This window comes from Hyalella azteca, unplaced genomic scaffold (genome assembly GCF_000764305.2).
Source record: "Hyalella azteca isolate HAZT.00-mixed unplaced genomic scaffold, Hazt_2.0.2 contig7631, whole genome shotgun sequence".
In the NCBI taxonomy this organism is placed as follows: Eukaryota; Metazoa; Arthropoda; class Malacostraca; order Amphipoda; family Hyalellidae; genus Hyalella; species Hyalella azteca.
In genome coordinates, this window is record NW_025937752.1 from 56,318 (window position 1) to 128,406 (window position 72,089).

General features: G+C 36.2%; 2 protein-coding genes across 2 annotated transcripts; one reads left to right on the plus strand and one right to left on the minus strand.

The window, feature by feature from the left end:
- The first annotated feature begins 13,156 nt into the window (after positions 1-13,156).
- Positions 13,157-45,197, plus strand: LOC108681901 (nuclear receptor subfamily 4 group A member 2). The gene is made up of 5 exons (XM_018170982.2): positions 13,157-13,745; positions 36,624-36,712; positions 40,143-41,971; positions 42,227-42,405; positions 43,644-45,197. Exons 1-5 carry the CDS (start codon positions 13,730-13,732, stop codon positions 43,898-43,900), a joined length of 2,370 nt encoding a protein of 789 aa, XP_018026471.1. The 5' UTR covers positions 13,157-13,729; the 3' UTR covers positions 43,901-45,197.
- Positions 45,198-59,348: 14,151 nt separating this feature from the next.
- Positions 59,349-68,354, minus strand: LOC108681899 (MOB kinase activator-like 1). The gene is given in 5 exon segments (XM_018170981.2): positions 59,349-59,588; positions 62,871-63,037; positions 64,296-64,579; positions 65,853-65,963; positions 68,279-68,354. Coding segments are annotated over 5 exon segments (654 nt in total). The 5' UTR covers positions 68,293-68,354; the 3' UTR covers positions 59,349-59,510.
- Between the last annotated feature and the right edge of the window lie 3,735 nt (positions 68,355-72,089).

Genomic DNA, 72,089 nt, shown 5'->3' on the forward strand with positions numbered 1-72,089 from the left:
TGGCGAAAATATACCTTTACCTGTAAATAATTAGCATGTTGTTGAATTGCCTTCTTACTCCTTGTGGGAACTTGCAATCAGTCCGTCTGTTGTTTTTGTAGATAACACGTAAACATGACGTTCGATCCTCACAGGCAAATGACATTGAAATAACATTAATTACGTTGAAAAAACGTTCAATCTACGACATTTAAACGTCAATTGCGTGGCGGGAAGCGTTGCTTGTTCTCTGCACGCACAAACCTAACCACGACAGCACAAACCTAACCACGACGCATGCCTTGCCCGTCTTAAAGCTGCGGCGTCGGTTGGTGTCAGCTGGATGCAAGCTTGCACCTTCAGTTGCTATCAAATCTCAAGCCACGACGCTTCTTATCGTGCGAAGCTTCGTGAAATTCTTCATTCTGATTCTAAAATTGTTGATACATTTATTTATCTAAAATTATCCATCCCATGGAATTTAAAATAAAACCACCATAGAGCAAGGGAACAAAAATTCACAATATCACTATGCAGGAAAATGTTTTCCTCTATAAAGATAAGGTGAATTTATGTGCCATCATCTTTACTTTGTGAATTCCTTGTAAATTTGTGATCAAATAACAATCAAGTGATCTTACTTCTGCAACTTTACACCTGAAAGTGAAAAAAATCAATAATCACCAGATGAATATTATCCTCCTCTATAATCACCGAATAAGAGAATTAATTTCTCGTATGCTATGTTTATCGTCTGCTGGATTTATCATTTGAAGGGAAATTCAACTCGGTCTGATATTGCCATCATCATTCATGTGAGTATTCATCTCTAGCATCACTGGGTCTACAATTTAAGCGATTCAGGAATACAAAATTATTCATAATTGCGTATGAAAATTTTGTATGGTTGGTTTCGTTTTCATGTGTATTCTTAACTGTAGGTTCATGAATCATTGTATCCGCGTTTATTTAAATGAAAAATCAAGTGAGCTCAAGATATTGATCTACAACCTTTAATCTTCACTGGTACTTTGAATGAAAAACTTCTGTAATGGTTTCAAAGATCTTTTGCGTATAATTCTTCATCGCTCATGGTATGCCTAATGATGGCACTATAATGCTATCCGATTTGAATATATTCGGGCATATAATTTCCTCTTTCTTTAATGAAGAAAGTTTTCAAAGACAAGCAAAATTAATTTTCAAAGATATAATGAGAAGTAATTTTACTCTCAATTACTGTACAGTAATTTTACTGTTAAGTAATGAAATTTTCTGTATCATCAAGGGCTGTATCAGACCCTTAATTTTTCTATATAAGAGCTTCATATAAAGGGGGGAGGTTTTCAAGGGCATCCTTCAAGTGGTAGCACCAAGCGGTCATCTTTAAGAGGTCTGCAGTCAATGGCGTGGTCATGACGTCACTAGTGACGTCACTTCTACGTCATCAAAACGTCAATACTTTGCTGGGGGTCAAGCTTGCATCGATGACGTTGCCTTTCAGGTGCAACAACATTGCTGCTAGCCACACAATTTCACGATTAAAATTATGGAGGAACTTTATAATTGAATAACAATACTCAATAAAAAATTCCGTACTGCAATTTCTCTTTAATACAGAATCCATTCAGTCTAACTCATATAAATGTTGATCGGCAAAATGTCGATAAATTTTAGAAATCTTACATAAATTTTCATGTATACCATACACTAGGTTATATTTTTACATATTCCTTAGCTCATTTTCCGAGATTTTAAAATATTACGAAATAAGAATCTACAGTCACTTCAATCGGACAATACTTGAAAAATGAGATATTGTTACGGCTACATTTTTCGTACGTTAAATGTAGGTATAAAACTAACCATTGATTTCCATACCATATTATTCGTACGAAGTAGGATTTGAGTTACACGTGTCGTATCTACGCGAAACGATTTATTATACATTTCCGTTAGTTGTTATTCGTATGCGATATTATTCGTATCCGTCGCATATGATAAAAATGTTATTCTTTAATTATGTTATGTATGTTGAGCAGCTTCATAAAACAATGTGTGAACATAATAATATCATGTTCGATGCAATAATGTGCACTAGACTCCGCGGATCAATCAAAAAGAGGCGCGCGGAAGGGTTGGCACTCCTGACGCCGTATTGATAGTAAAGCGTGACGTCACTCGTGACGTAACCAGCACCGAGGTCGTGATAACTTGGCGCCTCGTTGCTATTATAGTCAAAACATCTCTACATTTCAGGAGCTGCTTTCTGTTGTTAATGAAGCAAGTGTAGAAGCTTTCATTCCTTGCAATGTTTATATCTACAGTCATTTAACTGGTTATTTATTCATAAATTGAGCAAAAAGCCGCGCAAAAATCAGTTTAATATAGTCAAAACATCTCTCAATTTCAGGAGCTGGTTTCTGTTGTTAATGAAACAAGTCTAGAAGCTTGGATTCCTTGCACTTTTTATATCTATAGTCATTTAACTGGTTATTTATTCATAAATTTAGCAAAAAGCCGCCAACAACCAGTCTATTATAGTCAAAACATCTCTCAATTTCAGGAGCTGGTTTCTGTTGTTAATGAAACAAGTCTAGAAGCTTGAATTCCTTGCAATGTTTATATATATGGTCATTTGACTGGTTATTTATTCATAAATTTAGCGAAAAGCCGCGAAAAAATCGGTCTGTGGTCATATAAAACTGGTTATTTATCCTTCTATTAACCGAAAAACCGAGCATGATTCTCAATTCTCATAGAAAATATCAAAACATATACCACACTACTGGTGATGCGTTAGAAGCGTTAGCAACATTCCACATCACCGCCAACGTATGACCGTGTGATGCGTTAGAAGCGTTAGCAACATTCCACGTCACTTCCAACGTGTGACCGTATGATGCGTTAGAAGCGTTAGCAACACATTCTACAAACAAAAATCTTGATACTGAGCAAGAAACAGATAAGCAATTTTTGCATGAATTTTGATAGTGGAGAATTCAAATAATTTATTTTTTAATTGAGATTCGTTCGACGGCAATTACTTTGTTGTTCGACAATTAGCAATGAAATAAGAGGCACAGTTGATTGTATTCTACTTAGGGGATTTACTATAACTTTCAAGTTATGTTCCTCAGCTATATACATAACCTGAATGGCTTAAATGAGGTTCAATGTTGGTTTGCTTATATCGTATTGCTTTATGAGGCTAACGACTTTTATTTTAGTGTTATCTAGCAGACTATGTTAATAAGGGCTTGACTCTACATGTTTTTAACTTTTATTGAAATTTTTTTCACTCCAAGTTGATTTTCTCTACATATGTACTAATTCTTCCATGGAAATAGAATTTCAAGTCCGTTATATTTTCTTGCTTATATCTAATCACCAACGGTCGCTCGTATATCGCGGGTTTCTAGGTATAATATTCTGAAACGAATATCGCGCTAATTCTTCTATGAATATAAATATTCAAGTCCGCTAATTTCTTGCTCATATTTAATCACCAATAATCGCTTATATATCAGGGGTTTCTAGATATAATATACTGAAACGAATATGGAGCACGAAGCTAGGAGCTTGCGAAGTGTTTTATAACAAGAGAAAGTGACCCAAGGACTTATCCAAGCATGGGCAGTTGAAAAAAAAACTTCGTCATCAAAAAATTGCCCCGCCTCGGCCAGCGCATATCAGGAGAAAGCGCTCTGAGTGATATACGTGTCTAAATGACAGCTAATGCGTGCAGTTTTTTGCGGCCTCTAAATTCCAAGATGAACATTAAAAGAAATGTTTCTACATCTCAAGCTTTTGGGAATTTGAATAATTGAAATAAGTTAATTACCTATATAATTACTGATCAGTTTATTATATAATTAGAGGCTTTATTAATTATGTAATTACTGAGCAAAGATTGATGATATAGTGTGCGTTTGTTGGTAAGATTACATATTTTCATGCCCCCACCAGTCCAAATGAAGATCAATAAGAGAAAGCAATCAGCGAGAATTTCAAGGGCAGTCCACATTTCGAGTAACTGGATCTAACTAAAACCAAAATTTGCTCATGTTGAATTCCGCAGTTATTTTAGTCTTGTTAAAGATCTACATCTAAAAACTTTTTAAAAATATGTTATCTCAATATAAACAAACTATGATCTGAACTGCATGTTATTAACGCGATAAAAGTTGTAATACATTGCTAGCCAATTCGTCGAATGCCTTCAAACCTTAGATATTACCAGGTTCACCTTGCTTGAAGTATTATAAAATACTAAATTACTTGTATTATAGGTATTATACACAATCCTCTGAGATCTCGCGTGTCTCAGGGCAATACCAATTGAGGTAGCGATGCCTGAGATGTGCTGCCTTAACGTTACGGCCAGACTATACTAAGGAATCATATAAGTTTATCTCCGTTATAATGATAGAAGACGTGTAGACCAAGGCTCTGATCAAACTATCAGTTTATCAGACTATCCCAAGTTTATCTCCGTTATAATGATAGAAGACTTGTAGATCAAGGCACTGATTTAAGTTCCAGAGACATGGCAGTGCGGGTTCATAAGATTGCTTTAGTTGAACTTTAATTACAGCCTACAAATTCCGACCAGCCGAGCTCGATGATGTAAAGAGGGATCGTCTTCTCTGTTTTAATCGAGCACGTCATTTTGATGCGCTCAATATTTTTATCTTGGTAGATCTACCACTTGTATGTTTGTTTCTCTTGAGCCCAAGAAATTCGCTTAAATTTTTTTATTGTGTTCAAATTTTTATGAAAATTTTTATTTTAATATGAATAAATTCGATGCAGAAATCATTTTAATACTACCGGTATCTATCACATGCTCACTGTATGGCTATCACAATTTAAATATGTTCGCATATCCAAAATGAATTGAAGCTCTAGGAATCATGTTCAGACTTGCTTCCCAAAATTAGGACCGGCCAAGAGTCCAAAATTACGTTTCAATAATTCCTCTCATTCCAAAACCATATTTTCAGAATTTTGCATCTATTCGCATTTTCTTGTTATATTTGAAGTGCCGCCACGCCGTTGATGGCAGAGATAGAGTGAAAGTTAGCCACTAAACTCGACCTTGTGGCCAGCCTCCGGGGCTGCTTCTTGCCATCACTGTTTTTTTCCTTCGTTTGAGCGCGTTTATATCATCAGTAAACTATTAGGACATCTCTTGCTGCTGCCTCTCGCACTCATCAAACAGATGATGAGGGATCCGCCGCATGCGCCTCTGCATTTACTTCGAGTTTGGCTACGTTAAATATGTGATAATAGCGATGTTTCTTCGCCGGCCGTCCATCGGCCATTAGATAGCACCCTGTTGTTTGTCAATGTGTCTTTTTGTTGGCCTGAAGGGAGGCTTGCCCTCGGACTAAAACAATGGATCGAGTCAAGCTTTAGAAAATTTTCGGTAATCGAAAATTCTTTACTGCTAGGTTCCACCATGATGATTCGCCTGGGGTCGAATAATAGTTTAAAAAACCAATGGCGTTGAATTAAATTGTGAATTTTTTTGGTAAAAATAGTTTATTGCGCGTATTTTATTTGATTAGCTTTGTGTTGTTTTGTACGTTGTACGTTTTGATACAAATTTAGTAAGGAATTCAAATTGTTTGATTCGTCATGCATACGTATTCAAATATTTTATTATCACATAACGTTAGATGTTTATTAGAATCAATAATGTATGTCGATTGTACGGCAACAGGGTCTATTTGGATGCCAGAGCATGAGAGATACCTACAGAATATTTTTCAGCGATTTCCAAATTTTGGTAAATTATTTATTCATTCACGCATTCATTACTTGTACGTAAAAATTTTATGCAAAAAAACACGAACAAAAAATACTAAAGTTATCAATGTATTCATTACCAAAATTGTCACATATTAAATATTGTGCTGTTATATTAGTGAGCTCTGGGACAGGAATATGTTTCTGTGAGATTATAGAAATAACGGAATAAATATAGCATTTGTGTCGAAAACATTCATGGTAATACCGTCCTAATTCAAGTGTTATTATTATTATTATTCACAAATTGATTTCAGGACACTCAAAAATTCACTCATGGCTGCCGCATCGGCACGACTCATAATTGTACGGGGATTTTTATTATGAGTGTGGAAACATTTTTCTATATTTTTGGTCTGCATGTTAATAAGTATACTTAAAGTAGGTACTCCTTAAAATTTCATGCACACCAAGTTCGAAAAAAATTTTGGATGTTAAGAATTAAATGTATATTTTCGCAGAAATTCAATTTAGAAAATGAATGAATTCATAGCTTGAATAAGATGGTCGAGCGAAAATCCGATTTCAAATTTTAATTTAATATTTCATAATTCACTCTTCTATATGTGTTGAAAAAAAAATCATCTATCCGTCATCCGTTTAGCACTTCATCCAACTAATCCGTTTTTTTTCTCAAACTGTTACCAACTTTCCAATTTGTTATTTGGTACTTTTACTGTAAAGAATTTTACGATGGAGATTTTCTATTGAAGTACTTTCTTCAACACTGCGCAGTTCCCGAGATAAGTATGGTAAATCTATATATAACCTAAGCTGTGTAACAGAAAGTATTTTTTTCAATTCGGTAATTAAACACAAGGACGTTTTTAATGAAAGGGATGTTTTGCGTAGTTCAATATAAAACTCTGTTCTGTCGTCCATTAACAATGCTGCGCTCTGTCTGTCATTTTCTGGCTCAACAATGACCTCAGGAATTTCTTTCAGCAAAAAGTCTTGATTGTTGCTTGCATGATCTTGACATCGAAAGTAAATCTTGCGACAGCTTTGATCATTTCGACTCGAGCAGATCTACGTGCTTTCAAACATTTCAATCCAGCAAAAAAAAAAATGCTTTTTGCTAAGACTGCGCTTGGTTGAAAATTAGTGAAAATGGTCATTATTGTCCAGAATAATCAAATTATTCAAAAACGTGATGCACGTCAGTGCAATTAGAAGTTTTGAAAAAACGACAAAAATTTTTTGAGTAACCAACCTGTTGGCTAAGCCAACAATTGTTATTTAATTTCTAGTGATTCGTTTCAGCATCTATCTTAAAAGCACTGCCTCTATATAACGGAACAAATACAGAATACATTCGCGCGTCAGTTTCTTCACCAGGAAGCTTTAATGCTATTGGAGAATGAGACAATTAAACATCATTAAACGTGCAAATATTTAATCTTAAAACAATCCATAATTTCATTGCAGGATAACATTACCTCCCGTTTTATTTACGGACGTCCATACTTCATTCCATTGTTATGCAAGCTCTGTTAAAGAATTCGAGTGCATGCGAATCACGTTCGTAAAATACCGATCATTACAATTTCATGAGCAGACATTCCATCCAACGCTTAAAAGTTGTACTGACTGGAGAATTCTTAAGAATCGAAAAAACATTTCTCAGTTGCCAGTCTACCTGTGTTAAAAATGCCCAGAGCTACGGACAGATTGACTTGCAGTCGAATGTCTTGCTTACATGGATGCGTAAATCGTGACTATGAACAGCGATCGTGTATTGCTCTGACATTAGTGCCTGAAAATGTCTGGCAGACTCCATACGGCAGACGCGACTCACTCATTACATATTTTTGAGTAAATATAATATCGGAAAAGTAATGCAGACAAAAATTACAAAATGATAATTCGTTGATTTACTTCAGCTGTTCATAGTTATGAATGAGAGCTGCATATTTCTCAGTAGAAGTAGCTTGGGGAAAATATTTTCAGTGGTCGATTTACAAGCCATAATCATATGTCAATTAATTTGGTTTTTGGAATCGTTTTAACGTGTTTCCATTTCATACAGTGAGGCATGATTGAAGTAGCTTCAGCGTTTGGAAGTTAGTCCATTGAGAAAATAAGTATCGAATATGATGAGTCATTCCTGCGATTTTGATTGCTCTGTAATAGATCCCTGAAACTCGGCTAATGGCGACGGAATTTTTTAATGGATCTTTGGTATTTTCGCTGCAAGCACAAACGAATATTTTCATTATCTTTATTCTTGTCGTTAAATGTACACAATTAACCCAAAAAACAACCCAAAAAACTTCAACGCCAACACGTCCAGATTCATTTGTATTCTAAATCCTTTCCGAGAAACAGGTTTGCAATTCATTCAATAGCCAGTAAATCCTGTTTTTATACATAGAGAAAGAGAGGAAGAGGAACGCTGCCTTCCGACTGTACGTGGTCTTGGAAAAATTCTTCGTGATTTTTTTCGTGAACATGAGAGTCTTGAACGATCGCTGTCGTGGACTCGAGAGACACGATCCGGGTGTGTTTGCCAGCAGTGACTTCAGTCTTCTTTTCGTAATCCAGGGAATTTTTTCCGCTCTTGATGTTTTTCTGTTTGAATTTGACTCTTTGTTCTTGTATAAGAAAACTCTTCAGTACGACTACCAACTCCTAAATCTTTTTGGTGATGTTTCTTACTTGTGGAGTTTGTTAATTTTAATTCTGTCCTTAGTTGAACTTGAGAAATAAATAGCTCACTTTCCGACAACAAATCAGCGCGTATGAATTTAACTGTGAATAAATTTAATGAATAAGTCTTTTGAATTATGATAACCTGATCGAACTCGGATTATTCCTTGGTTTCCTTTTGGCTATGAAACCTGATTAGACATTTACAGTGTATTGTAGGAGTGACCAGAATTTCCACAAAAAAAATTATCTGTTGAAAAAAACACTAGTCAATGTGAATAGTAGACTGAGGAATATAATAAATTTACTTGGAAAATTCAGGCCGAAAGCTTACCATATTTTAACTTTAAAGCAATTCAGGAATGGAAGTTATGCTCGCTAGAAATGTCTATTTACGGAAGTAAATAGGAATACTACGTAAAACTCATTCACTGTTCTATCCATCTTCTGCCGGGCATTTCGTTCATAAGAAAACCCGTACATCTTTTTATTGAGTATTTATTGCTCATAAAATTTATTGACCACGCCTGCATCCTCCCTAATTGCGCCTGTAACCCATCCTCTGCTCAGGTATTTATAACAAGAAACATATCTCTGCTGCAGATTTTTCAATTGTTAATGGCTAAGCGCAATAATTCTGTGGCAAGGACATCAACATGACATTAAATGGCTTTCCTTGGTACACGAATTGTCCAGGAAGACGGGCTCTATTTTCCCCGACTAAACGACGTGCGTGTAGAGCGTAGCTCTGATCGTGACCTCATCGGCCTTCAGTGTCGCGATCTAAGTTGCCTTCGCCGCTGCTACCGAGCGACTGACTGAGCGCACGCCGACTCACATCAAAATTCGGCTAATATGGAGCAGTTTGATGTAGGTTATCTAGTCGTAAGATTGTGCAATTCAGTCGTTACCGAGCGACTGACTGAGCGCTTGAAGCGCATCAAAATTTAGCTAATGTGGAGCAGTTTAATATAGGTTATCTAGTCGTAAGATTGTGCAATTCAGTCGTTACCGAGCGACTGACTGAGCGCTCGCTGACTCACATCAAAATTTTCTAATATGGAGCAGTTTAATGTAGGTTATCTAGTCGTAAGATTGTGCAATTCAGTCTCGCCAAATGTGGAACACAATATTACGACTGCAAAACTCGCCTAATGTGGAGCAGTTTGATGTAGGTTTTCTAGTCGTAAGATTGAGCGAGTCACTCGCTTTACTGCCTCTCTGAGCTTCAGGGAATGTCAGATCATGACATGTACACAGCCAAAACTGCAATTAAAAAAAATTATTGCATTCCCAATATTTTTTGAGAAAATGTTTTGAAAGAAAATTTATCACTTTGAGTCATTACGTATCGTATTACATCATTACACACTTAGGACATTTGTTTACCTCATTTTTACCGTTAGTTTTTATCAAACCGCTTACGTTGTAGGTTTTTTAGGCATTTATGCTTGCACTTGAAAGCATAAAAGCAAAGCTTTCATTGCTCTTCCTCGAAGCTGCAACTCCAACAAAGACTCGTCTCCTAGTCTGAGCACAAACCGGTTATATTGAGAGTCTATCCTCCTATACAATAAACGACTGCTATAGCTTACTAAGGAAAAAACTTATGTTTTTCACGGTGTCTATAGACTCAATTATAACAAGCATTTTATTATTAAAATTTAATTGAATGAGATATACTACAGATTTAAATATTATTTCGATAATTCTCGCGTTTCTTGTTAGTATTTCACTCATTGCCGATAAACTCTTATTTCTGTGCAAAAAAAAGCACAGAGATTTTTGAACAGAAAAACTTGACATTGACAAGAATAATATCTCACAACTTCGTGTTGTATTTCAGAGTGTTATCAATCATACATAAAATAAACCAAATTCCTTAACTTTAAGCTAGTAATTGATTGATTAATTTCCCCCAATTACAATTAATTACCTACCGTAAAGCAAAATACGCTTATTTCCAGCTACCGCTGCCAGAATTTAGGTCGATTTATTTGACGCTAATTCGCGGTGTCAACAAGAGGCTGCGGCTAAACAGATTGCCCCTGAAACTTGTCTATTGTTCTACGCAGAGATTTAAGGTGTTTGTGTTGCCTGAATCTCATTCACGGAGCCCGCTTGACCATTGTTTTCCAAAGGACTTCCTGAGCATTGGACCCATTGAAATAGACGCCTTCGGTACAGAAATATACGGAAAATGACTGCGCACTATCTCTGAGGAGCGCACGACGCATTTTTGTTGCAATTAAGAATCACGTGCTTTGTTTGGCCAGCCAGCTTCCTGATACGACTCACAAAAACGTTTATTATGGTTTGCCCCTGAAATGAACTGAGTATAGGCGGAACGTAACCTTGCTGAGTCTTGGTCACTGCAGTGTAGTTATTGCATTTAAAACCTGATTTTTGTCCCCTATTTTTCTTTCCTCTCGCCAAAAAGAAGGAAATCTTTTTTACATGCAACTGCTTTAAACTATTAAGGTTTTTTTTTTTTTTGTAGTTGTTGAGAACTCAGAGCAAGCTTTCAGTTAAAGATTAAGCCTCCCATGAGGCAATTTCTATATATAATTGAGTTACTTTGCGCGGTCGAGTAGAGACAATGTCGCTACAATTATTTTATTAAGCATGATGTATGGTCACGAGCTTTTAGTTAGACAATCTGACCTCGGTCAAAAACAGTTGGGATTGTGTTCTTGATACGAGGCTTCCTTACACCCCCAGCACAGCGAACAGCAGGAGATGCACGAACAAGCCGCTGGCTGAACACCCTTCGTGACCGAAGAAAACGTTTTTTACGCCTCCATTTTCCTAGGTGGTCTTGATCTCAAGTGCTTGTCCAATCCATCCAATGGGACTTTGAATTAGAATCACGGGATTGACCCGGTGTATAAATTTTACGCACGGATTTAATTAGATTCGAAAAAAATCGAAGGTTCTTTTTTGAATGATTCACATTATTACGTTGAATTAAAGTCTTCTAAACGCTTGCTTGAAATCATTCATGCAATTGTTCCAGTTAAATACCTAGTAAAAATTATTTAACTAATTTTTAATAATTAACCATTCGTCGCACTATTATTTCATAAATACGCCGGTATGGGTTTCCCAATTCGTGCTGGAATTAGTAATCATGAGTGAATTAAAACTCCATGGTCGATTTTAATTTTATATTCTTTTCGGTCTCAATTGAATAGAAGTCATAGTCCCGTGAGATATTTAAACTATTATTCCAATTATATATTGATCGTTCTGATAGAGCTATTATTGTAATTATCTTGGTCGTTTCGTTTCAAATTGCCTGAGTGAACGATTGTTCGGCATTACGGTTTAAAATATTTATAACTGCGCCTCAACTATGTGTTTTGTTTCAATGACTCCAGAATATCGCTAGCTGGGGAGATTATTCGATGCCATCGGCATCTTGAATCTAGTCTTCTCGATGGTTCATAAGTCCTATTCATAAATAATTATTTTGGGAACATAAAAAAGGTCGATCTAATTTTAAATATTAGTAACATTTTACATTATGTTAATTGGTGGTGGAAGCGACTAGTAAAGATATAGGTACCTATGAGTGGCCAAGCATCCACAACACAGGACGAGCGCCTGTAAATAATTATTTTAAGAATATAAAAAAGGTCGATCTAAGTTTAAATATTGGTAAGATTTTACATTATGTTGTTGGTAGAAGCGACTAATGAAGACATACATGAGTGGCCGAGCATCCACAACACAGAACGGGCGCCTGTAAATAATTATTTTAAGAATATATAAAAGGTCGATCTAAGTTTAAATATTGATTAGATTTACATTTATTTTTTCTTGGTAGAAGCGACTAATATGAAGATATACATGAGTGGCCGAGCATCCACAACACAGGACGAGCGCCTGTCGTGTTCCTATCCTGGAGTGGCGAGCGAGAGTGGCAGCAGCGAGCGCAGGGTGCGACCACTCCCTGGGTTGAGGGCGTCAGGGTCTGGAAGTCTGGATAGAGGAATATAGGATGGGAGAAGGGGGAGCTGGATGGTGCACGTTGAGGGGATCCAGTCGGTGTCATGAGCAATGCAGCCAAAGGCCCCTCCCTAGATTTGTCCCGCCCTTCTGCGCCTTCTCCTCGAGACCCAGCCCCGCCTTTGTCGGAGCTCGAACGATAGCAAAAGTGAACGGGCGGGTGGCTCCGATGTTGCCACTACGACGTGCACACACATGCGGCATTCCGCGTGAAATGATCCGTTAGTTGTGTGATCGCAGGCATAAGGGTAGCACTAGCACCACGCCTACCCTTGCAGCGAGGCTCAGTGCAGCCGAGAAACTTTTTCCAGTTGTTGTCCAACACTCTCGAGTGAACTTGTGTGACCAGCAGTGTCTGTGATAGCTCGCTTAGACCCTTTATGAATTTATAAAATTAATTACGTGAATTTAGGCGTGGCTGAGGTAGAAAAAAAAATATTTTTTTATCAGAACTCTACGTTTTTTTTCTAAGTACACTAAATATTTTGTAGTCTTTGCATTACCGTCATTATTTGATAGTGACCATACGATGTTTTTCAGTCCACTATTATCTAAAAATTTCAGGATTACTGGCTTGTGTTCATAGTGCTGTATAATTCATTTCCCTTTCCAAACCTTTGATCACTTTCCCTTTCTGCGTCTATCATTACTTGTAACAATGTAAATCCTATTTATCACTGTCTGTAATAACTTTTTTGAATATATTTCAGGGAAATCTTTATTCATAGAACTACTCATTGGTTGATCACAAAAAGGAGTATTTCACATTCTGTCTTTTTCTAGCAAAATTTTATCCATCGCTCCAAACATCCGAGTATAACGATTCCAAATTTCACCTCACAATAAAATCTCCCTTTTTAGCCATTAATGATATTCTGAATCGACGCAAAACCAAATCTGGATTGTAGACCGCGGATCTTGCACTTCCCGTTTGGTTGCTACGTGTGATGTCGCAATGTGGAACTTTTTATCAATTTCTTCGACGAAGCGAATTACAAATGAATAATTCAAGGTGAATTCTCAACGAAATGCAATATTCTTGCAAAATTCACGTTTTGAACACAAGGCGCAAAGCAGTTAGACTTTTTGGTCAAGATTACTTGAGTTTTAGTGTCATTTAAGACCCGGAGAAAATCTTTAGTCTTTTGTCATTAGTTTAAATTTCTTTTTTTTTGTGATTGTTTACTCATTTGTTTCTGCTTCTGAAATAATAAAGCGTTTATGAGTGCGATCGAAGACAGTGTTGGACTGAGGTCGCTATTTACTGGAGTTCTTCATGCTTTTTGTGGAAGGTAAGTTCTCAGAATAGCGCTACATAATTAATCATTTAATTAATTAATCATTAGTAACTTAATCATGATTCACGGTACGTATTTTCGTTTGAACGTATTAAGCTCACAAAATACTTGTACTTATAAAGTTTTTTTTAGCGATTTATTTAAAATATCAGGCCTAAATAACGAAACATTCTCAGAAACAAATCTTTCAATGGATATTATGAAGCAGAAATTGATTCTTTGTAAATTATGATGAATCCAATTGGATGAAAAGCTGGGAATTCTGTAAGGCAAAGCTCGATTCCGATTAATCTTAGTGAGTTCAATTCTTAAAATCAGGAACTACGTACACGTTTCGACAACGTCTGGAAAATTACGTCTGGAAAACGTCTGGAAAATTACACGGACCAACAAAAACGTCGAACGTCGATCGTTGAATTCTGCTTAAATTGTATTGATTTAAAAAAAAATCATTGCAAGTATTCACTAGAACTTCTCCACCTCGGCAAACAAGCATTATGCAATTGCCATTATTTTCCTCGATGTTAGACTAGAAATATAATTGGGTTTGCTTTATATGTTGAAGATTATATATCGTTTTATGAACAACATAAAGTTTTACAACGATAGTACGTTCGATTATTAGAACATTAAGTATTCACTCTATAAGTAATTTCGAAATTTCATAATAGCCACCATGTATCGGCACTAATTATGCGCACATGTAAAAGCACCTGTACGATCAATGTCAAATAACTAGAAAGAAGCTATAGGTTACATATTAATCTGACGAATCAATGCGTAACTAACATGAATTTTTGTCAGCATCCTACAGAAATTGTTATCGACTAACGTACAAAGTTAACCGCGCAATTTGCTCTGCATGGGCAAAATAGTGATAGATAACATATAAACGACTTATGACTTTAATTCGAAGTTGTTTCGTTCACGAAAAGTTTTACAGAATAGATTTAATTAATTATTTAGTCTAATTCTGGGGTGAGGATCAGGCAGTGAGTAGTTTATTTCAAATTAATATTGTTCATGTTAAGATGCCTGCATAAATATAGGATATGATACCTCTTATATTTTATATTCTATTTTATTTATTGTCGGAGAACGTGTAGGATTCATCAACAATGTCTGGAGTCCCATGTAAATGAGCGGAGGTAATTGCTCCTAAATATTATATTAGTGACTTGAAGTCATAAATATGAGCAATATATTAAAATTGCTGCCTGCACCAGCTTCTTGGATGTACCCAGTGAAAATTTACAGACGCGGCAGCTTCTGATTTGGATTACCAGAAGCTGGGGCGACTCTAAATTTTGTTAGGGTACTTGCTTGTATTGCTTGCGGCTGTGATTTCATGCCTCAATGAATGCTATTCGATTTCAACAAATTACCCCCGAACATAAATGAACTGCAGTCTAAACGGTAGCTGCATGCTGCTCATAACTCCTCAATAGTCAGCGAAGATAATAGATATTTACATAAATCTTACGCATTCTTTATCGCTAAGCGAATTTATTAATTGTTTTTTTATTTTTTTTTTGTTACTGATGCACGTTATTATGCTGAATATATCAAGTATGCTTGTCTAATAATTTTTCGGGTGAGGGTTTGGCCGTAGCTGAAAAACTCTACGGTTAAAGAGCATATATTTTCAGTTCTGAGATTACAAATTAAAATTTGTTAAGGAAGCTACGTGAAACTGCCCTTCAGAACCCTCGCTCACCACGGTATATATAAGGATAAACAATCATTTCATAACAAGTCTTTTGGTATTAAAGACTAGAGCCAGATGACATTAAGTTAAAAAAATGAATATAGCTGTTAAAATATTATTAGATTTCTTCGGACTCGATTCAATATACTTCATTCGCTAGCAATAGACTCGTCGTCTAGAACTAAACCGGAAATTTATATACAAAAATAAATAATAATCGTGCAAGTAAATAATAATCGTACTATAAAGAGCTATACGCATACCAGCATCATCAACTGCAATGTATTCCATTAGATTAATTTACAACGTGAATGCACAGCAACGTTTATTGGAATGGAACTAAATCCTTTTCACTGGGAAAATATATCTGTTGATTTAGTGTTTTTCCTTCATTAGCAAAGATTAATAGACTCGATAAACATTAATTATGAAGCACAATATGATTGACGGACAGGTTATTTTTGTTGTAGGTACGCAAAGAGAGCTAAACATACAATCCACAAATTTCAATAATAATCTGTGAAGCAATCATGTGTCTATAGTTACTATTTATTTTTTTAAGGAATATAAATCTAGTTTAGCTAAAAAATTCTCATCTCAACCTCCTTTCATTTATTACAATTTTTATATTATGAATGGTGTTATTCAAATTTGATCTCATAAAAGGTGCCTGTTGCAATGAACTCTAAATTTTGTAGGGTGTTCATTCTCATATTCAAATGCAAAGTCCAATACACACATCTACCGGTTAGAACATGAATATATTAAATTAACATGAATTATAAAGAATTGTCTATATATATGCAGTGAAAGTTCTGTTGAACATGTGTGTAATATATCTATAAATTTCATTCTAATAGATGATAGATTTCAAAACAATAAAGCATGAACTGTATTGAAATTTTTAGATACACAATGGGATAAATTTCATCATGTAAAATAGTTTGACATTCTCATTTTGTTCTTCAATGTCATCTGTAGACATAACCTCGGTTTGTAGGCTGAGCTGAAAATTATCACGTATAGTCGTTAGTCATTGTTTTTCCACCTCAAGTTCTCGTCTTGTTATTTCTTAAGGTAATTTCTATATGGATGTGACAGCGTCTTCTCTTTCTATATGGATGTGACAGCGTCTTCTCTTTCTATATGGATGTGACAGCGTTAACAACAACAGTTTTTAATTTTGGCGTTGTGTAACTTCAGAAGAAAATAAAAACTGTCAGTGTAATAATATCCATGATAATAATATCCGTGTAGTGATATTATTATTATTATCAAATAATACCGGTAGCAGTGATAATAATTTCACACTTGCTATACGTACGGCTGCAAGTGTGGAGTTGTGTTAAGAGTATCGTCTATGTCTAAAAAAAATCCGTACCGTATTTACTGGCCGATCTTTCTAAAACTTCACCCTCATGTAAAACACGAAAAAAAGAACTTTTTGTTCTAATGAATTTTAGAGAAAATGAAGGAAAACGTGAAAGGCATAGAAAACGGAAAAAGAGGGACATTTTTCCCATCTCTTCATTCAATTTACGCGCTACAATATCGAGAGACATATTATTCGATTTGAAATGCAAATATTTACCGACTCTATAGGAGCCCTTTTTCAAATTTTTTTTATTAGACTTTTTCTATTCCCCCCCCCCCATCCTAACATTGTTTCATTATATTATTCAAACATTGGATCAGTCGGAGAAAAGAACTTTCAAAGCCACTAGACATTCTCGTTACAAATCGAATGGTGTGTTCATCGATGTTGTAGCATGAAAATTAAAGGAGAAAATACATTTTAAATGAGGCCGTTTAAATTGTTCCTGAAAGCCGAATAAGTGATATGGATTATGAAAAAGAAGTAAAGGCTAAAAAATTTGCTTGAAAATGTATTCTTAGCTTTTCCATCGCCCATTTCTCGGATTGAGGGCCAATCATGCGCTGCATGAATTTTTGTTATCTAGTTTAACGCAAATAATAACCTATAAATGCATTTTTCTTAAAGAAATTTTTGGAAATAAATGGTAAAAATCTTAATTTTCTAAGAATTTTGAAGTACCTCACTCAAAAACTAACGCGTGCACGTCATACAGTTTGCTGCGTTGGACGCGCCTTTTCCGCAGCTACAAAATGAGCTCAAAACCAACTGAATTGATGCGACTTATAATCTTTAAATACCATTTTACTTAAAAATATTTGTAAACAAATGGAAAAAATTTTCATTTATTTAAATTTGAAACTACTTCACTCAAAAACTAATGCACGCATACCGATCATACGATTTGCTGCGTTGGACGCGCCTTTTCCTGATCAGCTACTGTATAAAATGAGCTAAAAACTGAGAAGCCAAATTCCTCGATTTTTAGACCTAGACGACCTCCTTAATGCAGCTCATCTAAAGTACGTATTGATCTCAGTTGTTAAGTTATTAATTGTTAACGGCAGTAGGTGGTTTGACATCTAAGGCTACGAATACACCAGTAAAAAGATCCCATACGACCTCCTCAATGCATCTCATCTAAAGTATTGATCTCAGTTGCGGTTGCAAGTGTTAACGCTGTAGGTGGATTGACATCTAAGGCTACAAATACATCGGTAAAAAGGTCCACATTATATACTAAAATTTTTTGAAGTGTCGGGGTGACAGATATCAGCCTGCAGGGTTGTGGTGTTACAGTCGCAAGTGTAGCAGTGTTTTACAGCCGTCGGTGTAGCAGTGATTACAGTCGCAGGTGTTGCAGTGCTTATATTCACTGGTACAGTATTGTTTTAATAACCGCTAGTGCAGTACTCTTTACTGCTTCTGGTATAGCAGTGTTTTATAGCCGCCAGTGCAGTTGCGTTTACGGATGCAGGTGCAGCAGTGTTTAATCCAGTGCAGTAGTGTTTACGGATGCAGCAGTGTTTAATACGTTGACTACGTATTGGTACATATGCGTACCACGAAATGTATTTTTCCAGAAGATAGTGGTGCATAATTCAGGTTGCCTAAAATCGGCCAAATCCGAGAACAAAAAAGGCCAATAATTCAATGTATACTAGTTTATTTGTAGGTTCCGCTATAAAAATTCCGTTTATTTTCTTTTCGCAGTTTTTAAAATTTAATTAGGAAGTACCCCTATCATAAATCTTAGCCAGCCAACGCAATTGAGAAAAACTAAATCACGGAATTTTTCCGGAAAAAATGACCGTCTGGCAATCCTGCTTAAAAAAAGTACAAAAACTGAAATAATAGTACAAGATGGAGCAATCGTAGTCAACGTGTTAATATCCGCCAGTGCACTAGTGTTTACGGATGCAGGTGCAGCAGTGTTTTATAGCCGCTAGTGCACTAGTGTGTACGGATGCAGGTGGAGTAGTATTTTATATAGCCGCCAGTGCACTAGTGTTTACGGATGCAGGTGCAGATGTAAGACTAGGCGGTCAAGGACTACCTATCAGGAAGTGCGCAGCTGCAATGCAGCGTATGGCTGCACTCCTGCGAATATGATTAGATGCACATTTTTTATTACACTTATTCGATCCTAATTCGCTAATACCCCACTCCTAGAATTTGCATCGCCTCAGTTGTATAACCGTTCCGGCCGCGTTGCCTTACAAAGTTCCAGCTTCGCTACTGTGACAAGATCTAGTCATGATTGTGACAGGATCAAATTCCAGCTTCGCTACTGTGACAGGATCTAGTCATGATTGTGACAGGATACCGTGACAGGGTCAAAGTTCCAGCTTCGCTACTGTGACAGGATCTAGTCATGATTGTGACAGGACACCCTTACAGGATCAAGTTCCAGCTCCGCTACTGTGACAGGATCTAGTCATGATTATGACAGGATACCGTGACAGGATCAAGTTGCAGCTTCGCTACCGTGACAGGATCTAGTCATGATTGGTCGGCCAACACAAAAATTTAAGCGGCGGCTTGTGGGTTCATATCCCAGCGAGCTGTCAATATTGTGGTCGAAATCGCTTCAGTAGCCCTAAGCAGTGTGAATAAGAACTGTGGACGCTTGAAGGAGGCAGTTTAAGGTTTAGAATTCCTGCAGGAGTAAATCTTCAATGACTAATATCGGAGGCAAGGCAGATTTTGTCTAATAAATGGTGGAGTCTAATATATGCTACCACCTCTATTGATATACTGTGTTACTCTAAGTATGTTAGCTCGCTTCCGTAAAATAGTCTCACTTTCGTCGCGCCAACACATCAGTATATTAGGCAAGCGTTCGCTAAATAAAACATTGTTTTACCTTATACATCGATTTCCTATGTTTTATTTTCAAAGGTGGATTAAAAGATTTTTAAATAAATAAACTAAACTAGATAATAATATCAACGGGAATTTTTGCGCCAAAGATTCAATAGACTAAACTGTCATGAACTCTATTAAGATTGATCGAACTCTTCAGCAAGAGTTACCATAGATCCATTGGACAACGTTCTTGAATCATGAATCAGGACACACATCGCAACTTTTCGCGTAGATTTAATTTTGATATAAATTACAGCATTAACATGCTTAATGATCTCTTTCCTTTAATGACTATGTCCGTAGATGCGTCTGGATTTGCACGTTTGTCTGCTCAATCTATTGTTATAAAGATTGTTCTATAGAACAATGTTGCTCGTACCTTTTCATGATGCACAGATCTTCCTTCCCTGCTATATTACGTATGTTTTTAAGGTGTAATTTATAAGTTCGTCAGCATATTAAAGTGTTTTAATTACTAAAAGTTTTAGTAATTAAAACTTTCAGTAATTTCGCTGTGCTTTTAGTTTTAATTAATAAAATTAAGTAAAGGTACAAATGACAGGTACAAAAATCAAGGTGTTGGTAAAATGTTACAGTTTCATCCCGAGAGCATAGTATTAAATACTCTTGCAAATAATTTACATCTTAATTTGTTCATCTTTTTACACTTGAGAAAAACGTTTGCTGTATTCCAGTTCATTGTGAACCTAGCTGATTATAATAAACTACTTTGATAAGTATGTTGATCATTCGTAAATTTATTTTAACAGGCATTTTTTATTATTATTTGCTGGCTCAGAATAGGAAATGCAGTAAATAAAGTATTATTTACCATAAAGTTCTATAACGCAGTTCTATTTATAATAATGAAAGACCCGTCGTAAATTGTTCAATTGTCATTATAATTATTCATAACTCGGATATATCTTTGAGCGTCTAGAAACAGTCAATATGTACGCTATTAAATTCTTCAGCGTCACTCCTGAAATTTGTAAGAAAACATGTTGAACTTTGAACGCTCGTGGTAATTGCATATTGAAATGTACAATTTTGCATTTTGCATAGCAATGAACAAGTGAATCAACCGCATGAAAATATTCTGTTTTGTTCCTTTTTTTTAATATGCATCTAATCAAAGTGAATTTTGGCTGAGAATTTTCCGATATGAATTTTCATGACCACAATTGTCGTTTTTTTGCCGTGTAATCTTGCTTCCCGAGTATGCTTTATTCTGGCTTTGATCTCGTGATTTTGATCTCTTTTTTGTCCCATTTTCTATCAATTTACCGCCATATACTCAGTTTATTATTCATTTTGTCGCTCATGAACCATTTTTTTCGCTCCGAATACTTACCTTGACTCTTCCTCTTTGCCGATCATTTGGTCTGCTATGCAATTTTCATGGCAGATTTTCGCAATTCTCCGATTCTAGACATCGGTACAATATACGAGCGAGACTCCTCAATATTTACTGCTCAAAAAAATCCCTCCAAAAATCCTCTTGTCAGAAGAAGAATGATTGACGACAGCGTCAGACTGTCAGACGTTTTACGGATGGACGGCAAGACTGGCATAAGACTTTCTTTTGTCTGCTGTGGGTTTACGTGTTATTTTGGAGAATATTTACTCAACTTTTTAAGAAATGAAAACTCGGTTTTGTGACCCCGATAATGAGTTTATTTTGAGTATCTAGCATGTTTAAATATATTGCATTTATGCACCGACGAACTCCAGTCTTGTAATATGAGGATAATAAAGTCGGTCTTAAACTTTAATGAATGAGTTTTGAGGAAAATAGATTTCGTCTGTACATATAATAGATGCAAATTGTTGGAAGTTAGGTCACAAATAACTGGAAAAAAATATTTATTCTGCATTATCGCTCATGGTTTACTATCGTGAGACTAGATCGAAATGGAGCTAGGACTAATGATTTGATCTTCTAAAATATTTCAAATATCAAACAATCAAATTTTCCTACCACATTATGAGAATTTATAATCCAAATTTATATTGCTACAATTATACTACAATTTACATTCAAATGTCCTGCAACTTTTTTCTGTACGACAGGGGGTTATTGTAGTTTCAATATGTCGAATGATTCCCAAATGGTTAATTTATTTCTAACAGAAACTCATATAATACTAATGATTCTCAACAGTCATTATGCATTTACCTTTTCGGGATCATTTGTGCTCAGTACATTGGTTGCTTAATAACGTTCCTTTATAGCCATGAAGAAGTAAGGGGTAATATCACTAGACGAGATATAATATTTTGAACGTACTCGTATGAACTGGAAAATTACTCGCCACATTATTCTAAAAAATGTTGTTCTAAATAATAGGTACATTAGTTATACATTGAGAAATCAGGAAGTTGGGATTTGTGAGCGAAAAAATCTTGCAGTTTTTGTACTATACTAAGTAATATCATACATACAACAGAATCGGCGAGAGTTTGTTTTCTTTTAAATTATTGTCTTACGAATTGATTAAATTTTGCTGGTAAGTTGTCATTTTAAATATCTTCATAAGTTTTGTAATTCATGGGCATGAAATTTCATTTTTCCAGCGAGAAACACCGCTCATAGAGATCCCATCCATGCCTTGCTCAAGGCATTTCCGTTTACCGCCACCACCCATATTCAACCATATTTACGGCCTACGGCACCACGAAGCCTTATTCCTGTTTACCGCCACCGTTAATCAACCATATTTACGGCCTACGGCGCCACGAAGCCTTATTCCTGTTTGCAGCCACCATTATTCAACCATATTTACGGCCTACGGCACCGCGAAGCCTTATTCCTGTTTACTGCCACCGTCATTTGGCCATATTTACGGCCACGAAGCCTTATTCCTGTTTACAGCCACCATTATTAGACCATAATTACGGCCAGAGGCGCGACGAAGCCTTATTCCTGTTTATTGCCACAGTTATTCGGCCATATTTACGGCCACGAAGCATTATTCCTGTTTACCGCCACCGTTATTCGGCCATATTTACGGCCAGCGGCGCCACGAAGCCTTATTTACAGCCCTGGACCATTACGCAGACCCTGAAACGAGGTTTCTTTGTGAGACGCCGAACGCATCTCGCTCGGCGATCTCGCATGGCTCGCAGACGACGTCTGTTTTTTTCTGTCTCTTCGCAGTCGCGTGATGCAGCCAAGGCCTGAGGTCCCTTTATTAGTATCAATCTAGTCCGACTTGTCTAATATATATGCAAATGAGTTGGCTCTTTCGCTTCGTAAGATAATGACAAAAATTATCTTGACCTCCTCATCTGTGCTGGCGTCTCGTCACTAAACAGTCGTGGCGGAAAACTTGATATGCACCAGACATATTTATCTCCCTGGAATTAAATTCAAATTTTATTTTGGACCATACTTTATATCTCAGATTCATCCGGAACGTTTTACCAGTACCACTAGGTTTCTGATAAACTCGCATTTTGCATCTGTGGCATCCATTATAATTTAATAATAAGATGAAATAGTCACATGTAGTTTTTATATGAATTTTACTGAAGTCTATTTTGATTTATTCAAATAAATCAAATGGGTGAAAACCAATTATTTTTTTTTACAGAATAACTGTGTACCGTCAGTATCTTGAATTTAGAGCAACATCAAATGTTTGCCGACATAATTAAGATGCCAGTTTTTTTTTAAATTATAAAAATAAAACCTAGTTCTAATCCAATCGTTTCTGTATGAGTGTATATAGCAACTCTAATGAGTGAATGGAGCAACTGAGTCTTGGAAGTTATTGTAGCAGAGAACTTTGTTTGGGAACCGCGTAATTAAATAAACATGATGTTATAGGAGAGGCATTTGGATCACTACGTTGGTAGCGTTACAGTCACCTTAGATGGCTTGGATGTTACAAGCGACTTATTAGTAATTAATGGACATTCATTTTGCGCTCTCCTCCTCGATTTGTATCTCTCACTTGTCATTCAATTCAAAAATTATATCATTTTTCACATTATTCAAATAAAAAAATGTAGATTTTGCGACGTTTGATTGACGTATCCAACTCTAAAGCAGTTGAACTTCTTTTTCATCAATTTAATTGCGAGTAATTATTTTTAACATAAGCAAGTTTGATTTGTGAATGATACCGACCAGAATAATAATAAAGTTATGAGCATGTAAATCAAAGGAAAATACCAAAATTTAACTCTTGAAAATTATAATTGGAGCATACAAATCCAAATGTTTTTAGATATAGGAATCGCAACTCTATTTATGTATTTCTAAGGATTTTACATACAAGTAAAAAAATTTTTATGCCATATCTACCGAGAAACAGGGTAACCAAACCACGTAATTTCTCCCTATAGAAGTGGACAAACCAGTTTCCTGGGCTCGAAGCAACTTTCGGTTTTTCTCGTTTTCAGGACCAGCAATTTCATCGGGATATTCGCTAATTTATGGGATAGACGTTTCCACTTGATATCAACGAATTTCTTGCATCACCCATTGCAGGTTGGCCTGAGGTTACATTAAATGCCACTCAGTATCAACAATTTATTCCATACCTTGGAACATCTTCGAATCCGATGGCGAATTAACGTACGTAGAGGCTAGTTCTTCCCCTTCCCCCTCCCTCCCCCCTCCCCAATCCTTTTCCTGTGAGTCATTCGAGCATTTTTTTCTTGGAGCGTATGCTTAGCATACGCAAAACTGGTTAATACTGGTCCAAGTTCGATAATCAAATAAGTTCGGAATAACCAAAAATCTATTACATGAGCTTCACTATAGGATTTAGCCCTATTTCCCAATTTTTCAAAATCTATATGTTACCAATATGGTTTGCACCTAATTTGAAAATTTTAAGCCATAAACCTTGAAATAGACTCACAAGCATTTTAGCGATGCCAAATTTGAATAATTCCACCAAACTTTTCTTGTTCTTTTAACTCTAAACACCTAAACTATAAATACACTTCGAGAAAAATTCATGTGTATTTTTTTGTGTGTTCAATTTATTGTAGTTATACCTAGCCAATTTGGTGTGCGATGCTGATGCTCATCGAAAGGAGAACATAACCTGAAATACAAAAGCAAATAATGCCCAAAAATATCTATCTTTTTGTGTGAAAATTTTTAGCTCGCCGTTCGCTTTCAAACATTTTTTGATTAATGTGCTATTAAAAAAATTTACTATTCTGCTGCACAAAATTTTTTGGTTAACATGCTTTTAATATCTCATTAATGTATTCAAGAAAATCTTACGTGTTCTATTCGACAAGCAATGCGGTTGTGTGAATCGCAAGCTTGTTTGCTTAGTTTCTTCAACGTTTTGTGGTAATCGACGTCGATAAGAGATTAATAATATAAGAAAGCGGGAAAGTTGAACAAGTATTCTTCATTTTACCTTACTAATTTGCATTCATGCAATAAGTACCATTACTTTCAATCAAACGGTAAATTAGGATTTATATTAAAATGATCGATCAAAACAACATACGTTTAAAACAATTTTTGTATATTAAATGATAACTGAATGATTGAATTGAGCATGAATATTTGTATAGAGAAACCAGATTTCATTGAGATCTCGATATGACGTAGAGGTAGAATTAATACACAGATGAATATTCATATTCAACATAATTTTGAGTGATTCCTTGTAAGTTTCTGCATCGCATTCTACTACTCACAAGGACAAATTTTTTCACATAAGATCGTTGCGTCCAATTTCTATAATTCTGAATAAATAAGAGATGAATAAAGATAAGTTCGAATATACGAGAGCGTGTGTCTCTGAACAATATTCTTCAATGGCCAAAATAGTGCAAATCTTCACAATTTACTGACGACGAACCCCAATCTGCGTACAGTTTGGGCATGTCTGATGCAACATTATTTTGTTCAGTGCTTCTAAGAATACGGAAGGGATTATAACCTACCTTTATCAACATGAGGATGAAAGAAACAAGTGTGCCACTTATGCTTACTTCACAAGATGCCTGTATGGAATTCGAGCTGCTTCCTTGCTTAATAAAATCCCCATCTACTTATTAGCACGGCAATAAAATGTCCATAAACTGACCCTTGTCAGTCGTAGGGTTCGAATCGAGTTGTACGAGTTCTACTGCGCAAATTATTAAACATTTATAGACTTCGTTTTCCTCAAGTTTATCCCCACAAAATTTGTAAAGTTCCTTACACGTATATAAGAGTAGATTACAACACCGTTACCCATTAGGTATTTTTATTACGTATCTGATCTATAATTTTCAGTGCATGTTGAGAACGGGTGTCGCTGGAGATTTACGCAAACGCTCATTTTTCAACCATAACTAAATTATTTTGAAAGAAGATGCTTGATATTTTGAGAAAAACGATAGTAAAATTTCATTTCTCATATGACCCTAAATGCGGATTCAACTGATATCTCGAAGAAATGAATTTAATCGTTTGCTCTGTTTCAATACGCAAATGGATTTTTTGAAACCCCATTTCCAAATTATCAATTAAATTATAAAACTTTCAAATTGATTACATAAATTAATGTTTGCGAGACTCAAAAACCACACTCAATTAAGCGAAATAATTGGTAGCTTCTTTACATGGATGCTGTAGTTTTTTAATTATGTTCCATGGGGCAGTTTTATGCACGCGCCCAGCTATTAATTGTTTACACCCACTTGAATATTCTGCTCTTTACACGTATGTGCACAAATTACTTCACCAACCGTTTGGTTAAATTAGGTTTTAAATGCTCTGCCCTTCGTTGATCGCGCATTACGTTCCATTAAAGCCATCTTCCTGGCTCCTAATTATCAGTTGATTAATAATTAAGATGTCAATATAGGTACTGCTATAATGCGAACCAATGTTGTTTGTGTAAGTTTCTTAGATGAATTACGGTTGATAAATAAAAATCAATATATGCTCCCCTTCTGTTTTGAAACTTTCTAGTAGCCGAATACAGTAAACCACGAAGCTAGTTATAAGTCTTGAATCGTAAGCCATATTTCTGCACTCTGCTCAGATCTATATTTCTATTGATAGTCATAGTTATTTTGTCTATATTTGGGGTAAATATACCTACTCCTTGTTTTTGTCGAGACATAAAAATGTGATGTTGGCGAGAATTTCGTGCGGATGGCTTTCATCATAGTGTGAATTATCTTGCCTCAGATCACTGAATTCACTCGAAAAAAACTATGTTCAGCCATAATTTCCAATATCATAGCCTGGATGGAAACTTGAATTGGATTAAATAGACATTATCTACAATTATTGCTAAAAATTTAACTAAATATCGCATCCATTCTTTGTAAAATTGGTTTCGCGAAAGATTCATCTGTAGAAATTGTCGAAACATGCAATGATTTATCAACTATGACATTAAATTTTCTCTAAGTCAGTGTGTGAGAAAAACTCAGAACTCAAAAAAACTATTATTTAGAACTCAGAACAGAACAACACTTGAAACTTAAAAGATATACTTGTTCATTTGTCTTCATACATGTTTCTTGTTCATTACAAGAAAACTAAAAAAATTTTCTCTGTGGACAATAATTGATCTTTTATTGTCGATGAAGATTTATCTCTCACAACAGTCCAAGGTTTCTCTGTGGACATAAAAACAGCCATGCTTTACATGGACTTCATGAACTAGCATTCGTCACCAACGAAGGTGTCGGCATAGAGCACTCGACCGCATCAAGACGACTTCTATCTTATTCAACGTATGGAACTCAACGATGCGAAATTCGAGCAACTCATGAATATATTTAAATCAAGATAAATAGAATTGACACCCACGTATATTTTAATTGGGGCCCATTTTCCTTGTGCTCGATGTCGATTTTGTGTATGTGTTTAAGCTTGACTTTCGAATATTAGTTTAGTCTCACAATTTTTATAATGAGAGCAGACTGACTCCTAGGAGAAAAATTATTATTTCAAGTCTCGTAATTCTTTGATATTAATAGGAATCGTTGCCTATTCTGTAATTTAAGATCAATAAAATTTCAGCTCAATCCGATGATTAGAAGCCTTTTGAAATTTAGTTTATTATCATTAAATACTCTAAAATAAATAAATACGGTACTCTAAATTTAAGTATCATTAGATGTGGTACCTTAGGTGTTGTATGCTGTACGCTACGTGTTTATTCATAAACCTTGAGAAATAATTTCTTGTTGCAAATGGAAACTTGGACGATATTTTCACTGTTCATATTGTGCCTATAGGCTTACATTATTGTTGCATTTATATTAAAGGAGTTTTCTCTTGATCCCTTCACTCGTCTGTCTAAAGCTTGAGATTAAATAACGCATTTTGTGAATTAGAAATAACTCTGTCCTTACAACAATCTTGGATTGCTCTAAAGAGCTTACAATACTTGACGAATATTTGAATATGTTGCGAGTTTAGATTCATCAATTAAAATTTTTATTTTAGATTCGGATATTCAGCTGTGACCTTGTATATATAGCCTTATTAAACTGAACTTATATAGCCATCAGACGACATAATTTTTACATTCATGGACCTGCTAACTTGATGCCAGCCTAACGCGGTGACAGGTTTCATCCGACGTACTTTTTCTCGCAAGTTTTTATGCAACATAAGCTGCTCAAGTCTAAGCCTGGATTTATTTGCATTTTTACTGTTGCTCCTGATTATGAAAAAAATTTTGCAGCATATTTTTTCCATGTTTGTGACCTCTCTATGTCAACCCTATCGTTCATTCTATATTATGCTAATTCACTAAAATTATTTATATTAAAAATAAAATATTTTCATTAGACTCGAGGTTTCCTGATATTTAAAATTCCTATCAATTTATTCACTTAATTGCGCATTTCGAACAAATTAACCAAATTAACGCAAATGAATCCACTTTTAACGCATCGTCTATAATATTGCATTCGCCAAATGCGGAAAAATGCGCAATTTAACAGTCAAATTAATCAGTGAAGCTCCTTATGTATACAGCGCTACTGCACTGCCGTTCAGAAATTTTAATTATGTGTTCTTATTATACAGACATGTCTGCTTTGGGATATTTTTGTACCTTGCTGCCAAATGTTGTGTCCATTATGCCGACTGTACTTTTATTTTGATTATAACTATTCTCATGCGGATAATGTGAAAATATTATTAAAACTAACTGTCATATTAAATAATTAGTATTTGTCCGATTCCTTGACGGCTGAATCTAGTAAATGTTAGATGTAGACAACTATCTAGTGATGCTGATATTGCAACAGACGTAGCTATTTATCCTGGTTAAGCAAATAAGTATAAGGCAGGATGAAATTTGTTTTCGGTGTTCTTTCAGAAGCGATCTGTACAATTTTGTGTTTTTTCCTCAATTCTCCTAGGCAACGGAGAGATTCCTCATATTTTTATTTTTAAAATGTACCAAATGCATTCATTAATCTTCGTAACTCTGGATTAACGATTGCACGGGCGTAAGAGATAGAATGATAATCCAGTTAACGACTGACTATTGCGTCGTTAGGTTCTGACTAACTTCAATTAACTATTGACGTATTGATATGTTTGAAGCATATGTTTGGATATGTTTGAAGTTTAATCAAATATATGTTTTTAATTAAAATTTATTCAGCAAGTCCAACAATATTCAAGTTCTTATATATTATATTGCGTGTCACTGTTATAATTGAGTAGGCTTCTTTTAAGAAACTGATAATTGTATGTTTATTAAAGATTCACCGTACATGCACACTCCACATGTTGCAGAAACATAATTTTTCAATCAAATATAATCTTTAACATTCTAACTAATTCATGATGGCAACGATAAGGCTCCAACCAGCTTGAAGAAAGATTACAATTCAAGCGATATATTTTTTGGATTTAGTCTAAGTTCTGATGTCTTATATGGCCCAACGTCGTTTAGTGTATTCAACTTAAATTAATTTAATTGGAGAGATGAAATTTGTGGGTGAGAACAAATTTAATATCTCCAAGAATTGTTTACATAATAAAATAATCTAGAGACGATGAAAAAAAACGTATTCGATAAACGGAATGATATTGGCGAGTTGACGTCAAATGATAATCCAGTTAACGACTGACTATTGCGTCGTTAGGTGCTGACTAACGTCAATTAACTATTGACGTATTGGACGTGTTTGAAGCATATGTTGAACCTGATACTCGTTGAGTATTCAATTATAATTTATCCGCAAGTCCAACAATATTCAAGTTCGTATATATTATATTGCGTGTCACTGTTATAACTGAGTAGGCTTCTTTTAAGAAACTGACAATTGTCGTTTCTTACGACAGATTACAATTCAAAGCGATTTATTTTTTGGAGGTAGTCTCAGATTTGATGTCTTATGGCCCATCGTCGTTTAGTGTATTAATCTTATTAAATTAAGGTAAAACTGTATTCTGGAAAGATGAAATTTGTGGCAAGAGCAAATTCTAAATCTCCAAGAATTATTTAGATAATAAAATAATCTAGAGACGATGAAAAAAAAACGTATTCGATAAACGAAATGATAAATTGGCGAGTTGACGTCGACGATCGTGTCGATTCTTGCTGGTTTAACGAATAGTTCGGAAATTTATTCCATGAATCATTTGGCAAAAAGGATTCGCGTGTGACTTAATGAAAAAATTGCGAAAAACTATTTGAGAGTTCGGCTCTATTACTCCATATGCAGCACTTTAATAACTGCGAGTGAACATATCGCAAACCTCTTATCATAAAAACTGAAATTCCATAAAAATAACTAAAAATAAAAGAATTGATATAAAAATTATTCTCAAATATTGGTAAAGCGTCACAGCGTCGAATTACAAACCCAACGTGGCGTGTTACTTGAGGCACTTCATTTGAACTTTCATCCGTTTTAGCATAATATATATATAGTTCAATGCAAGTTCTGGGTGATAAGTTGTCCTTCGAATTTACCTATGGTGATTAAATTGACTTTAAAAATATTACAAAAAGTTACATAAAACACATTAAGTTCTTATCAAGTGTGGGTATCATTAAGACATTTTGCGTCTCGAGCGAGCTTCGTGCATGGTTCAGATTATTTAGTTCAGTGTAAATATCTATTTATGTAATCAATCATCACATGCGTCCATGACATAAATCTTCAGTACGAAGAAATCCTATGCGCTGTAGCCATACGCAAAGTAATTTATTGTTCAATTAAAAAAAATTTGCTCATTCCAAGCCTTTCTCTCAAAATGCTTCGTTCAACTCGATCACTGTTCATTTTACTGGAGAAACTTTTGCTCGGTAACGGACAGGGAGGGGCAGGCAGATAAGTGATTGTGTGACAAAAACTCACGAGCCTTCGTAAGGGAAGTAGAGAGCAGCAGCTCGATGTCCGATCCTGCATGGTAGAGCGCGTCCAAAAAGAAAGTGCGATCGACATTCACTTGTGTCGCCCGCAGGTCTTGAATCACAATGCCGGTACCTGGTTTCGCATCGAATTAATAGATAATTCTACTGAACGGGTAATATGTCGACGGAATTTTTTTCCAAGCTTACAGTTGTAAATAAAATTTATAAATTATTTCATATTATTCATTAATGTTACTTTTCCCCAGCCTTTCTCAATATAAATACATGAAAGCTATATCACTATGTATACATTATTTTTCAGTGTCGTATACTATGATGTTTCATTGTTAAATAATTGCTATTATCGCAGTACTAATTAAAGAATGATTCTCTTTCTAAATATTCTGAAGAGAATATCATTTCCTGCGTAATATGTCTAAAGTTTATTATATTAAAATTTCATCCGACAAACGTAGTGAGGGGACGCATAACAATCCAATTTTATTAACGTGGCGATCATTATTGATCTTATTATCCATTGATCCACCGTAAACTTGGCTGATAATAATATTTTATTTAATGGCAACATACCTTTGTATTTTCAATTCGAAAAACAAAGTTCTCCATTGAAAAACAATGTATGTATAGCACCTGAATCGATTCATTCCTCCTTCATGCGAGTATGTACCGCTGATAGAAAAGAGTGCGTATCTCCGAATTCGAGCCTGAGATGTTCTCGCGTCCGAGAACATGTTTTTATGTGAATTCGTCTAGAAGGGGCGAGTAACAATCTCGTAAATCCATTTAGGGATTCTCTTTTCCATTGTTTACTGGATATTGCAAGGACCCGACGATGAGCGCCTGCGAAGCGAGAGGCAACGAGTGTCTGTCTGCAATTAGAAGCCAAGAATCTGGGTCTACAAAATAGTAAAGATTCCGAACTAAACATTAACAATCAACGGATGACCTGATATTATAAAGGCGAGTGCGCAGCTCGCGAGCTTATCTGCTTGTGGATAATAAATTTGGTGGGCTGGGTCACCAGTTCTATGGCACACATTTGGTGGAAAAAAAAGGATTGGTTATATCGTCCAAACCTGACACATACTTTCTAACCGTAGCACTGATACTGCGCCTTTGTGCCTTACGAAACTGGGTCAGGATGTCTCACATGAGCAAATAGTGCATCGATATTTGGACACATTCATTTATTTTTCTGAGTGAATGACACATTTTTCTACATGACACATGAGTGAATGACACATTTTCGACTCGGCATGCCCAGTCTCAACTCGTTCCTCGGTGAGCTCTGAGCCCACATCTGTGTGGATGACCTTCTTTATTATAAGGAATTTATTGAATCATTCAAGTTGTGTTAAAAAACTCGTCTCAAGGACATACATTCTTGAGTGTGTTCGGAAATTGTCGAGCAGCTGGGAAATATTGACGGCAAATAATATTTGAAAGTTAGGAATAAACATGGATCTACTACCGACATTATGTTTCTTATTAACGATTCGTGTATATATTTTTCGTAGTACCTACGATTATTGATATAAATGATCTTGAAATACATGTTGAGATTTTTCGTATCAATGTTCAAAATTTAAGTTCAATTAACATCTTGAATATCATACTTAATTCTTGAGTAAATATAATTTTATTTTAAAAAATTAAAGGATGATGTAAATATGTATCATTATTATAATTTTATATCACTGTAAAAAAAGGTAATTTTTCGTTTCATCGCATTTGTTTGTTCATGTTCAAATTGGCTCATATTTAAGGTCAATGTATTTCTATGTTGAAGCAGAATCAAATTGTTACTAGCATGCCTATATTGGTTGAAAATTATGTAGCAATAACGTCCCTCTTAGCTTTGAATTAGTAGTAATTGAAGCCAGAATGCCGGATACAGGTTGAAATAAACATGTTTCAGCAAGGAACAGACCAGCACTTCTAATTTCACAAGTGGCTTTCCAAACTAATGAGGTTTTGATGAACAAAGCAACGGGCCGATATACTGCTGAACACAACCACGACGTCCCCCTCAGTCTGAACACAATAGGAACTGCTTATCCGGAGCCGAGGGTGGCCTACAATGCGGCGTATACAGCGCATCAGGACTCTTAAGGATGGCTGGAATATGGCCTTGCAAATTGTCCTATCGTAAACTCGAGGCAGGGGGAAGATTTAAAGTAGTCCGTGTCTCGCTTGGCGCCTCCCAACAATAGCCTCTTTAGAACGAGCACTTGCCTTCCCAACTCGACGCGCAAATTAGATGCACTAACCGCGAAATGTCAGACGATTAAAGCAACCTAGCTGTGGCGTGCCAAGGATGGTGAGCGTTTGCGTAGACTTATAAGAAATGGGAAAGACTTAATCTTCGTAATTGTGCAGGGACCATCGTCGTGTGAAGTAGGGTGACTCTGTTGGGAAAAAAAGATATCTTTTAGAAATTCATCAGTGAAAGCTGAAAACCTTGTGCAAAAAGAAATGATGAAACTATAGGTATATTTAGTACAATTATCATCCAATTTTTCTGCCGACCCTTAATTTTCAGTATACGAATTCAAATAAACGAAGATTTGGAATGTGATAAACTATTCTACGACGTGGTGGTGTTTTTGCGTAGGTGTTTTCTGTCGCAAATGATGCGACGAATTTAAATTTGAATACTTCTACAAGTCCAGTGGCCAAACCGTTTTTTAGTACCTACATCTGAAGGTGGTTATATTTTAAAATCTGTGCCACTATATAATGAGATAGCCGGGCCACATGTACAAGGCACCTGTTCAATTAAATATACCACAATTGTGATGAGGCCGTGGCTACGTAGTTCATCTAATCAGTCTGTTACCAATCATTTATCTACTGCAGTCTAACATGTAACTCGCTACCTATTAGAATTATCAGCGTCTTTTAGACGGCCACAGTATTTATTAGGTAATTTACAGCTTGATGAGCCATTCGCTTCAGCAGATGCTGCTAAAAATGCACGGCTTCTTGTGTCGCCCTGCCTGCGATGTCAACCCTATCTAAAATGGCTATCAAATTCGATCGTAGTACATCACAAGCATGTCCAATTGTTTTATTATTGGGGCATTGAAGTTCGCTCTACATCAATGCGTAGCTGCCATATGGGCAACTCGAACAGACGAAAGAATTGCCGGACAACAACAAGCCATATGCTCGCCTGTCATAATAAACCACCTTCGATCGCGGTTGTACTTGTATTATCAAGTAAAATCAATATCGTAATTTGGATATATTTTTACCGTAATATCTTTGAATATCGTAATATATTGGTAATATATTTGGATAATAGATTGAATATTTGAAATAAATCATAGTTCAAAATCATTATTCTGCAGAGTACATCGGGCGATCAAGTCTATTGGCTCTAACTTTCTTATAAACAGATAATAATTTTAGTTGAATCACCGAATTATATTTGCCGAAAACCTATTCTAACTCATTACAAGACAAAGCATTTGCAGCAAAAACAGCGGATCTTGAAATATCATGGGAGTTTTGGTGAAACAATCATCTTGTTACAGATTTATTTAGTGGCAATGACTCGGTCTCATTGTGTATTTCCCGGAAGATGATTAGTTTAACCCTCGGTATAAGTCAAATTTGTGCTCGCACCAGGCAATGAAGTGCACACACATCCCGCCGTGCCCAAACGTACGCTTCGGTATGAACTGGGAAGGTGCGGTACTGGGATGGTCTATAAACTTGACCTAATAAATGAAATTTTTTGTTCAAAAGTCAAGCGTCTTGTTGCGGTCGTTTCCATGAATTCCAAGGTTTATTCTAAATTTGGAATAAATTTATTACTTCCGACTGGCTGTCCACGCTTTGTTTTTTATTGTAATTTCTGTGGCTTTATCTCTGAACATTTAACAAACACGTTGCGTCACATTGGAAGCAGCCAAGGCAAAGTGTGAACAAACTTTCGAGAAAATAAAACTTGTGAAGGAAGAATTTAATTCTGACCTACGAACTGAGCTTATCTTTCAGCAAATACGCCTATCATCGTCAACTGGGAAATTGAATATTACTGTTTTCAATGGTACACAAAAATCTTGAATACAATTATTCATTCATATTCAATGAATATTACTGTTTTAATGGTACACAAAAATCTTGAATACAAATATTTATTCATATTCAATCATGTAGTTCTGTATTATTTGAACAAAAAACTTTTCTCGAGTATTAATGAGTTTATTTTCGCAAGTATTAAATCTCATTAACGTTTCTCGAGTATTAATGAGTTTCATCTTGCGAATATTTAATCTCATTAACGTTTCTCGAGTATTAATGAGTTTCATCTTGCGAATATTTAATCTCATTAACGTTTCTCGAGTATTAATAAAATTTACATATTCTGAAAATATCATACGGAATAGAGACAAAAAATTAAAACTTGCATCCATTATTTATTTGAACATTTCTCTTCTTTGCGATCGTTAGCTGGACTAAAATTAACCTTTACATTTACAATTTTGTTTAAATTTAGAACAAATTATTTTTGCAACAATGACTGAATTTAAATCACTATTATTTCAAAATGGCACATAAGCTTATGATCAGACGATTGTTATTCAATTTATATTGAATCAATAATTGATACACTCTTCCATGGCTAAGATTCTAATTTCACCATCTGGTACTCGAAGGAATTTATTTCCGGGCTGGAGGCTGTTACGAAAAATGAAAATGTCGAAAGATGTTAGATTTTAATGAGATATTTATAGACATATCCATAATTTGTAGAATTTAACTTATTTTTCTAATTACTAAAGCTAAATGGAGCTATTGGTTTACCTACCCCGGGTTTACTTCAGATTTATTATCCTATATATAGTTGTATTTAAGACTTTAATATATAACTCCAATAGATTCTCTTGAAATCGTTTTTATTTAATACGTTCCATTGTCTATCAGAATCCCATATTCTCTGTATATTCACGTTAATGTTATAATGGTTATATACCCCTAGACAGTCTGTCTGTCTGTCTGTCTGTCTGTCCGTCTGTCTGTCTGTCTGTCTGTCTGTCTGTCTGTCTGTCTGTCTGTCCGTCTGTCTGACTGTCCGTCTGTCTGTCTGTCTGTCTGTCTGTCCGTCCGTCCGTCTGTCTGTCCGTCTGTCCGTCCGTCCGTCTGTCTGTCCGTCTGTCCGCCCATCTGTCTGTCTGTCTGTCTGTCCGTCTGTCTGTCAGTTTGTCTGTCAGTCTGTCCGTCTGTCTGTCCGTCCGTAACTTCAAATTTTCGTCGATGAGAAAATGCGCTCTCTGTCACTCACTGCAGTGAGTATACTGAGTTATATTTTTTGTATCTTTGGTGAGACAAAAACTTGGCAATCTTTGGTGAGAGTCAATCTTTGATTTTGAAATTCTCTCTCACCAAAGATTGCCATGATTGTCGAGTACTGAGTTATATTTTTTAACCCCTGTACTTTATTTTCTTCCGACAGGGGTTGACATATCATCTCCTAAGCGCGCACCACAGCAATGCAATCCAGATATATTATTTATTTGTATCATAAGTATTTTTGATTAGTAATTTTTTAACCCCTGTACTTGATTTTCTTCCGACAGGGGTTGACATATCATCTCCTGAGCGCGCACCACAGCAAAGCAATCCAAACCTGCAGCCTAACACCAGCATGCTGCTGCTGCAGCCTCAGGTGATCCATGCGCACCCTTTTACAGAATCCTATTTATTAATTTGAATTTGTGATAAGGCTTATAATTAATAAATAAAAATAATCCTATTTATTATTTTGATCTGACTTATAATTAATAAATAAAATTAACCCTATTTATTAATTTGAACTTATGATCTGGCTTATAATTAATAAATAACATTAACAGAATCCTATTTATTATTTTGATCTGGCTTATAATTAATAAATAACATTAACAGAATCCTGTTTATTATTTTGAACTTATGATTTGGCTTATAATCATTAAATAACATTAACAGAATCCTATTTATTATTTTGAACTTATGATCTGACTTATAATTAATAAATAACGTTAACAGAATCCTATTTATTGTTATTTTATTTATTCTTTATTCATGCAGCAGCAAAAATCATTACAAGAAAATAAACAAATAATATATATTATTTTGAACTTATGATCTGGGTTATAATTAATAAATAACATTAACAGAATCCTATTTATTATTTTGAACTTATGATCTGGCTTATAATTAATAAATAAAATTACGCAGTAATAAGGAACTGATAGTATCAAATTTAAGTTCTGTAGGACGTGTATCCGGCCTGTCTCCTGTGTAATATCGTAAACAAGGTCAAAATTTTACGAATTTCCAAACGTCCCTACAGCCCCAAATGCCTGAATTATTAAATTATACTCGCATATTAATGAATGATGAGAATAGTTTAATTTACAATTATTAGCATAATGCAAGTTCCTATTTATTATAATCCAATACGTATCACAAATATTGAAATTTCTGGTCACCCGATGATAATGTTTTATATTTTTGTCCGATTTATGAAAATTTATGGATTTTCTGTACCTATTGACAAAAGTTGCATAATGCAATATTCAGCAAATAAATAACTATTCAAATGATAACTTATTTGCCTTTTTTGGTTGTAATCTAAATTATGACATAAATACGAATTGATATATTATCACGTTAATATTAATTTATTAGCAAACACAACGTAATTGGGCACTGCTGCTTTGATACCCTAAAATTTCATGATCCCGTTCCCAATATACCGGTAGGCATTAATCCATTTTTCGATGACCATAACTGGGTTAATAGTTTTGCAATTAATGTAATAATAATTCGAGAAAGATTTTTCTTAGTCATTTTTGGAAATTTAATTCCATATTAATTGTTTATTTGTTCAATTTCTCATTTCTGATAAAATTATCTCCCAACAAGTTGAAAATCACGTAGGAATTCATAAATTCAACTCTCTATTTTACAACGCACAATTCTGACTTCAAAAATAAAATTTCCGGCTCAGAGAATATCCCCACGCCAAAATATGCACAACCCACCAATAAATGTACAAAAATATATAAAAAATTCATTATTACTGAGAGAAATTTTGTAAATTTATTACCTTGCATTTACAATGTGATAAGTAAGTATTTGGGTTGAATGTAAATATTATGAGAAATAGAGGCTACAAGTTTGAAATTTTTGCGAAACTTTTGAGCTTTGAAAATACTGGCTCAAGGCACCCCCGATTTTATTTTAAAAATGCGAAACAGGAATTTTGTCCGTGATTATTGCTTTTTCTCGATGACTCTTTCACTAGTTTTTGAAATATATTAAAAACCATACGCCAGTGATACAGATTTCTAAGAATGAATGCTGTAGAAATACGTTAATGAAAAGCACCCTTGCAAATGGTAATTTGCGCATGACAGTAATTTTTGTCGTTGTGAAAATCAATTTTTTGGCCGTTCTAGGGTTTTTACATTTCCCTAATAATCACCACATAAAGTGAAATCAACTTGGGAAAAATTTTTCTGTTATAAAAAAATGCACAACATTTCTTTTCGTGAATTATTAATACGACGAGTGAAATTCTGATCATTGTTTAGGAAATAAAACCAGCATCCAAGAATTATCTACACATAACTAATAATGTGGATTCTCGAACGCTAACAATTATTTTCGTGTGGAATACTTTCAAGAACTAAACTAACGACAGTCAAACACCAAGATATACCGAAAGGCATTTTCGAAAGTTTCTTATGGTCAATGTTCAATTATATTTCAGCTTCATTGACGATCACCACTCGCTCTCCTTATGGAGAAATTCCCCTGTCATCTCATTCAGTCCATCCCTTCTGTTGGCACGATCTTGGTCTTGTTTTGGGCAACGATGCCTGAAATATCATCAGAGCCCGCTGATTACAGAGCTTCGTTAACTTGCTGAAGAAACATCGCATGCAGTTATTATGCATGCCTTCTTCATTTATACATGATGTACAGTATCGCATACTTAGCATACGCTTGCCATGAGGATATTAAAATATTGCTTCTCTTTCTTTGTATTCTGAAGCCAAACCATTACTTCGGTCAAGGTTATAATAAAAAGATTTGATGCCAACATTAAAATCGAGGTTCAACGTCATGAAAGAAAACGCGAATAAAGCCCACGTGATCATCGAGTGTTTATGATAATCTAAAATAGATTAGATGCATATATAATACGAATGTTGAGATTAGTTTAAAATATTGAATCAAATCGAGCACATGTGGAAAATGAAATCCATCATTCCAGGTTGGTATTTTTAGTCATCGTCGACCAGCCACGGAATCAACTGAAAATAACTGATGCAAATTATCCGATTAAAATTCATCTATGAGAAAAATGGAGGGTCTCGCTTCAGGAACGACAACCATCATAACCATTGTCAGTTCACACAACTACGACCCAGATGTCATTGCTTCCAATGGTCAGAGAAGAACACCTTCTCCAACTTTTGCTCCTCTACTTCCCGTAAACCTGAGTCTTCCAAATAACATTTCGAGTGACTCGGAGGTCCATCACCTCCACCTGGCGAGCGCTGACCAAGTTCAATTCCATTCTATTCACCACGCCCACCTCAACACTGATGACGAGCCGCTAAGCCCTGGGACAATGCGATGCTGTGTTAGTTCAACGCCGTCTCCCTCTACGGTAGGAAAAGAAAGATGGATTCACGCAGCTCATGTTTATAAGGCACTGGTATTTTTGCCGCTGTAAACATCTACACAACGTCTTAACAAAGTATCTATCAGCACCGTTAATCTGCACAAATGACTGGATCAAGTATTTGCGAGAAATCACCAATCACACTAATATCAAACACTGCACCACGTCCTGTAATTAAACACCTCTGAAGCGTCACCGTAACGAGTCTATAAGCAAAGCCAAGACCACAGTTCTTTGTCCGCAGCTGTACATTTGGGGTTCCGTTCGATGTAAAATCTTAAAAAAATGTAATTTTGGGAAAAAAAATTCAAGTGAAATCATTAAGACATACCTACGACGTTAATCTAACTGTTGATTATGAGTATCTTGCGTATTTGATTACATTGCTCTCTGGTAAATTTTTAATTTTTCTTTCCAGACAATGCTACATTCCAGCGTGGCCGAGGTGCTGTCTGCATCATATGGTCTCACTTCTTTTGGTGAAGATCCTCTTGGAACGTCAACAGCAGATGATTTCAAGTTAGGTCAAGCTTTCACAACTCCTGCGCCGTCAACTTCATATGGAGATCCTGGTCATGAGCCAACGTTTAGTGATGTTTTTCATCCCGAATTTATTTTAGGGCCTTCCCCTCTTGAAGATTTGAAGCCTGTCATCACACAGCAACAGCAGCAGGCTCACCAGCAAGCTCACCAGCAACACCAAGCTCAGCATCATCATCCTCAGCAACAACCACTCATCCACCAAGCGCACGTACCAAGAATCAGCCCGCCTGGCTCTCCAGGACTCGCTCTGCCCAGTTTTCAGGAGACATACTCACCTCGGTACCGGCCGCTCTCAGATGAAGTTTTCAATTTCAAAACTGATGAACAATCAGGAGAATGCTACCCTGCTCCCCCTCCAGCTCATCAAACTTTTCCTGGCACAGCCCAGCAACATCCATCTCCTGCTTCTCATCCTCAACAAGTGGCTTCTACAACTCAGCAGCAGCACCAGCATCAACCTCAAGCTCCACACGTTCACCACCAACAACAGCAAGCACAACAACAACAACAACAACAGCAACAACAGCAGCAACAGCAACAACAGCAACAACAGCAGCAACAGCAGCAACAGCAACAACAACAACCACAACAGCAGGCTCAACCACAACAGTCTCAGCAACAACTGCAACCAACTCATCATCCACCACAGCCACAGCAGCCATCTCTTCCACCAACTTCTCAAACCCATGCTCAACACGTCCAGCACCACTCGCATGTACACCATCATCCGCAACAACATCCGTCTCCGCATCAGTCTCATCCACACCACCAAATTGCATTCGAACATTACCCTTCTGGGCCCTCGCAAATGTTTGCCCGGGTTTCAGCCTACCCTGCGACATCAAGTTCTCCGCATTCCTACACTCCTCCGGCTACGAGTTTTCCAGGAGAATTTTATCCTCCGCCTCCACCTCCACCACCGTCTTATGAGTCTCTCCAGCCAATGGGAACTTCTGAGCAGTACCTGCGAGCATCGACCTCACATCATTACCCAGATATGACCGTTGCTTCTCAAATGGCTTTCCTGACACGTAAGCCTGAAATTGACCCCACAGTGGCAAGGCTCCACACCCCAGTAGGTAGAGTTCAGGAGCAAAAACCGCAATCTCCAAGTCAACTATGTGCGGTTTGCGGAGATATAGCTGCTTGCCAGCATTACGGCGTCCGTACCTGCGAAGGGTGCAAGGGTTTCTTCAAAAGAACTGTACAGAAGAATGCCAAGTACGTATGTTTAGCCGATAAAAATTGTCCTGTGGACAAAAGGCGACGGAATCGATGTCAGTTTTGCCGGTTCCAAAAGTGTTTGACAGTAGGAATGGTTAAGGAAGTAGTCCGGACTGACAACCTTAAAGGACGACGAGGAAGGCTACCATCTAAACCAAAAAGTCCTCAAGAATCCCCTCCATCTCCTCCAGTATCTTTAATCACGGCCCTTGTTAGGGCTCATGTAGATACTACGCCGGACCTCAATAACTTAGATTATTCCTTATATCAAGAACCGGATAGTGCTAGATCTGATGTTCCTACTTCTGAAGCCGAGAAGATTCAACAGTTCTACAGCCTCTTGACCTCAAGCATTGAAGTTATACGGCACTTTGCCGTGAAAATTCCTGGTTACCACGACTTGCCGAGAGAAGACCAAGACCTTCTATTTCAAAATGCATCCCTGGAGCTTTTCGTATTAAGATTAGCCCACAGGCTCATGTGAGTTCTGCTTTGAATTCAAAAGTTGACAAACACATATTGATGCAATTTGTAAAAATCCTGCGAAGATTCCATCAAACATGAATCTGAAGTTTTGAGCTTTTTTCCTTCTCGATGAATTATTATTGTGCGCATAATTAATATTAATTAACTATCAATAGATGCCTGATTTTTTTGTTCAGGATAGGTAATCATCACTAAAAATGACTCTCATCATTGATTGCCTTAGTAATCAAAAACTTTGTTTATTTGCAGGAAAAACCCGGAAGAAAACAAATTTATTTTCGACAATGCCAAAGTTCTCCACTTGAGCCAATGCGAACGCTCATTCGGGGAATGGCTGCAATGTATCCTGGATTTCGCCACTTCTTTGAAGACGATGGACGTAGATTTATCGGCCTTTGCTTGTCTGTCAGCCCTCACGGTCGTTACAGGTGAGCATCTTAACCTTTTGTGTACGTACGGATACATTGACCGTCGTTAATATTATACGCACATGTACAGGTTAATTAAATACATCAAATAACACTTCTTCCTAATACTTTTTAGCACATTTTCTCATTTATGAAAAAATGCACTTTTGTGCTCGCCATGTCCATCCGTCTGTCTGTCTGTCTGTCTGTCCGTCCGTGACCTCAAGTTTTCGTCGACGAGAAAATGCGCTCTCTGTCACTCACTGCAGTGAGTACTGAGTTATATTTTTTCATGAAATAGTATGCAAATCTACAGTAGATGCTGGTCCCTCTAAAAAAATGTCTGATTCGCTCAAAAAGAGGGTGGATTAGAAGTTATGCACTTATATCAAGTAAACTGGGACTGTACTGTTCATCCGCCGACTTTTTTTAATGCACCAGGTTAATCTTAGGTACCCATGCGTCAACTGCAGACATGACCGTATCCCTGAGGTGTGACAATGACTCAGCCACGTTCGTGTCATTAATACAGTCCAAAATATTTACTGCATTCACTGCTTCACGGGGTTTTACACAGTCGCCTTTTGCAAAGTTCAAATGCTCACGCTTCTGAGGCTCCGTTTTTATGTAGCACTTAATCCTAAAAAAATTATTGTTGGTGGCTTTTGTCCAACGGAGCCTCGTAGCGAAGCTCGTCCAACATTGATTCATCACTAGTAGATATTAGGACTAAACCATTGGGAGTTAATGCGCCTCTATAATAGCTGGGTGACGTTCTGGAATGAAAGTCTCTCACTGACTCCATGAACAATTAATGATGCTGGGAGATTTACATTCCTTCGAGATAAACCAACTGTCCAGTTAACTTCTGGCTGGTTAAAGTCACCAACGATCAATGTTTGCGACCTACTGGAAGTCATGTTCGGCAAAAGGCTGTTTTTAGCGCATTTTCTCATTTATGAAAAAATGCACTTTTGTGCTCGCCATGTCCTGTCTGTCTGTCTGTCCGTCCGTCCGTCTGTCCGTCCGTGACCTCAAGTTTTCGTCGACGAGAAAATGCGCTCTCTGTCACTCACTGCAGTGAGTACTGAGTTATATTTTTTCGTGAAATAGTATGTACATTTAAAGTGGATGCTGGTCCCTCTAAAAAATGTTCTGATTCGCCAAAAAAAGTGGATTAGAAGTTATGCACTTATATCAAGTAAAACAATGAATTAAATTAAATATTTTAAATTTGATGCAAGATATTTTTTTTCCAGAGCGACACGGACTGAAAGACGCCAAGAAAGTCGAACAGCTTCAGATGAAAATTATTAGTTCGCTGAGGGACCACGTCACCTACAACGCAGAGGCCCAGAAAAAACCTCATTATTTCTCACGAATTTTAGGCAAGCTTCCTGAACTGCGGTCACTTTCAGTGCAAGGACTTCAAAGGATTTTTTACCTGAAACTTGAGGATCTGGTTCCGGCTCCGCCACTTATAGAGAACATGTTTGTGTCGAATTTACCTTTCTGAACTTTGGATAATTGAGGAATTATTGCAACCTCCTTTCTAATTATTTTCAGTGCTAGGTCGCAATCTGGTTGGTATAAATTAAAACACGTCCAGGACTAGATTATTAATCCAGGACTAGATAACTAGTTTAAGACTAGACCCTATTAGACCCACGTGGACTAATTGGAATTAGTCCAGGACTAGAATTAGACCAGGACTAGGTAATTAGTCCAGGACTAGATAATTAATCCAGGACTTGATAATTAGTCCAGGATGATCGCACCAATATACCTACACCAAATTCGTCTAAATTGCAAATAAATGATTGAAATGTACCACACCGAATGTTTATCACAATTTTGACTCTTCTCCAAGTAAAGTTATAATAGGTGAAAGACGTGTCATTGTTTAACGTAAATACGATGTCGACAAACGTCGTCATTTATAAGAAAGAATATATTGTGGTTTAGCATTACGAAGAAACTTAATCGTAGTAGTTGGCCACTTAGATCAGTTTCCATTATAGTTGCGTTCGATGTGCTCTATATCTCTCTCTTCCAGATGCTTTCCATTCTATTTTGTCCGTAAGAGCTTCTACTCTATTTTTGGACTAGAGCTTTCCAATCAATTTTGTCGTGTCCTAATCATTATTAATCTAGATAAATGTAAGAGTTGGTAGAATTTAGTCGACATTTGCTCTCTCATATCAGTGTACCGTGTTCAACGACGTTTTTTGTCCGAAACAAGACTTGGATATTATATCTTGTATGTCTAATGCTTTCAGGTCCAAGACACGTAAAACATCTTCATAAAACCTCGTTCAATTAAGATATATACTTCTTTGTCTTAATTGTTCATCTAATTTAGCGGTGCTACGTTCCAGTCATACAGGAGGAAGAGTTTCAGATTATGTTCTTTGTATTATATGTTAGGGAAAGCGATTCCTTTTGTAAAAACGCACAATCTCAAGCGAAATATTTTAAGTAGGATTATGAGGTTACCAGTCTTCAGGAACTACATGGATTGACATTGCAGGGAAACTTTTGCTTGTATCGGATTTCTTTGGATATTTCAGGTGTTAAAAATTTCGGGATATTACCTGATATTTCGAATGAAATTGTATCAATGATTTATTTCCTGGAGAAGTTTATATCTTGGGAGCTGCGTACAAGCTCTTGAGTTTTCCAGCAATGCCAATCTTGTTTCCTGAAAGGACGCTTAGTACAAGTCTTTAACTATGGTTGCCTGCACAATTTCAGTCATAAAGAATGGAAAATATTGTAATTTTACCTTTGTTTAGTGAGAGCATATACTTCTATGAAAAATATCTAGCTCCTTTATGAAGAATTTATTTTACGTATTTTTAACAAAGATTCTACCGATTAGTGAGCATTCTCTTTGAACCAACGCAACTATTAGTATTTCTTAGTTTTTCGTGTTCTCAAAATTGTTAAAATTGTAAATCATTACATTATCAAAGATATTAAATTTTAATCTCATTGTTAAAGTATCTGAGACTCACTCATGACAGTTATACTTAAAACTATCAATTGTGTGAAAGTTATGAATTTCATTTAATTTAGTACAACAATGGATGTTTCATATGACAATGTACGTTCTCGCACCACCAATAAAAAATTGTAGGATATATAGTTACGTCGCAAAGAAACCGTCATTAGCTTTGTACTGTTCTAAATTTTTCCATAGCAGCCCAACTTACTACGCTTTTATTTTCTTCTATTCAGTTCAGGCTGGGCCGCCTTACACTGTTAACTAACGGGATTCTAACGATTTAAATATTCACTTATCAGAATTGCATAAAGTTCTCGAAGTTATTTTCACTGAAACATCTACGATTCTGAACTGGTCTCTCATTGGTTGTACCGGAAAGATTTAATTTAAATGTATTCTGTTCCCATTAAAGCGATAGGAACAGTTAAGCTACGATTGGAAAAATGTTTTTATAAGGGTAAACTATTTCAATGGTAAACAAACCAGAATTTATAATCAAATTTTTGATCCAGGTTTTCTCGTGAGTTTCAGAAAATCGTATACCGGAGAGCCTCGTGTCTGATTTTCGGTCGTGAAAAATGACACCAGTCGCCGGGTATGAAAATTTTTAAATACGTTATTCACCCTGTCGCTGCAACCGATACAAATTCATAGATGAAATCAAACCTTACTAGAAATTTGATTCTTGACTGTAGCTTTGTTTACTGCTCAACAATGATCGAGAAACTGTGGTTAATTCCTGGAATCTATAGGTTTATTGACAACCGCATTTTTAATTCAACGCAATTAATGTTGACGTCGCAAAATTTCCACTCTTCCACTTGCTTATGGAATGCACACTCGTAATTCCAGCAGAGAAAACTAATTTGTTCTTTGATTGGGTGGTCATAAACTCGAATCCTTACGAATTATTACTACTGGTGAAAATTCATTTCAAATTGGCTAATTATCTTTGAATAATTAACCATTGAATCTACTCGAATTCGATTTCTATTGATCTCTCTCGAAAGCCATTTTCAGTGAAGTTCAATTCGTGTCTGTATTTCAAATTTCGTCGATCGCTGGTGTAAATATAAAGTAATTATAATGTTACTCATCATTCAGAAAATAATTGTCGAGTTACATATTTCTATGTTTGATTGGCACGGCATGTAATTAGCCATTTAGTTCTGGGAAACAGTTTGGTCAAGACTCTGGTCGTTACAAACGACGAACTAGTCATCATGTGATTACGAAAAAGGAACGCGATGGTACACTAAAAAGAATACTATCTATACTATATAAGAAAAATTCCGGTAAGAACCATGTATTTTTGTATACCTATCCTTAAGTTCAATTATACTTAAGTTCGAGAAAATAAGCTTTTTGAAAGCATTTCTAAATGAGTGTGTTGTACAAATGTGTACATAAACGCCAGCTAAGTTAATTACGTTACTAGCCCAGTGCTTGCTGTTCTAGTACGGCCTTCGAATTAATGACAGCGCTTTAGGGTAATTCGAAATAATTGTAAAGGGTAATTCGAATTAGTGCGGATTTAATTAGATCCGTAGGATATAGAGTAAATTGTTTTATTCGGTCAGTGACAAGACTAAGAGAGATTAATTATGTAAGTCAATTATTAATGAACGACTGAACGTAGTTAATATACGTCAATGCCCGTGATTTCTCTAAGACGTCGATATATTTTGATGAACTATAAGAAATGATTGGTTTGACGGCTTACTTTGATTTCACGAATAATAATAATATTCTAATTGGAATAATTGTCTTGTAGGTTAATTTTTCTACAAATTTGATGTGCTGGTCCTAGTGTTATGCAGATGCAAATTTGGGGAAATTTTGAAACTAAAATGAGGGAAAAATTCGGGGAAATTGTGAAACTAAAATTAAATTCAACCCTAACGTCCAAATCCTGTTGTGCCAGAAAAAGGTGATATCTTTCTTAATCCCTCATTAAATGAGTGATATTTTTGTCGTTCAATTAAGTATTTGATCATAGATTATTTATTATATATCATTGCTATCGAGGCACATGGAGAATTTCAATGGCCGAATTAAATAGAAATAAAATAAAGGCTTAAACCATATTATGGTTAGAAAAATTGTTAAGTGTTGTTAGTTGGAAAACCTTAAAAATTGTCATTTTCACAGATGAATAATTTGTGCGTGTACGTGTGGTATCGATTATTCAGAACAATATAAGACCTTCTATTGAATGTTATTGTTACATGATTACGACGTTTCGTGAATGAAAAAATCGTCAACGATCACTAAAGAACTGCCTATAATTGAGTTTTCGTTTCGATAATTCACTAAAAGAAACTTGCACTTCAGTGTCAATAATAGCGGCCCACTTGTGCTTGAGTGTTTGATACTCCTGTAGTTACAATGATTGTGCTTGTCTTGATGTTACACTTCTTTACGTTGGTGAAAAAAGAGTTTAAATATATTACTTAAAGTATATTCGCAACAGAAATGTATTCAATTGTGTAGCTGATATTGACCCGCTGTAGGTCAAGGGGGAAATTTAGTGTTGGTTGTGGTCATTAGACACTGACGATCATGTGTTATTAATTTAAATAAGTCAACAATGAATACATTAATATTATTTTGGGAAAGGGAACTGCTGGACTCAAACGAAATGCCGTATTTTCACGACCAATGAATATTTAGTTTTACATAGGATGTCGACAAAAAGTTTCATGAATATTAGTTATTTTGGATCGTAGGCTTTCAGGTTCTGAAAATTATTAAATGTTAAATATATTAAGCAAGCGAATTATATTCTAAAAATGGTAGTAGAAATTCACACAAGGTTTTACCAGCCTTCTGAAGCTCCAGTTGCTCCATATCAAGTACATTATATGCGTTAAATTTTGCTAACATCTAAGTGAGTAGCGTATGAGTCTTGTAGCACCAATAACATTTACGTATTGTAGTTGTCTTAGTTGCCATATATGAAGGTTGTTCTCTCTATCTCTCTACTGCAAAGTGTTTTCATGTTCTCTGGTAACAAGTTTATTATTATATATGCGACTAAATGCTCATTTGAATCGTTGATGCCTTGATAACAGTTTTTATGTGGTCAACCGTAATCAATTTGAACAGGATGGAACAAAAACTAAAATTGATATCTAAAACAAACCAATATCTAATAAATTAGCTTTAATATTTTCGTTCTTTACGCATGTATTTAATTGTTTTCTAATTCATATTCGCCTCGTAAGGCAGTGTAATCTTCAGTCAACCAAAAATTAACAATGTGCATTTAATGCATGAAATATTGTCGTTACGATACTTTAATAATTGTAATAAATCAGAGACAAATCTTCAATTATTTTTAATGATGCCGAAACCAAATCGCCTAAGTTAACTTAATACGTTCCTGAGAGTTACTTTATTCGACGTAAGATATTCTTTCTATTTACGATATTCCAGCTTAACTCATTAAGTACAAAGTGAGCTGCTACATTTGTGTCTAAGCTGCCAGTTTCCGTTCCATGTTCACTCATGCACCGCAGTGTGCGCGATCTGTTACAAAATTTGTGAAAACTCTGGCAGAATTTAAAATCTTACGAAATAAATAAGAAATAAGATAATTTTGGGTTTATTGTTGACATCAGCCGTGTGAAAACTTTGGCAGAATTTAAACTTCTACGAAAGAAATAAGATAATTTTAGTTTATCATCAGCCGATAACACGGTCATGCTGTTTCAGGTGATGTTATAATAATAAATAAAAATGTGAGACTTTTGAAGACGCTCTTTCCATGTTTCGCATTTAATCGAAAGTCGTTATGTTCCGTAAGCAGCTCCATGATGGCAGTCATGTTAACGGTAATCAAAAGCAAGTACAGTTCAACGATTATACATCGTCCGGTGATGACGCCAGATATGCCAGCAATAGTCCTGAATTACAGTTATCTTAAAGTTGTACAGCAATTTTTGTGGAAAAGTGTTGATCCTGCCACTGTGTATTTCTCTAATTTCAATTTACGGAAGGAAATGATGTTCTTTTATTTCTATATGCTGCAGTCCTAAAATATTATTAAATATATGACAGTGAAATACCATGTTTTACTCTCTGCGTGTAATGAAATAACAAGGCCACGCATGGCGTCGTTATAAAGAATCAAATTTTCACCACATCAGGTCCGGAATTTTTTCTAATCGATACCCGAAGCTAACATGTGAACGTGTGTCAGCGGTGGTCGATTCGAGCCATATTATAGACATCGCCGAGGTTAAGATATTCACATAACTAATAGCAAATCCTAATGATCGAAGGCAAGAATGAATTTCATCGTCAATATAATATATTATTATCATTCCTACTCATTTGTCTAGACTTCGAAGTAAATTTTATTTGCACAAACTAATAACAATCTCGAAACTTGACAGAGAACGCAAGGCTGGAAAAATTAGCAACTCGAGTCACAATATTTTTCTTCCCCTTTCTCATTGTTAATATTTTTAAGATCTTTTGAAATAAATTGAAGTAAAATAAATATCTTCACCATCTCAAATTGAATTTATCAAATCTTAATCTGAACCGTCCTTACAAATTGAATTAAGATTATCCGGAAAGACCAAAGCTGGCAGCAATAATGATTAAGTAAGGAGTAGAATTGTTAGCTAGCGCGTCAGCTAACAAGCTATTTCGCACCGGAGGTCAAAAGATAACATCGCCAGCAAGGTGGAAGGTCTATATTATTCAAAATCTCAAATTAATCATCACCCACAAGAGGCGGAAGGTCTCAATTGTCCAGCCCACTGAACAAGAGCCACACTCGAACAAGAGGTCGCTTACACGGGACGTTGGCCGCCCGCACGACAGAGAGAGACAGAGAAGGAAAATGTAAATAATCCTACCTACATATTAACTTGATGTAAGGAATCCTACCTACATAATAACTTAATGTAAAGTATCCTACCTACATAATAACTTGATATAAGGAATCCTACCTACATAATAACTTAATGTAAGGAATCCTACCTACATAATAACTTAATGTTAGGAGTCCTACCTACACATTAACTTAACCCCAAACTGAGACCCGCAATCGGACACCGCGAGCTCAGCGATGGGGCGCTCAGGAACAATCCCACAAGGAAAGCGAATGATGAAAAATGCACAGGTTTTGGCAATGAAAATCTGCCCCGTACGAGAAGCCACTATCTGATGTAGGGATCTTATTTGGGATTTCTTAGACAACGATATGAAGAAAAGATTGAAGGAACCAATGTGATGAATGGAGAATTAGGGGGAGTTCTGTTCTAACCGTTGAGGCAAGAGGTTCCTTGTGCTGAGCTCCCGTGACAGTAGCCGGCTTCGGTCGGCTGCTATGTCATCTTTCTAGAACTATCTTTCTCGAACTTTGAAAATGCCGTACTGTCCCGCTCCGAGGCGTTGAGCCGGCGAATGGTACGACCAGCTATAAAGTGAATTATAACTCATGAACACCTATAAATGCTCCCGACATCTACTGCCTAATTTCGTTACAAAGATTTTAAGATGTCTCCATGTGTGGTTAGTACCCCCGGGTTCGTGGTTAGTGCCTCCAAGTGAGTGGTTGGTGCCCCCAGGTAGTGGTTAGTGTCCCCAGGTGAGTGGTTAGTGTCCCCAGGTGAGTGGTTAGTTAGTGCCCCCAGGTGAGTGGTTAGCGCCCCCAGGTGAGTGGTTAGTGCCCCCAGGAACCTCCTCCTGCAGTGGGACTCTCAGCCCTGGTGTGGTCTCTACTTTGGCGGCCCCAATCTGTAGTCATTCAGCCTTCGAGAAACACTGGCCAACTCTTCAGAACACCTAAATTCCTAGCTGAAAATAAAGTTCCTTAAATTTTTTAAACTATATCCTGTCATAACATAACATAATGATGTCGGCGCTGAAATGTAGGCCTGATGTGGCCTGTCGCTGCTGGGCCGCATTGAACTAGTTTTCAGAGGCTCCCATAAACTTTGATTAAAGAAGAGGAATTTAGAATTAGGAGAGCGGGTTGACGATCCCGTAGCAGTCTGCTAATGCTATGCGAACTTGCCTCTGGGTCAAGTGCAAGAATTTATGTTCAGCAACTGCAGAGGTACGCATATGTGCTAGTGTCTTTGTAACCTCTACTGTATCTGTTGATACTGTACTCGTGTCATATCTTTTTTCTTAGGGTGTTAATAATTTTGTATTGAGGATTTATTTCAAATCAGTTATAAGTACTATATCGAATTGATCGTTAATAGACTTTGCTTTTTGTAGGGACTCGTCGTTGCCTAACAAGCCGTTACCTACGCCTTGCCGTTCCTGTGCTCTAACTTTAATCTAGATTACTTAGGTTTATTGGAATTTTTAAGCACCAATTGATATAAATGGTCTTCGGATCTGAATTTATTATTGAACCTCGGCACGCAAGATCGGTACACATCAAAATTGATTTTTTTTTCAACTATGCATCTACTTATGAAGTTATTTGATATTAGTTTATATGTCCAAAATAGATCTCTCGGATTAGTTTGATTACACATGCAACCACGAGTTCTCAGGCGAGTGGAGACTCATTAATCTAGAAATTATCGTAGAATTCTAAAAGTTGTGCACCAAATTTGTACTAAAGAACAACATCAGTCAATATTATTATATCAAGTGTCACACGTCATCGCTGCAGGCAGCTTCAGACGTTGAAGAGAAGCTGTGCAAAGAGACGAACATCTTCCTCGAGTACCACAAGGAAACCCGCGGTGTATACAAAAGTGCCATAAAATTGGACAATAATGTCAATATTTTCAGATCAATACGCCGAGTATCAGCATGATTATTATTGTTATTATATTTTTTCATTTGCCTACAGCTGGGCGGGACTGACAAAGATCTTTCTGTAAGTGCCGAGGCTTTGGACGTTATCATCGATTTCGACTTTTTCTTACTAAATGGGTTAAATGTTCCAAAAAAATTATATTTTTTCATTTGACTACAGCTGGGAGGGACTGACAAAGATCTTCCTGTAAGGGCCGAGGCTTTGGACGTTATCATCGATTTCGACTTTTTCTTACTAAATGGGGTAAATGTTCCAAACTGTATCCTACGTAGATTATAGGATGGTGTGTGAGATCGCAAGTTACGTGAGCGTAAGTATTTATTCATTTTACAAGTCGAACATAAGTCCTATGTAACGAAGGAAAAATATAATACAGTAAAGCTTGAAAATTTTTATCGCAGGATATAAAAATAACCTACAGAGAAATATGTACAGTTAACCGAATATATAGTAAACGCGCCAAACATTACAATTTATTCCAAAATCAAATACTGAAACTGGAGCTAGCTTATATTAGTCTATCAGAACCTAGGACAGCTGGAGCCAGGAGACATTGAACGAAATTGTCCACGAAGAAGATGGCATGACAAGTACAATATAAAATTTAAATGCAAAGGAACGCCAAATGAATTCACCATATCTTCATCAAAAACATTTCGAAGGCGAAACGTTCAAAAGTTTGAAGAAAACAAAGCTAAGACAATCAATAGAGCCGTGGATCGAAGCCTCTGGCCCTGGAATCTAAGTATTATTGCATCGCTGCACCATATCAAACTGAAATCTTGTGCTAGCAACAATAAATTCCTGGCAAGTAAATACGTTCTCCGTCCTTGTTTTTTCTATCCGTTAATTCAGAACACAGATTTTAATCTCTTATGTAAATGTGGCTTTCCTCGATTGATGGTACACAATTTCTTTTTCAAAACTTTTAAATTTATGACTGAGCTCCGAAACGGCTTTGATGAATTTATGGTGAATTAATTCGGTAATTTCTTTGCTTTCAACTTGGTTAACTCCTGATTTAACCAAACTAGCTAAGCTCAATCATAAGCACAACTCAATCAAGAAATTATAGCATTATACTGAATTCTATTCGCAAATCTCTCACGGACATACAACAATTTCAATAAGGACAACTCTTTTCCAAATCAATTACACATCTATAAGCACAACAGAAATCTTAACTTTGGTCATAATAAAAAATTAGGTTCATGAAGTTTTATTTAAATTTTCTGCCGAACTGGCATGGATATTCGTGCCAAAGTTTTATTCAATAAATAGAATACCAAAGTTTTATTCGATAAATAGAATAAATAAAATGCGTGAAAAAATTCGCGATGTCCTCCAAAGTTTCAAATTCAGCTGTTCTAGAATAAATCAAGTGTGAATTATTCTGAAGATTCTTCTAGATTAATTACAAGGGTTCCTGTTGAACAAGCCTCAATTCGGATGCCAGCTTTTGACTATATATAATTATTTCACGATTACATTGATGACTGGATTTTTCGTGGTCATGATGAAGATGAAGACAAACTATTTTAGGAATATATGATCTCTAACAAATTATCACCGAGAGATAATATTTACCGAGAATGCTTTTGTCAAGCAGACACAAGCGAGAAACAGACACAAACAAACATATCTCAACACCGAACTACGGGTAAATTTTGTTGAAGTAGTGAATAATAAAAATCCTGGTAACAAAGAATAATGACAAATAATAAAAGGTCAATAAGCAAAATTAGTAGAAGTAACATGACAAAAAAGCTGGTAGTCACCGGCGACTATAATGCAACTATATTAACTGAATGCAGAACCTACCGATCAGGTGATCTGAAAGATGAATTTGTGATATTAATTGCTAAAAATAAATGAACAAGCTATTTACCAGATGCAAGCACGATGTATCATTTTCTTTTCAAAAGTACAATGAAGTTTTGTGAAACTTAGTCGCATCTTTACATCCCCGTGAAGAAAGCTGTGCTTGACAATCATAGCTATGACTATGACCTTACTTGTGGTATCAGGGAGACATCAAACGTTAACGTAATTCATCCTGAGTAACAAAACATTTGGTTGGCAGCAGAGGCAACGAAGAGACACGCCACTGATAACTTAACTACCTGAACACTATTGAACACTTTCAAATAGTGTTCATGAATGAACTCCAGTGAGGAGTTCATCCTTAACAAAATTTCATCAAGAAAATAACAAGGCATGAAAATTGAAAATTGCGATTTGATGTACGAAAACAACTCACTCTTTGAAACAATGATCAAAGATTGAACATTCTAAAACGATAATTTTAAGGAAAATTATAATAAAAAGCGATATGAACTTTTCATAACATGAAGCCAAATTATATATTAAAACAAATATTAAAACACTAGTCTTATATCCTGACTCGCCATAGTCCGGCTTAAAATTCCTTAAAATTGCCGACCAAAACTCATCAACTTACGTCTAATCTACGAGAATAACAAAATGATATTAAATATTCAGCAATATCTAGTAGCCCTGCTTCAGCAATAGGTACTAATACTGAAGTATTAATCCATAAAAATGCATGTGAATATAATCACGAAAAAATCAATTATGATGGTTACTGTCGGATCAAGAAATTACCAAAATTTATAAATGAAATACACGTTCGAGACAGCGTCACGCGGTAATCTTGGAGAAGCAATTATTAATATTATTAGCATATCATAAACAATTGCAGTTTAGTGAAGTCACAAGGATCAATAATCAGAAGACTAGAAGAATACTTCTGAGGCCAAACCACTTGTGATAGCAATTATGTTCTCTGCGCTAATTCACTAATGTCAGTGATGAAAGAACTAGGCGTAACCTTATTAGTGAACATGCATGTCACGTGCTTAAGAGAGAACTTCAGGAGACCTTTCGCTACGTTCATTAAGGGAAGTTTTAGTTAAAAATGATTTTAGTTAACAAAAATCAAAGTTTCAGACAGACATGAAAAACTAACACGCCAACATACCAATTTTCGCAGGCCATTGTCGGTACAATAAAATCATTTATAATATTACTGGACTAAACGAAATTCGTAAAACATGACTGGACTTTCAAGCCGAGTTTAGAAAGAAATCAGCAGCTTCTATGGACTACGTCATTGCGAAGACGAAACACTCAGAGCAGGAAAAACTAGAAGGTTCTCTTGAAGGAATAGTTTTAGGCAGCAAATTGAATAATTTCAGACGCCTAATGCAATCAATGGACGGCTAAAAGGATAAAATATTGTCGTAATCAGCGAAGCAATAAATTCTTTACAATAAACAGGTCTACAAATAACCTATACTCTACTCTTAAGGTTTTGCTTAAAATACGATGCTTGCAAAATATAGTTAAAAAACATGACAAGAAGAGAACGGCAAATAAATGATATATAAAGAGCTACTACTCGCTATTAATTAAATAAACAACTTAACTCTATTCATCGTGCACATTCCTAACTCAACGACACATTGCAATCCATTTCAAACAATCCTGCGAGCCAACGTATACCTCAGCCAATTCAATTGAAGGAATAACACATCACCTCCAGCGTATCCTTACATTTCTAAATTAGTTATCAGATCTCAAGGTAAGTACATTTCAGCATGCAGCAACGCACAGGTTACAATACAATGTTAATCGGATCCGCAGTTAAACTGGTACTCAATTTCCATAGCCATAAATAATGAGAAGCTACAAGAAATTCGACACGTTTCCTTGGCTCCGCTGGAGAACACTTGAAAAACAGTTATTAGCCAACGGGAAGCATCATTGCATCACAGTTCTGCAGAGAAAAAATCAAGCATCATTGCATCACAGTTCTGCAGAGACAAATCGAGCAACAGGAAGCATCATGGCATCACATTTCTGCAGAGACAAATCGAGCAACGAGATGCATCACAGTTCTGCAGAGACAAATCGAGCAACGGGAAGCATCACAGTTCTGCAGAGACAAATCAAGCATCATTGCATCACAGTTCTGCAGAGACAAATCGAGTTTGTCACTCAAGATGACAACTCCATGGACCGAATGTAGCGAACTACATAGGATCATGCACCAACATGAGGGAGTGACATCTTAATGTTATTTTTATAAGGCTCATTAATAGGATTTTTTTTCGTAGAGCTCAGAACTTCTGTAGGTGCGAATCAAAGACGATATAAGCATTGAAATCTTAGGCGCTGCTTTTAATCGTCCTCAGTCTTCATCAATGACATGATGTTAGTGTACTTATGGAGTTAAGATTGAGAACAAAAATCGTTAGGAGCTAAAGAAAAACAAACGCAGAAAAAAAAGCATCATCAGAAGACGGAGTATGGCAGTTTTGATTTCTCTCGAGCAATTAGTGAAGTCCTTCAATCACGGTAACCCTATGAGCCACTCGTGCATTAATTGGAATAATGTATACAAGCTTTGGATCATCACAAGGGAGCGGGAGTCAAGTTATCGTGCTACGCTGGACGGCTCTATTCTTTTGGTCGGCGTATAGGACATGTTCATGAGAGTAACGAGGAATAAACGTCGTGGAGAAAAATCATAATGAGTTCATATTAAAAAATTGCAATCGAAGAAAGTGATGCTCGGTAAGCACGGATTAGTCAATCTGCACGAAAGTGCAATCTTCGTTCACGAATGAACGAGAGAAAGTATATGACGCAGATACCATATCAATCCCAAAATAGCACAACATAAATAAGGAATAATAATACTGGAAATGAAAACAACGATCAAGGTGGGAACAGTTAAAGAACTAAGACTAAGAAGCAAAGTAACTAGTAGTTGCACAGGATGACGCATGCGCAATTCGGTTTAAGATATTAAATGCAAAAATTAAATCCAAAAGATAATTTAGCAGTTCAGAGTAAAATTTCTATTATTTTGCCCACGCGAAGAACCACTATGTGATAACGATATTAGTTCTAAAATTCGCTTTAAACTAAAAATTACGTCAAAATTTGACATTGCGATTGAAATCATCATATAATATTCCTAACTAACCAGTCAGTTAGGTTTTGTTAGATCAAACTTCGGGTTGCTTTCAATTACAGAGTAAAAGCGAGCATTATCAAGTCACGTCATCATCTGTAGATAATTCCCATTCAAAAATTAGTGAAACTTGCAAAATTCTTCTGCTAGGCATCGACCGCGCGTACTAACGGCGGTGCATTGCAGGATAAGAGAAGCATTGTGGACGATAGACATAGTAGCCTAGCATGCGACTTGCCTCACTTTCACCATTACGAACTAGCCTTACTTTCACCATTACGAACTTGCCTTACTTTCACCATTACGAACTAGCCTTACTTTCATTATTCACCATTATTACGACCAACAACCGAGGCATACACAACATAGGACATCCAGTCTTCTTACTGTAAATAGAAGGGCTATGAGGAGAACGATGTGAGAAGTAGGCTCTGCGAAGACTGTGAGAAAGTTGTGAGAGAAGAAGGTTGTGAGAGAAGAAGGTTGAGAAAGTAAAGGCTGCGAGACAAGTAAAGGATGGAGAAAGAAGAAGGCTCGAGAGTCTTTATTCGTCTCGAGAAAAGAACTTTAAAACCATTACATAACAAGTAGGTATGAATGTTCTAATTAATTCTCGGTCCATTTAAAAGGTCATGTGAGGTAAAAATTAAATGCTGTTTAGCGATTCGTTACTAAGCGAAAGAAAACGTACACTTACTAATACTTTTCCTTCAAATCTTTCAATTTGAGTCATTTCCGTACTACCGCTTGAAATATCCAAGTGCTAAAAAAAAAGCTACTAAGACATACAACGATCATAATTCAGTCCCATGAAAATACTGGCAGATCATGGCTATGTTGATTGGGACTATGTTGTTCGTACAGTAGCCTGCACTCAAGCTGATCTTTTTCTGTATTTATGCTCCACACTATTTCTGATACATAATGCTGGACATTTTTATTCTTACACTAAAAAATATGAGTCACAAGCAATTCAATCTTGGTGTATTCTACATAACAAAAAAGTAACGACATCAATCAAAAAAAGTGTTTTAAAATGTGCAACCGAGAGACCACTGCAAACGAAAGACTACGTCGATGGCAGCAAATACACGTGACTTTATTTCCCTTAGGCTCGTCAAGGTTTCACTCTAAAATTTACGTTCTCAAAAACATTTGATTGGTAATGGGTCAATGGTGGCAGGAGTCCCTCATTGCCACACATTATAAGTAGAACGACATTAATATTGTTATTCCAGAATCAGTTATTTTATTTATGACTGCCAACTCTCATTAAGTTTCTACGCATGTAGCCTAAAGTAACAATTTCCGAGAAAACCCCCCAAAAACAAAACTTTGCGGACAAATGTGATAAGAACATTCACTAGGAACTAAAACCTTCAAAGTGATAGGAAATGTGTTCACATTTCATTGATGATTAACACGAAAATTTGTACCTACCTAACGTAACTAGCGCATGCGAGGAGCCATCACAAAATTAGCGAGCAGCATTCTCAATTTAAATTCATCCTTTGAAGACAAGACAAGCCAACAACATATCAACTAGTGGTGCCTTCGTGTCATGACTAGCCACTTTCGCGAGGCCTTCAACAGGTTAGCATTAACATCGACATTAGGTCTCAAGAAATAACCTAAATCATGATTCTGACAGTTCTTATGATGGAAAATGTCTCGTCGTTAGAAATAAATCTGATGCGGGAAGGACAAATGCTCTATCCACTGGAAGGCAGTTCATAATACAGTCATTCAAGTGAAATTAGATACCTACGTAGGAAAGAGATGCAGTCTAGAACTAGAATTTATTTTCATCTGCAAGTGTTTTTTTTACATTAGTAAAAAAACACTGGCAGATGAAAAGAAAGGGTGACACTTAAAGAAGCGCTACCAAGACATACCATGGTCCAAGACATACGTGGGTGAAACGAATTACTGAAATTAGAGCAAAACATTTTCCAATCAAACAACAGTTTTTTTCTGAAATTTCCGATTATATTTTCTGCTATATATGGATTCTTCAATGCAGTCCTTTGAACTTGTCGCTGAAGAAAAGCGAGGTTACTGCGTCATGACGCGGACACTGTCCCGAGGGCCATACCAACTTCAAAAAAGTGAAGAGATCGTAAGTTCATCAGCCAATCATTGACGGCCTTTCAAAAACAAAAACCACCAATCATAGATAAGAAAATAGAGCGTAAGTACCTACGTTCACTTTGAACGTATGTACTTTCAACGAGGTACTGATTTGAACGTAGGTACTCATATTTTCAACGAGTTTTGAAAGTATGGCCCCCGGTCGTGGTTTGCAGCACGTGGTTCCCTCAGCGGTCTTTGGTGGTGAGTTTGTCCATAAGCTCCTGCAGTGGCGCCAGTTCCTTGCGTTCTATCAAACTAAACTCCTGCAAAATATTTCAAATGTCATTATATGAGAATTAAAATCCAAAGCTTTCCATCTCTTTAACTGAAATAAAAGATCGTAATCATGGACAAATAACACTTTGTTATCGACAAAACTAATTAAGATTAAATAATAACCATTAAAAACCTATTATATCAAAGAAATAAAACGGAAAAAACGGAAAAATTTTGATGTTCTAACCACCAAAGTTGAACAAAATCAATTTGAGCAACTGTAAGCGTCATAAAAATTCGAACTCATAAATCAGCAGTAGTTGACCAGAGGTCAGCGATATCACAGTTTCAATGAAATCAGACACAAATGAAATTAAGTTTAAACCAACTGGAATGAGGGAATTGCCGCAATAGTCAAGTGAGGTGAAAAAATAACAATAATTTGAAATAAAAGCCGTGCAATTTACAGCGACGAGCTTGCAGGAGCATACGTCGAAACGTGGTGACTCTATTCAGCTTTAGCCATTTGCGGAGTTAAGCCCATCCTGTACGATTGTATTAACCGCCATCACGAAATAATGGGTATCATAACGCGTCATTGTCGGTGTTAATGCCCTTAAGGCTTTGGTAAGCGGATCGGACCTTGATATACAAATGAGGGAGATGTGCTGTGGGGGTGAATAATTTCCTTATGATTGCAGCATCAGATAATTTTGGTGAATTTGTATTTGTGTCAAGCATCACCTATGTAAAATTTAATAAACAATTATTATCATCCGAATGCGTTTTTGTTAGAACGAGTTAAAATAAAATGAGGGATCCGAGAGATCCCTCTCACCTCACACCCGAGAGAGCTTCTGGACATGCTGGCATTTCTTGCTGCCTTGACATTGAAAAAATATTTCATAGATTGTGATGAGTTTTTTTTTATTAAAAAATCTTTCTTAGAAGTACTGCTGTTATAATACTGAGTTCTACAAATACTCTCATCGTTTTCGTCAAAGAAAGCGATACAAATTTTGAAAAATTTTATACAATATGTATAGATTTAATACCTAGACGGAAATAAAATTTATGAGTGATTTACAGTTTATCGCTGACATGTTTCATAGAACCGCGCAACAAGTTCAAGTAAACTCATGGTTGAACTATATACGGTTGACCCACGAGAAGTTCCGTCTTTCAGTTCAGCTTTCTTGTTACGTCACGTAGATCGAGAAACCTAAATAAACCCGTCATTCCCATGACGGATTGGTTGACTGGTTTGAACGCATTTCGGTTATTGGTTAATGCCCGTGACGTGATTGAGATCAGTGACGTCATAGGCGAAAAACAAGCTCCATCCGCGAAAATGAGCTTCTCATGGGTCAACCTTATACTAGTTCAACCATGAAGTAAACTAGCGTATAAACCTCAGTGAACAACGTTGACTAGATAACGTCAATATGTTGCGGCAAGGCTGGAATGCTGGGAGCATCGATCCCTTTGGCTGTGCTCGGACGACCTCAGGAGCGAGATTTTAGAAACGAATCTCATTCTTTAAATTCGATATTCACTAAACTCAATTCTTCGCACCGCGTTCCATACTGAAGTTTAAACTAAATTAAGATGGCATGATTTATTTCGATATTTTCACCTGCAATCCCTAAATTCCGCCATCTTAATCACGAAGCCCCGAGACATTTTTCCCCTCAACAGCCAGTCGAGCAGCAAGCGACAGTCTCTGACCGACTACGGTTTTCACTACGATCCTGCGTTTTGCTTACGGATAATTTCGTATCCACTCGGTTTCTTCATAACGGCACAACTCTTTTTTTTTAGCATTTTACGATGAAGTTGAGCGGCTAGCTTTTTTCAGCCGGTCCATCAGCACGGTGGCAATCCGTGGAACCATGAGAACTTCATAGCGCACAAGCCGAATTACGTAGCTTGCACATATCTCTGCAAAGTCATTGGAACCTCATGGAAGACTACTACCGTACTGTGGTAAAATGTGTGTTGCTGTTCAAATCCATGTTGTTCATGGATTTGATATAAATTACCGGACGGCCTTACACTTGCTGTTTAATGATTTTCTTAATGACAAGTAACTAACTACCTTGTAGTCACTTCATGCATCTGCTAATGGTGAACTATAAAGATGAATAACCTTTTTCCAAAGTATACATCACACGTATGGTTCAAAGTACAGCTTTCAGAGGTTATTACACACACACGATATATCGTCCCATTTTACGGTTCTCTAACATCGTTGACTCCGATTGCTTCCTCTTGTACTATTACCAATTTCATTTTCTGTACTACTATTATGAAACAGGTTTGCCAGACGGGTTTTCATTCCGGACAAATTACGCGATTTCGTTTTTTTTTCAATTGCGTTAGCCGGTAAAAATTTATGATAGGGGTACTTCCTAATTAAACTAAAAAATAAGACATGGAATTTTAACATCGAAACCTAGATATATACTACGGTAATATGTATCGAGTTATAGGCCTTTTTTCTTCGCGGACTTGGCCGTTGTTTAGGCCAAGGTATATTTACGGTAGGTACCACTACGTCCCGGAGAAATACACTTCGAGGTACGCATATCTACCACTTCGTAGTCAACGTGTTAAATCTAGTCCTAAATTTTGCGGCACTCGCGTACTAGCAAAGCAAGTGCGGTGTCCCGTCAGCACGCCAGCAGTCCTGGTACGTTCATAAATTTTGCCGCTGTTTTGAGGTGTGTGTGAGGCTACGCAGCTGGAAGCTTCATAAACTTCAATTCAATTATTAACGTTGTTACTGAACCTCGAGTTTCTCGGCATCCCTCAATCATTAGCATTTTCAATTTGAGGAATTAGAGGGAGAACGCATCAAATGTAAAGGAGAATCCAAAAATACACAAGCCAGAGCGAGAATTTTGCTGTTACTTTGTTGTTGATAAGGCGTGTGAAAACCACCTCAGAAGCTGAGAAAGCTACAGCTACTCTGACAGAAACTAGCATGGAAATCCCAGGCAGATATAAGCTACACAAATCACGTCTTGTTTCTTCGTGTTGCTGAAACCGTTCGTTCACGTTTTCAGTTTATCAGTAATTGGATAACTTGAACAAACGAGTCAAGTTATCCTCCAACGATTTCGAGAACATAGCTTGAACAATTTAGTATGATAAGAGCCATTGATGTGCTCCAATCACTGTGTACATCACGATTCCTATCATGAAATCAATAGATTTTAATTTGTACTTTCAATCAATGACCTATGGCTGACAACTTTCGTAGAATATGGGTTGACCAGTGACCACCCCAGACCTGGAGACAAGCACAAGCAACAGGCAGCTAAGACCTTCAGTCAAAAGAAGATGAAATGCTTAAAGGAAGTGTTGAGATGAGCCTCCTCCCCAAGTTGCACGACTTCACTGAAGTGCTGGTGGTATATGTGAGCGTAAACTCTGAACAGACGCTTTAGGATTGTCTTAGCGTTGCTTATAAAATTCTTCGGGAAGGGTACACCTGAAAAATAGTATTTTTTATTGCAATTGTTAAAGAAACTTAGCTTCTCATTATCTAGAAGTAATGATTAAATGTTTCGTTACTTGACGAACTTAGTTCCAAAGTTAAAATTTAGTTGTAGTACCGGTACGGTATTAACCCATGTTGGACTGTTTTGGACGGCGATTTAGTATAGATAGTAACATTTAATTTTAACCCATGTTGGACTGCATTGGTACAAATGTACCTGGTCGCCCATACAAGTTGTCACAAAACTAGAATTAAAAAGAAATGACTGGGCAAGAGATTAACTTTCAATTTACAGCTTAGCACACCTAATCTGTGGCCGAGGCCTTCAATACTTTCTTCTATTTCATTTGTGCTTAGAAACTTTACAAGTTTATAGAGGATAGTTGCCAGAAAATTGCGGCTCCGTTGATCACTCTAACGCTGGTTTAGTAACAAAGATCTTAGTAGTAACAATAACACAGAATTGGAATAAAGTGCACAAAATGAGAAGAAAAAAAAACAGGTAAGTTTCGACATTTCCACAAAATATAGTAGCCTAGATTTCAGTAAACAAAATGAGCACTGCAAATAATAATTTAAAAACCCAGTTGAACTCTAAATTGGAAACCGAAATCAAGTAAGAAAAAAGATTTATTTCATTCAAGTTCTGGTAGCTAAAGCGACTGTTTTCAGTCCACACCCTATAAACTAGTAATGTTATGAGATCACTTACGATTCATGGACAATTAGAAATTTATTCCAAACTGGCTTTGCTTCGTCAATCATTTGTTATTTATACTTTTACTCAGCCTCGAATAAGTAGATTTGATGTGATGGTATCTGTCTAGGCTTAGTATTGAGCACGATGCAACATCAGCTTCATCATGCCACACAGACTCATTACCAGGTTATTACCTGGATGTATTAACAGGTGCTTTAGGAGATATAGAGAACTCAATTTTAAGGAAAACTCTAGAGAATAAATAATACTTCCTAAACTTATTTGTGATGGTCATCCTCTGTGCACCAATGTAAAAACAATAACACTTCGTGTACCTGTACGATAACATTTTGTTCAATTTTCTTTTAATATGGCACAACATCATGCATGAACATTAATAAAATCATATGACAAGATTATGTAATCTTCAATTGACAATGAATTAGGATTCTCAATGAAATAATAACTAAAAAGCAAAAGAAACAAAATTACCTGGTTTTGGTTGACAGAGAATTTAAAAAGTCAGTCAAATCCTGTAGAACATCTCACCTATTTTGGACGGGAACAACATCTCATCATCTAACTGATCTTGTACCCAAGTCATGAGATAATCAATGTACTTCGGAGCAGAACATTTGATGGGTTTCTTGACAGTTTGTCCGTCAGCCCAGTGATACTCATACTTTGGGCCTGCAGACATCACAGGACACGAGTCTTCAGTGCACATTTCAGTTATAGTTCCATAAAGCATGTTAATTTGATTGAAGAAGTCGACTGTGTTCACTGCAATCCATTCATTGAGATCCTCGCCTTCTGGAAGCATGACTGCAGATCTGGAAACAATAGACAATGAGCAACAAGCCTTAAAAAAATGTGATGTGCATAAAATGAGATGTAACACATCAATTCAAGTTTATTTTCTACAAATGCATCTCACCAAACACTCTAAGATACTTGAGTTAGGTAAGTATACACAGTAACTTAATTAATTATTATGATAAATTTGTCGTCATATACCTACCATATATGCAGCTATAACTGGTCTCAATTCTGAAAGTTCATTTTCGTCATGGAGATTCGAGTGATCATTTCAGTTGAGATAACAAATCATACATGAAGTCATTTAATTTCAAGACTATAAAATTGCAAATCTGTAACATGCAACAAAATTTTAAACTTCACAGTAAATAAGGTTACAGTTTTGCAATGCAATTACATGGTACTTACATTTTAAAGATTAAATGCACATACCTACACAGTTTTTCAAGCTACCACGGTACGTATCTCAAAAAATAAAAAATTACTGGATGGTGAAACAAGCCGAGAATAACAATTCGTTTACATACGTACTTATACCCCTGCAAAGTAGCATTAAAGAATGTACTACCACGTCAACTGTACTTCACATGTTTTCTTGACATAAATGATGACAGCTGGAAAGCTTGTACAAGAAGTTACCAGAAGGATAGCATAGTTTAGTTGCTAAAAAACACAAGTTATATGTATATTGAGTTATTTTACTCTGATGTTCATGTTATGAAGCCATTCAATTTGGCAACATGACCAAAACATAACAAAAAAAAAAACACTTGCATAAAGACACAAATTTGAATACAAATATAAAAAAATATTAGATTCAGCTAGACTTGACAAAGATTACCATTTAATTACTTATTTGACCACCATTTATTGAATGGCATTGGCATATTTCATCACAGCATATACCGGTACCTATATAAAGCACAATGCTAAATTTGATTAAAGGGAGAAAAAATTAGACACAGTGAGCTGACAAATTCTCAACAGAAGTCAGGAGTACAGCAAGTATATGCATGAAGTTTCAACCTAAGTTGAGTGCATAATAAACAACAACCTAAATGTTGTTGAAAATTCAAAGAAGATGCAATTAAAACACAAGAATTAAATTAGATCATTTACTGATTTCTTTTGTTTGCACTTTTTATTAATTTATCAAGTTTAGTTTCACTTCTAGTCCTCACCTGAGATTGCCATTAAAACACAAAAATAAAATTATATCATTTACCAATTTATTTTGTCAGCACTTTTTATCAACTCATCACGTCTAGTTTAACCTGCATTCGTCACCTGAGATTGCCAGAACCTAGTGTTGCAGCAGCATGTTTCATCAGATCATATTGGTGGGTACCCTCAGGAATGTGTTTCTTGGGCTTGAATGTCTTACTGGACCGTCCTCCACTGCAAAACATAGGATAGTTAAGTATATAAATATTAAATTTATTGCTCTAAATATTAAATTGATAGTACACAGCTTGAGGTCTAAAGCCTGGGTTCTGTGTACAACACTTTTCAGAAAATTTGATATTTTTCAAAGTCTTAGCATTAGTTCTTCAAATATCTCCAATTAAAAATTTACATGTCTTTTTCAAATAACAATAAAGACAGTTCATACTGAAGAATGAAAAAGTTTCTAATATAGAAGTAGGTAAGTAATCTTTGAGAAAACTAAAACTACTACCATTTATCTGGGTGGTTGTGAATCTAATCAAATATGAATCTTTTAAACCAAAATTACAGGAAAACTTTTCTCTAACAAGGAAACATTGAATTACTAATAATTATAAATAGCCATTGGACAATGAAAAATGCAACTTTGTATCTTAAAATGGGGTTACTTTGACTGGCGGGGTAACTTTGACCACTTTTCGTTTTTTAACAAAAACTCCCAAAACTCAAAAACGATTTGACATAGAACAATTTTATCAATGGCCATCAAAGGCCTAGTACTGAGGCTATGTAACACAATTGAAAAATTTAAAAAGTTTGCATATCTAATAAGTTAAAAAATTAATAATGTGACCCACAAAAAAGAGCTAACTGAGCTATTATTTAAAGCCTGTTGGAGTACCCCCTCCAATTTTTTTATTTTTTGGTAAAATAACTCCAGGTTTTGATGCATTGTAGTAGAACTCTTCAAGTGACGGAATATAGGGATTTTGTAGGTTTCCATTCTAAAGGCTTTTTAATAAATATGGCAACATTTTGTGACGTTTCATCGTTGCTGACAAGCCACACTCAGGATGATGTATGTTTTCGGTGAATTTTCCTGCGCATTTTCACTTTTTTTAAGCTATTGCTGTGAACAGTTGGTGCAATGTAATGAAAATTGATTATATTCACGCACGTGTTCACGCAATCCCGGGCATCTTTATTTTAGAAGACATTTTTTCCAAAGTCATATGGCAACACTGAACACCGTCTGTTTACATTTCGTATGTATAACAGCCGCAGTTTACGATTACCGTACGTTCCGTATCCAACAAGGCGGACAACCGGAAGAGTCAGAAGTAACCCGGACATGTCTTACATTTTATTATTGTCAGTTCGACTCGCGTAGTCAATATACTCGCGTATATTGTTGACTAAAATAGTAGAACTATTTTAGCTTTCTAAAGTACGGTGCACGGCGCATTTTTTTGCCAACGTAGTACGGCGCACCGCGCAGGTCGTTAAAATGACAAAATAAATTCCCGCGCATCTGGCACATCTTCCTGACCATGGCTGACACGTAGTGCGGTGTTTTGAGAGTCACGTGAAGCCAACAAAACTTACGTAACGCATACGGTTTTTTTTATAGTTTTTCATTTCTCAATGCGTCCTTAATGTGTCGGAATATACCGCGTTTACCCTAGGAGGTGCCGCAAAACATTTTAGAAACAAGATTTTGCTCATTTGAAAGCCCGGCTTTCAAATGAGCAAACAAACACCTTTCATTAAATGAAAGGTGTTTGCGAAATTGCAAAATTGACAAGGTTATGGAGGCCCAAGGGGGGAGTGAGGGTCCACTGTACAGCGAGTGAACAAAGATTTAAAGACCTACGGCGACGCATTATTGGCAAAATTTTTGCCTTCAGAAGATCTTGCCGACACATTTAGATTGAAATTCTTGATGTAGCCTGTGATTTGAAAAAGTTCTAAACTTTTTAGATTAGCCCACCCACTTTTTGCTTTTTACTATTAGGTAATTTCATACCTAATTCCTTTCATTTTTTTTTCAAAAAATCATAGAAGCAAATTGTTTCTTTTTACTTATGTGTCTGAAATTTCAAAAAGATTGGTTGGTAAATGTAGGTTTTTCAGGGACGGGGGACCAAGCTGCCGGAGCCAGTCCGGCAGTCCCCTTCCCCTCAATTTAAAAAATTTTTGGCAAGAATGCAGCAATCTTAGTAGAAATTGTTCATACTAGATCAAGTAAAGCAAAGACCCAATGGGATTGATGTATCCAGATGATTGTTAATCTTTATAAATATATATAAATTTCATGCCAGGATATCAGAGTAAAATCAAAATTGGCAGTCTTCTAGGTTCTAGCAAACCACCAAATACCAATTCCACACACATTAGACGATTAGTGACAGTAGGGCTAGCCTACAAATTGGGTCCTTGGGAAATGGGAAGTAATTAATAATTGGATAGGGTAAAAAAATTATTTTAAAACGATTAGTTTTGATTAGTGTAATTAAGAGTAATTTAGTGTAAATGCATTAACTTACAAAAGAAAACTCATGACGGATAACAAGAAATGACAACACACACAGCAGTTATCTCCAACATTGACCCTGCCTTAGAATCTCAGCTGTTGTGCTAAGAGAACAAGTTCATATTGCGAATAACTGTGATGTCTCAAAAAATTTGGTGGGAAAAAATAATCTTAGATGAATTACAAAACAGTAAAAACGAACCAAAATCGACGGTAATGACATTTTGAGTGATCCGATACTGCGAATGGATGCGAAACTGTAACTGACTGAGATATAGTGCTAATAGAATAGAATAGAAGTGTCGGCACTGAAGAAATAGGCCCATGACCTGTTGACGATTCTTGAATTTTTCGTGACTTAATCCGGCCTTTGGAACCCGATCTTTCCATAACTGACGATTGATTGAGATAGCTGCTGTACTTATAGCCAGGTCTGTAAATTGCTAGGCATTTTAAGACTGAACATATGCTCCTGCATAGCTTCGTCTAGTCTAGTCTGTTCTTGAAGGCGTTCATACTCGGAGCGTCAACGATGCTATCAGGAAGGCTGTTCCACAGGTCGGTGACTCGAAGCGAAATGTTGTCGCCTGGATGTGTTACAACGCAGTTTTTAGTTTATAGCCGTAGCCCCTGGTGTTGGTTCTTGTTTCAAATTCTAGTAATCCTTCTGGGACATTGTCGCCTGGATGTGTTACAACGCAGTTTTTAGTTTATAGCCGTGGCCCCTGGTGTTGGTTCTTGTTTCAAATTCTAGTAATCCTTCTGGGACATTGTATTAGTCATGAGTATATTTGTATGCTTCAATGAGTTCCTCACGCAGACGTCGATAACTGAGGCTTGGAAGCTTCATAATCTTCCTCATAGGAATTGCCTTTCAAGCCCGGAATCATCCTTGTTGCACGTCTTTGAACAATCTCTATTAAATTTTTGTCCTTTTCAAGTTTCGGTGACCACACGACGTTTCCAAACTCTTGGTTCGGGCGCACGACAGCAAAAAACAACTGCTTCCGTCTCTTCTGCATCTAGGAACTCGAAAGGCGTCTGATCAGACCAAGTCGCATTTGAATTATATATTTGGATTATTAAAATAACGGCTGTTCAAAAATTTGCTCGAAAATTATTAAGATGACTCATTAAAAAACTTGAATATCTAAGTTATAACTTATAAATAACTACCTAAGCAAGATATTGAAATTTATTCCAACTGCTGCCATCCATGACCGAAGTGATATTTCAGCGTCGTGTAGGCGATGTCCATTCTTTATTCACAAATTCTCTCATAGAAACTATCGAATGGTAAATATTATTACATAATCATTACCCCAACAATTTTCCAATACACTTATTAATTTTATCGCCACCCAAGCATAGATACGCCTCAAATCCGAGTTTACATATTTTTATTGACATTTATATATTTCATAATTTTAGCGCACGCAATGTTACTACTTACTACTTATAGCAACTTGCTAATAAAATAGCCAAATATCTGACTACCATGAGTTTGAGTTGGCCGAGTTAGAAGTGTTGGGCGTTAAACAAGGGAAATGCGTAAATCAAACTTTTATTCGCGTTCTATCAAACTTTTATTCACGGTCTCAGGTCACAAATCGGAAACAGCACTTAAGCACCGGAATCCTACAAACTATCTACATTTACTTCTATTAGCACTGCTAATTTATTAAAAATTCGAAAGTCAAACTCACCATACGAACTATCTAAATGAGTCCAATTTCTTAATTGGACACGCCCTCCCGGCTAACGGCCGCCGTTCGCCTGTCGTACACTTACCAGAGGATTTACCATCAACCGCCAAGGCAATTGAAATCCGTCATCCGAAAACCGCTCACGAACCACTTTTTATCATTGGATAACCACGAGTTTCATCTGCGCTATAACGCAATTTTGATTTAATAATGAAAATTTTTATTGGTTTAATGCATTAATGATAATGAAGTGAACGGAATATTGGTAAAAAGTTAATAATATTACCCTTCCTACACGCTAGAGTCGTTTCTAGAATAAGAACTCAGGGTTTGAAAAATCGCGTTTTTCTGAAAACTCTAAACCCATGGTTGAACTAATATAGTTCAACCATGATCTAAACTCTTTAGCGGAAAAGTGATGATGATGATGTTTGATGCTTATTGGAGCTTCGGAGACGCATCCATGTAGCTCCAGCGGAAAAGTGACTACACATGGTCACTTACAATCGTCTGATTCGTCTCCTAAAAGACCCACAACAGCCTCCAGTTTGTGTTCGCTGCTACGTTGTCATGCCCTTAGCAATTATCTGACCATCATACAGTAATAATAGTGTCATCTCTTACCGTGTCCAAGAATTAAGATTTGCGCATTTAAACCGAAGTTTCGATCCAAAAAAATACCCTTTCAAGCAGACTCATGCATAGCATATATATTTTAAATCCATTTGACTCCTGTTTGGCCACATGGATGAAATTTATTTTATTGCTGGTTGAATAAAAAGGTTATTTCATAAATTTTACTTATTCTTCAAATGATTATTATTTTAAATGACTATTGACATTGCGAAGCGTCAAGTGAATGTTGTGCATGCACTAGAACCAAAAGTTATCCGCTATGAAGAACGACTGTCCTGCTGACTTTCAAGCTCACGGCTGGCTCATTGAGAGCTTTTGGATGTTTATGCCGAAACGTGCAATTATGATACTTTTCGACACATATTCTATTTTTGTTTGTAGTATTTTCAAGGACAAGGGTAGAAAAAAGTAAAAGTTAATTTGGGACTTTAAGCAAAATAAGTTATAAGAAAGGAGGATGTGAATGGAAGATGAAATGTGCGGCAAAAAAAATTTGCTTGATCGACGTGATTCTCGCTAGCTTAATTGGTTTTTGGCACTGATCGCGGCACAAATCAGGATGGTACATCTACACTGATGTACCGAGTTATCCGTTAATCCTTATTACCGCCGTAACACAAATTAAGTTAGTTACTAACCGCTAACGAGAGTTTTCGAGATTTAATGACATTTTGGACCCAATTTGGGGACTATCGTCAATACCGTCTATGTTTAAACGGAAAAAACTCGTGAATTATTTTAATTTTCGACGTACGAAAGGAGCACCGGTTAGCTTTGGGTAAGATCAGCCTGCAGGCTGAAAGTATTTAGCATGTACTCTTATTTTCGATCAGCAGAATTACAATAATTAGTCGCACTATGAATGAGTACTTATCAAAGGAAATAGTTCTCACTTCGTAAAGCAAGTTGGCAAACAATGCAGGTAGTATTCAACTCAATCGACAAACCACCTGGTATACAGAGAGAAAATTTGGGCTAAAGCTATTGATCAATAACTGGAGAGAAGTGAGTAATCCGTGAAACAGCATCTATATATTCGTATTTTGGAACTATGCCTTTTCAGAACTATGTAAGTTTACATTTGTTCGCGTGATTGGTGGGCTCATTTTGACATAAATTTTCTTTCATTCAATGTTGTTTCCATCAAGAACTATCTTTCGATCACCAAAGACCTCCTGTTAGATATTTGTAAACATGTCGACTCCCTCCAAGCACACACGCATACAAAGCGGCGATGCACAAGTTTGCCAATTATTGAATTTAATGATGATCAAAAATAAATAGAAATTCATTAAAACATAATCCTATCGCAGCTGATATTGTTAACTATTCAATGTTCGAAGATACTATCAAGTTAAATTGGCAGTTTTCGTTGACGGTAAAATAGAAAAAAAGACACCTACCTTTAAGATATTTTAAATGATTCGAATTTTAAATAATTTTAGTTAAGAAATTTGTATGAACTTATTAAACGGACCAAAT

Coding starts and splice junctions, on each gene's coding strand:
- LOC108681901 (XM_018170982.2), top strand. Junction 36,713..40,142: donor TGCTGCTGCTGCAGCCTCAG/GTGATCCATGCG, acceptor TTTTCTTTCCAG/ACAATGCTACATTCCAGCGT. Junction 42,406..43,643: donor AGCCCTCACGGTCGTTACAG/GTGAGCATCTTA, acceptor TTTTTTTTCCAG/AGCGACACGGACTGAAAGAC.